The sequence below is a fragment of the Pagrus major genome, chromosome 17, assembly GCF_040436345.1.
Source record: "Pagrus major chromosome 17, Pma_NU_1.0".
Lineage (NCBI taxonomy): Eukaryota > Metazoa > Chordata > Actinopteri > Spariformes > Sparidae > Pagrus > Pagrus major.
In genome coordinates this window covers 12,391,271-12,463,359 of record NC_133231.1, presented here as the reverse complement: position 1 = coordinate 12,463,359, position 72,089 = coordinate 12,391,271, and the positions used below count along the sequence as shown (strand labels likewise).

Sequence of the window (72,089 nt, the reverse complement as noted above, 5' to 3'; positions counted from 1 at the left end):
GTTCAGGGGTCCTGGCATGGGGAAAATAATTGGCTAGCAGACGGACAGGCCATAGTCAAGCCAGGCCAAATTTATCCAAGTAGGAGACAGACAGACATAAACTAGGCAGTTAGTGAGTCCAGTGAGGCCAGAGCAGCGCTGACCGGGCCAACCAGTATGTTGACATGTTTTCACACTCAGAACACACCAGGGGATATGTGGAGTCTGCTGTGAGAGAGAGATGTGAAACTGCTCTGAGGAGGGCTGGCCTTTCTATCACTGACCTTTCACTTATTAGTGTTTTACAGAAATGTCGAAAAATTAAGCCTTTAATATAATAAATTGAATGGAAAATAACACAAATTTGCTTGGTTTAAATGCCAAAATAAGTTCACCACAACATCAGTCAGTTTTTCAACAAACACTGGCCAAAAACCAGTGTTTTCATACAAATAAAAGCAGATACATTTATGAATGACTTAAGGAAACCTTATTCTACTGGAATGTTTAACACAGTCTTAAACTTCATTATCTGGCAGGTAATGTTTTGCCAAGACAGCAAGACTTTATTTCATGTCTTGCACACCAAACCATTTTTTACTGCTCTTAAGCACAAGAGGGAAAATGCTGTATCCGAAACGGCAACGTTGCTTATTGCCCTTTTAAAAAGAGTAAGCTTTATTTATATACAGTACAGAGGATTAATGAAAGTCATTATGAGTCTCTTAATTTAGATTCTGTGGCCCAAAGCCAATGGGCAAGCATCCTGGCCAAAGCAGCAGTAACTGACCAAGCCAGGCTGCCAGATGACATGCCCTCACCATGCCTTCACATCCACAAAACACAGGGGATCTATGGGGACAGCTGGGGCAGACAAGGTGATGGCATCAGTTCTCTGTGCTGAAAGAGATACAGTAATTGGCCAACAGACAGCAAAACCTGCCCAACACAGTTTTGACTTGGGTACTGTTACAGGTGAGGGAGTCTCTCATCGTGCATCAATAGCACAGGTCTAGATGCAGTCCTGTAGATGCACGATGAGAGACTCCCTCATATCCTTCATAGACACAGAGAAAAGTATTAACAAAAAACAAAACTTTAAAGTAGAGAGTGAGGAGTGATGATGTAATTTGATAAGTCATTGTAATTCAAAAAGTCTGTGGGACCGATGTGATTTCTATGTGGGTCTGTCTGTGGGTCGATCAATCAGTCCGTTACTGTGATCCAGACCGAAATATCTCTAAATAAATATCTATGTGATGGTTTGCCCTGTGATTTTGTATATAAATAATCCACAGAGGATGAATGCTAATGCCTTTGGTGGTCCGTTATCTTTCCAGCTAGTGCCATCATCACGTCTACATTTAAAGTTGAGCGATACTTTATGATCAAATATTTGCAAAACTTTTCCATCAGCCCCAACTGCACTTTGTGTTTAAAGTTTAACAATTTTAAGCAAGCTAACATGCTAAACTAAGAAGTTGGACATTCAAAACATTACACCTGCTAAATATCAGTATGCAAACACCTTTGTTGGGACGTTTGTGGACAACACCACCATCATCATCAGAGATCATATCACGGGGAAATCAGCAATCTTGCACAGTGTTAACAGCCTACTATTCAACATCAACAGAGCCAAGGAGCTGATTGTTGAATTTAGAAAGACAAGAGGCAACAACACAAATCTCTGTCTACATTCATGGAGCTGAGCTAGTACAGGTGAACAGTTTTAGGTTCCTGGGAATTGACATCACAGTGAACCTGTCATGGTCTTCACACATCACCACCCTGGTGAATAAAATTTTAAAAAATAACCCAGAAACAGCTTTATTCAGAAAAATTATGACGAGTAAATTCCCAGTGTGCATGGCAGGACAGGAGGGCTCTGCCTGCAGCAGGTGATTGAAACCTCCCAGAACTTCATTGGTACCTATTTAATGAGCATCAGTGATATTGGTGAGGTGAGGTCCCTGCACAGAGCACAAAGGATACTTAAAAGACAACACCCACCCCAGCCAAAGCTGCTGTCTGGCAAGTGATGCAGAAGTATCTGCTGCCGCATCATCAGACTACAGAACAGCTTATTTCCTCAGGTCGTAAGGCTCCTAAAGTCATCCTCTGCACCCCACATGAAATAATTAGGTTTTGATTATGTATTTATAATCTAATCATCTATTTATATAACTTTGTTTTTATAAGTAGCATGAGGAGACTGCAGCTATGTGTGGCTAAGTACAGCTCTAGCATGCCCCTGGACTCTTTGGTCCTGTTATTCACCTCTGCCTATGATTTATTAGCTAAACTTACTATTTTTATTATAGTTCTTTCAGATTTGACACTGACACTTGACACTTGCATGTGTTTCTTCTCAATGTCCTTTTGAAGAGCAAGTCCAAATATAGAGTGGCTATGGGGATTTGGGCCAGGTTCGAGACAGTGCATGCGCACGAGTGCTTAAAAGAGTGTGAGAGTGTGTGTTGGGTAAGTGTATGTGTGTTGCTGGCCCCAGGGAGTCCGACTCAGACCAAATTACCTGTCAGGGGTTGACATCACCTACCCCCCAGCCAACCATACACAGAGGACAACTGGGCCCTGCTCCAAGGCTCCTGTGATCTGTCAGCTCAGCTAGCCTCTCCTTATTTCTCTCTCTCCATGGATCTAAATAAGTGTTCTTTCTTTCTTTCTTTCTTTCTTTCTTTCTTTCTTTCTTTCTTTCTTTCTTTCTTTCTTTCTTTCTTTCTGTCAGTACAATAGTACAGGTCAAGAAAGTCAGGACAGTGTCTGTCAAAAAAGGTGCCCAATGTCTCCCTCTGGTGCTGGTTATTATTGCAGCCTGTTGGCGCCACACCGTACACACATGCCCACACACACACCACATAGGAACGCAAGACACATATAAATGCTGATGTTTCTGCCTGACACACACACCTAGAGGCAGATGTGTCAGGGGTCTTTGTTTCCTCGGGTCCTGAGGCCCCAGGCAGTCGCTCATCATGCCACTATCACCAGTTGTGAATAGATGCCCCCAACTCACGGACACTTATTCAGACACTGAGACATGCCACAAATTGCCCCCAAACAAGCTCACACACACATACACACACATAATTGAAAATGAATGTCACCCATAAGCATAATACCAACACAGGATGATACACAGTTTCCCCCACACAGTTCTCCCTCTCGCTCTCTGTTTCAGTCTCTGTATCTCTCTTTCACACACACACCCTATGACCCCCACAGTCACCAGAGAGTGAGAAAATGGAGCCTGAACCTACATGTCTGATTGGGCTGCACTTGTCAAAACAGCAGTAGGAGGCATGGAATGAAGCTGAATGTTCTCAAGACTGTTTCTCTCAAGGTCACAGATTTTTCAACTAGACTTCCTATGGGGAAAAGACTTGACTGTCTACACATACAATATGTGATGCATGTAATGTATTTTTAACACTATGGGCCAAAGCTGGACTCAACCATTGTGGCTTCTGGTGAATACAATGTTTTGCAGTAGATGCAACCCTGTGCCATGGATGCCAAAGGGTTGCATGTTATAATCCCAAACACGAACTACAGTGACAAATTCAAAATACTATTTTGTATATATATATATATATATATATATATATATATATATATATATATATATATATATATATATACTATTTTTCAAAATAAAATTAATTACTATACTAATGGTTGTAATGCATTTAATCATAATTGTTGACTTCTTAAGGAAATGTGTGAGAACATTCAAAGTTGTGTCTAAAGTACTAGTACACCTGGTTGTGATTAGCCAATGAGCCTGGTCCTTGAATACGCATATCACCACCTCTCATCACCTCAACCAGACTTTTAAATTGTTGGAGGTTCCATTATGTCCTTTGAACATCTTAAGGGCATCACTTAATGTTACTTGGGGTCTAAGGTTCCGCATATTATGGAGCACATCCCAGCCTTCATCAACCTGCACCCCTCTGTCCACACAGTCATTGTCCACGTTGGTGTGAGCAACATCAAACCTAGACAATTTATTAAACTAAAAATTTGAATCATTATGTTCGACCATTCAGAGTTTGGACTAATTCTGTCTTGTGTCTGGGCCCATTCCAACAATCTGGAGGGGTTATTCTGTCCAGTCAGTTCTGTCTGGACCAGAACTGACCTGTACAAAAGAGATGGAATTTATCAGACAGAAAGGCACAAGGCTACCGATTTCAAACTTTACCCACTGCAAATTTCATAGCACGACATGACTGATGCATAGACCAGCTGGACCCTACTGAATACCCTGTTCAAACAGAGATTATTGATTTGATATTTTTATTATGCCTGTTCCTTGCAATAGCAGGGCTATTGGCAATGATGTACTTAACATTTAAACTGATTGCAACATAAATGTTGAGGTATATGAATCAAAGCGATCAGAAACTAGTGACCATGAAAACTGCTCCTGTAAAATCTTTCTGATGCACAAGGTGGGGGCTGTAAGACTAATTTTGGTCTTTTTAATATGAGGTCCCACTAAAAAAAAAATATTGTACCTGTGTTGAAATAATCAGTTTAAACACTGTGGACTTATTTCTGTTAACTCAAATCTGGCTCACTGAAGGTGACTTAATTCCCTTGATTGAATTCACACCACCTAATTTTATTTTTGTTATTGACCTAGATCTTCAGGTGGAGATTGGGGCTTGAAGTCATCTATATGCATTCTTTGATCTGCTCTACTATCTCTTTTGGTGATTACACATCCTTTGAGCTGCTGAATTTTGTTATCAGAGGAAATATTTATTTGCTTTGCATTGTGATCTGTAGACCTCCAAAATCAAATGCAAATGTTATCTCTGTTTTCAAGCTGTTGTCTCTAGTCATGCCTAAATATGATAGTGTTTTGATGCTCGGTGATTTTAATATTCTTGTGTGTTGTTCTTTCAGATCCGCTCTCCATTGATTTCTGACTCCCTTAGTTTCTCTCAGTTAGTTAAGGAGCCTACACAGTCAAAGGAACACACCCTGGACCTTGTTCGTTCATTTAGTATTTGTTTGTATTCCTTAGAGGCAATAGATAACCATGTTTCTGCTCACCAAACAATAACTTCATTATGCCAATTATACAATGGCCTCAGGAAGCAGACAATAATGTCTACTCTTAATCTGCAGCTCTTTTTTCAGAGACTTTTGTTGTGTCCGGCCCTCAGGTTTACACCATAGCTACTAGGACTGATGCTGCTAACACAGATTAATTATTTAGACTCTGTAACCACAACTGTGTTTCAATTTGGAATTCTATTGTATTGCACTCCAGCCTAAATGTCTATGGTTAAGACACACTCTGACAGACAGTGCAGCAAGGTAAAGCAAACATGGAAATCTGATAAACAAATGCCATCAAATCTTAAAAATCTAATACATACCTATCAAGCAGCTTTTAAAGATGCAAAAATGGCTTTCTTGGCCAAATTAGTGGCAGGCCACCACCATAACCCTGGGGTGCTAGTCAGCACCATCACTTCTGAACCTCAGTGCTGGTAAATGTGAAGAAATTCTTCAAGCCCATAGAGTTACAATGTTAGTTAGCCCGTAGTTACTGAATGTAACTAAACTAAAACTGAACTCTAGCTCCATCAGCATGTGTGTAGCCCTCTACTCTCCTATTCTCATTGGGAAAATAACGTTTGCTCTAGATGTAGTCCCAACAAACTTTCACTTTTAAACATGCTGTTGTACATTCACTTTTATAAAATAATGAGCTAGTTAATTTACACACAGTACAGAGACAACTCTCCTTAAAATGACCAATGACCTTCTTTTAAATGTAGATGCAGCACTTGACTACATTTAAGTTCATCTTGATAACAGTGTGACTTTCTATACAATAGACCATTAAATTCTTTTAACTTGTTTGACTGATTGGGTCGGTATATCAGGTCCTGCTTTTTAACTGGTTTAAATCTTTCCTGTCCAATACAACCTTCTCACTAATGCCTGTGGAGGAGGTCAGTGTGTGTGGAGGGGCAGTCCGGCAACAACTTTCACTGTGGTCATCAGCCTGTCTGCTCTGCCAAGCCCAGAGCCACTCCAAGAGTCGGTGTGTTTACTTAGGAAACTCCAGCTAAAAAATGTATGTATCAGCATTGTCTGTGGGTGTTTGTTTTTACTAACCAACCGTGAGAAAAACGATGCTCGACTCAAACAAATGATCGTTTCTCAACAGTTTATTCAACACTCTGTTAAGTATAGTTCACTCTAAAATAATAATCTTGTTAATTTTGGAAAACAAACAAACAAACAGCAGCAAAAGACAGCAGATTTTTTTCCATGAAAACTTTTTGGATGTAAATTCTGATATGATAAAAAAAAACAGTTCGACAAAAAGTTACGACATAAAAAAAGTTGCAACATATAAAACTTGTATTGTGAAACAGTCTAAAAAGAAGGAGATACTTTCCCAAGGCAGTAGACCAAAGGATAACAAATACCTATAAGCCTAATGAGGGATTTTTTGCAACACCACTGATATTGCCTGATAAATCAACCCCTGCATGCACACAGAAATGCATCATCTGATTTACCCAACCACCGTGAAAGACTGAAATTGCTTTTTTCCTGTGCGACAACACCGCTGCTCCATGCTGAGGGGCTTCTTTTAAGACCTAGGAGCTTCAACCAGTTTTCCGACGTGTCAGGATTTCTATTCATTTGGAGTCCAGGCATGTAAAACCACCACAGGCTCACCCACATGTAAATGCTCTCAGTACAAGTCGTCGTAAACCCATTTCGAGTCAGGGACAGCTGGACTTAAAGTTATTTAGTGATGCTGTCAGCCGATTTATTCCTACTTGGTCCAATTTACATGGGGCTTTCTCCGTCTTGAGCTACGCGGCTTCCTTGTTGAGATTGAATGTGTGTAGGGAAGATCCATCCTTTTAAGCGGACTGGAGTTTCAGCATTGAGTCTAAGATTGACTAGCTGTCACCAGATATTGATTTCCTCTCGCCTACTTAGTTCACAGCAATAAGCCCAGGGTAAATCCCAGGGTACCACACAGTTCCTGCATGGACTGGAGCCTGCAATTCACTAATGCAGTGTTTTGGTCTCATTTTTATCCTGTGATGTAAAATTCATGTTACTCTAAGTAACTTTGAAACATTGCCCCAGCACTCATAACACTCATGACACCATCATTCAGCTTTGTATCCAGATGAATTCTGCTAAACTTTTTAAGAAGTTATCAGGACAAAACTCGATAAGAAAACAGTGTGCATGTGAATTTCTCTCCAGAATGAGCAAACACGAGCCAGAGACATAAACAAGTTTTATGGCCTAAAGCAGGTAATACATGAACAATTAAAGGTTTGCTATTAAAACGCCACCGAGACCAACAAGGCTTACAAGTTCCTGAATTATGATGTGGTGGTATTCATCAGCTGATTAGTGATCATGATTGTTGCGATCTCTGTAGTTAATCTGCTCTCTAAAAGAATAATGAGAGGACGCTTGTTAGCAAGCCAAACACCTGCAAGGGCAGACGCTCTGTGTGTGTGTGTGCTCGTGTGTGTGTTTGGGTAGGTGTGATGTGTTTGTGTGTGGCTGGACGTGGTCCAAGTTGAGTACTAATACCTGCCCTTGTTGCCACTCTAATAAGAGAATCTGGCACAGACACCACTCTACTCATCACCCACAGCATACAGTAAATATCTCTGCTGCATTCATTGCTACACTACCATGCATTCTCTGAATTTTCTTCTTCCCTGATTTGTTTTTTTTTTCTACTGCTCACTCTGCTCACTTTTTCTAAAAAGAAAAAAAGAAAAAACTTTTCACTAAAACCAGCTGTACAGAGCAGAAAGGGTGAGGCAATGGGGAAGGAGGGAGTGTGAATACACAACACAGTGTATCTAACAGGACCATTTTCTTCAGGGGGTCTTGAAGGGTTGCCCCATTTCATAAGAGGGGATTTCAACCACTAGCTCTTGTAACTCTATTCTGAGGGGCAAGGGGTTCACACATAAATGAGGGGGAAGGGGTAAAACAGTGAAAAGGGTTTGGGCCATAGTTGTTAGTTGATTAGATACACTTGGCTAAATCCAATGGAACTCATCAACACAACAAAGTAAATGTTCATAAAGCTTACTATATCCAGTTTTTCTATTTTTTTTTTCATCCACATTAAGATATATGGGGTTGGAAAAAAATTAAATACCTTTCAGTCTACATCGTCACAAACACAGCCTCTAAAAGAGGGTAGAATCACATAGAAAGAGGGAGATTGATAGCTACAGTAGATAGAGAGAAATATTGTAAGCAGCATTTTCACTGTTGTGACAGCTCAGCAGGGGGGCAATATTTTTTCCTGCTAGTGTGGGCCCAGATAACTTATAAATGTTACATACAGTAGTTTCCGTGTGTGTGTGTGTGTGTGCAGCGGTGTGTGATTTTATGTGTCTGTGCGGTGGAGAGGTAGTTATATATGCAGGACCACTAAGTCAGATTAAATAGATGTCCAGGATCCTCCAGATCTTCTCGGCCTTAGCAGAGGAGCCCCTATCTATGGAGACCAGCAGTAGCCGATATGCATTGCCCAAGGAGAGACACACAAGTCCCTCTTCACTTACAATTACATCTCGGCAAGCGGGAATAAATAAGATTTGCCAGTACACACAGTCCGTCCCAGTTAACCTTTCTTTTTCCCATCCTCAAACCTTCACACAGACAGGACAGAGGATGCAGCCGGCTCACAGGAAGGAATTACCGCAAAAATTATAAAGAATATATATCGTTTTGCCAAATGTGTTGAGCCTCTATCACAATAACAACCTAAATTTATTTTCAGATTAGAATGGGTTGTTAGGAAGAATTGCATAAAATAATCTAAAACTGTCAATGTCAAAGAAATTGTCATGTTTACGATTTTTCTTTCCCTGATGGGAAGAAATGTTTTTCAGTGTTGGTCATTGGATTAGAGCATTGTTGGCACATAGTTTCCTAAGGAAAGCCCGTTTTCTGCATTGTTTCCCAGCGAATGTCAGACCAGATTAGGGGCAATGCGGAGGGACAGTGGAGGGTGAAGGGGTGTGTTTGACGTGCATCGTGGGGTCGAGGCAGGCGGACCCCCTGCCGGGTGGCCTCGGCTGTCGTACCCTTTAATTATAGCTACATTGACAGGGTTGCAGATGGTCCGGCTGAAGAGGGATTAAAGACACAGGATAGTGCACATCCTCTGTGAACCTATATCTATCTTTTTCTCTTTCTGTGTGTATGCCTATTTTTCTACTCCCTCTCTCCAACTATCCTCAAGCCTCTATTTATTTCTCCGAAAGTCTTATTCTGTGTTAGCCCTTCACTAACTCTCTCCTGGAGAACTTGATTATATGGCATTCACCAAGTCTCATTTTTAAGTGATTATGTGATTGTGTATTGTAAAACACCTCATACTGTATCTTACTCCATCTAACTTCTAGAAGGTTTTATTAAATATAAAGGTGCATACCTTTATGTGACCCGCCCTCTGCATCAGCAGAACCTCCAAAAAATCTAAATTCTCTGAAAATTACTTGCCCAAAATGAATCGAGTATATATCTGCAACTACAAGGTCAATAAGGTAACACTTGTGAGATGTCTGCAGAGGTGTAGGCATCAGTACAGATCTCACTGGGTCACAGTACAATGAAGCTGGAACACAAAATATGTCAAATATTCAATTTTGCAATTTTTGAGTGAAAATCGACTTGGAATGATGCAGTTGTAGCCCAAAACCTCTAGAAAACCACAGGACAACATCTGAACATTCCTTCTCGCAGGAATGATGCTAATAAAGTGTAGCAGAGCCAAGTTCAGAGATTTTAGTTGAGACGTATTTAGGCGGAATCTCCAAATGTGCCATCACAGCACATGTTGGCACCATCTGTACCATTTTAGATTTCTTATGTAACAACCAGTAAAACTTATTTAATTATTCTTACATTTCACTATAGGTATTCATTCCATCTACATACAACTGTTTTTGGCCTTGAATCTGTAGAATCTGTCTCAGCTTTGATAAGGCATTTTCTTTATATTGTTAGCATGAAACACTATGAGCGCTAGCACCCATTTGTGAGCAGGCACCATTTTTGTTTCTTTTGCTTTAGTTGCCTGGTGTTAGAATTGTGTTTTGGTAAAAACAGTTATGACGTGCTTTTGGTTTCTTTCCATTAAGTTGGTATGCTGCAGGACTATGTTGCTACATGATTAGCACAGGAGGCACTAGGGTTCTAGAGGTTAAAGGACAAATGTTTTTAAAGTTTAAAAATAAGGTGGCTTTTGGTTTTGAATCACATCCATGATTAGCTGTTAGCATTGAAATTGTTCATATTTTGCCAAACTGCTACTATTAATTCAGCTTCATCTGGTAAAATAAGGCTTTAAAAATCATGTCCTAGATAAAGCAACTTAAAGCTAAAATTTTGCATGAGGCATACAATGGTGAATTAAAAAGAAACATTCTTCCAGTGCGATGTTTTATACAAAACCTTGCATTTGCGCTCTGAAAGCCCCTCTTCCCTCATTCATACAAGCATTAGATGTGCTTTTACTTCAGTGGGATGTTCTAAGAGACAAAGCTCTCAGTAACTGATGTAATTTCCATGCATCACCTGTCATTGCCTCGCTAAATGCACGGGGACAGAGATTCACCTAAATGGCAGTGAGGAACAGTCAGGCTCAGGGAAGGTGGAACTAGACAATGGAGTGCACTTGGATGATGGTATGCTTTTGTGCCTTTGAGTCACATCCTGATGTGAATAAGAACAGAGAGAGAATGTTGTAAAGAAGGGGGAAAGAGAAGGAGAAAGAGAAAGACACGGGGCGGAAATAGAGAGGAAATGCTAATGAGAGAGTAGAGAGCAATCATTTCTTCAAGTGATTGCATAGATGAGGGATAATGTATTATGAATGTGTGCCTAGCTTCCTTTGACTTAGATGCATTAGCAACTGTTTCTCAATAGATCGCTGGAATCGCAATTTAGTCCCCCAGTATCATGCAAATGGCACTGTTGGCCAGCTCCTAATTCATAGATTGCACTCAGTGGCCCTTCGCCGAACCATTGTCCTATAATTAATGACTCATTCCCAGTTCTTTCCTCCAGTAAGGTTATTGCTATTTACAGCTTAAACCTCAGAGGGGGAAACTGAGCGGAGACAAACACTGAGTGGACCTACACAATCAATAAAACATTCAAAAGGGAATTCAAAACTTTTAAATGCCTCTAATAAAAGAAACATACAGTTTACAGATTATTAGAAGTATTGTTCAAACATCATACATCATCTGCACACATTGAGCAACCTCATGTAATGGGCACAGCATTAATTTAACACAAATGAATTAGCAGTTTATGAAATGATGCATCCAAGCAAATTGAATTGTACCATCTGTGGTTTATGTCGTTTTAGGGCTCAAGGGACGGCTTAGATCGCTATTGACATGAAGCCATTATGGTGGCTACAGTATGTCTGTATTGCTCTGTATTCATAAACACATTAACACAAGCACAAAATTGTCTTTAATGATGAAAACATCAAACATTAGGAATTTGCTGCAATTTCACAATGTTTGAACTCCAGGTCTAGGCAGAGTATAATTACATTACTTACAGTACAGATTGGTAAAACCAGTATTTGTGTATGCCACTACAAGTATGACATGCTGATACAAATTCTCCCTTTCTCTATCTAAAACACAGGCTATTACATTTTCTTTTTTTCCCCCATAATACGACTACTATGCTTGAAGTATGTGCATCAGGCCTGGGCCAAAAGCCAGTGCTGTCTCACATATTTGCAGACTCTCATGGGATTAAACAACACAGAGCCTACAGTAGGAAATGGTCCAAGCAGAAATCAAATCTGCCCCTCTGAATAAATATCATCTCGCCGTCTGAGGCACATCCCTCCAAGATAACCTGTCTGCTTAACACAGCTGCTTGACACACATACACACGTGCACGCACACATAAAAACAAAAGTTGCTTCTGATGTCCGTATGCACACATGCACACAAGCACACACACACACACATGCACACGTCTGAGCTGGGTGAAAAATCAGCCTTGGACATGACAGGAATGCAGACAGACAGCCATGTGTAAAAATGCCTATCCATCCATCCATTCACCCTTACACTTATCCAACCATCCATTTGTTCATCCGTCCATCTGTCTGCCAATTCGTTTATCGGTCCATCGATCCCCCCCATCCATCTGTCTGCTCATCCATCCATCAAACTTGGTTGAGAATTAGGGTCTGAGACAGCAGCTCCAACCAAGAGGCCTGGATGATATGGAGGGTTCTTCAAGTGATTTAGGGGATGTGAATGAGGTAAAGGTATTGACATTGAGTCAGGTCTTAATTGTTGCAATAAATATCCTTGGCTCTGTGAAAAAAAGAATGATCACAATGGCTTCCTATGTTAATTTAGCATTAGACGGTGTTGATGTTAAAAGGTGTGCCTTAGTCACGAGCTGAATTACTATGATTAAAGTCAAGAAAAGAGGAAGGAAAGGAAACCATACCATACAAAATGATGTTAATCATGATGTTAAATAAGTGATAAACCTTATAAATTGCAAACACAATGTTATGCATGAGCAGTGCAGAGCGTAAGTTAACTGTTGTGGAGTGGCTTTTTTCCTTACCAAGCAAGCTGTGTTCCGTTACAGTGTGAAGTCAGTTTTTGGCTTGTTTCAACTGCTGAAGTCATTTTGCAATCTGTATCATTTGGCCACAAACAGTCAACGGACAAGTTCGCTAAATCAGTGTAATAACAAGCTCCGACTGTGTGCAACAGATGAGACAGACTGACTGATTCAAAAACTTCTGTATCACTGATTACCCTCAAATCTGTGTGGCTGCTCCTGTCTCTGTACGTTCACTTTAAAACATTTCCAACACCTGAGGAGATCATCCAATTCCATGCTACTTCGCGTAGATCTTCGTTTGCGTTCCTCTGTTTACAAATGTAAGAACTGACTGGCCTCCAGCTAGCCAACTCACTTGAGAACTCAAGACAAGTCAAAAGGAGAGTGAGACACTCAAACACATTCACGCTGTTTAAGTCACCATCTGGGGAAATATTATTATATAATTCACTGGTTAGCGAATCCTTTACTTGATGTAGTGAACACTACGTTTTGACTTATTTTGAACATGTTTGGTATTATTTTTTCTTTGGGAATTTACAACTGTAAATTGATCATTGATTTCTTTCCTGGAGCCTTAATACACACCTTGCCTGTGTAACAGCCCCAAAACAAAAACAGAAAACAACAAAAAACTGCAAACCAACAGAAATGTTATAGCAGATGTTCTGGGATCAGGACATTATCTTCTTGGTTTTTTGTGTTAAGATAGGAAGCACCTCCAAGTGGATGGTGGCTCAGCTCTAGCACCTACAGGTGAGCACCCAAGCATCATTAAGCAGGGAGGTGAGACCTCATGTCATCATCTACTGTCAGCACTGAAATTATTTCTTTAATCGATAAGTGCTGATATCAAAAGAAGTCAATGTCAATGTGTCAGGGTTAACTTAACTGCCAATTCCACACATTTTTATTCACTGAAATTCTTACAGGCTAGTGAGTGAAAAGAATAGTCACACACATCGGCTTCATTTAAAAAAACAGAAAGACATTTAGAGTTTGCAGAAAAAGTAACATTACAGGTTTTGGTAACAACTTAGATTAAAGATTGGTTTAACTGATACATCTTTGGAAATAATGACTAATACTGACAATACATGAGCTGCAAAAGCAGATTGTTTAACAGCAAAGAGTACTGTTGCAGTCAGTCCCCATGGCAACCAAGAGTAACTCTGATGCTTATGTGAGTTACATGTTATTGATTACAGTTTTTGAATCTAATAACTTGTTTGTAACCAATTATAATTTGAATGTGACCCCCGCAATTCAGTTTGCAGCATAAAAGACTTCATTTACACTGAGATTAACTTGCTGCCAACACCATTCACAGAGAGACCAGCATTAGCGCTGATGACGAGAGCTAATAGGAATCAGACAAGTTCAGCCATGGCCCACCTACACACAAACACACACACAAATACAAAAGTATACAGCACACGTGGAATATGTAGACAATCAGTGTGCATGTGTGCCTGCAATAAAACATTTGTGCTCTTGAACATGTGTTGTATACTCATGCGCACGCATAACACACACATGCTCAAGAGCTAACCTGCGCACAGCCAAGGTCAGAGGACTGCAATATAGATGAGCATATTTGATCAAACTAGGAGAGGTTATGCAAATAGGATCCACGCAATTAAACCAAATTCATGCATAATACATAAAGCCTCTGCACTGGTCTGTGCACATGTGTGTGTGTGTGTGTGTGTGTGTGTGTGTGTGAATGTCTGGCTTCCTGTAGTTTTATATCCTTGGGACAAATAGGGGTGTGGCCCTTCCTCAAGTGTAGTATTGACATCTCAGATAAATCATTTGCAAACCTGCTCTGAACAACATACAGTGTGCAGTAGAGTCTATTTATTTCTGTATACTGTGCATCAGAACCCAGGACTCCATTATTATGTCATGCCAAAGTAGGCCAAAAGGTTGAGAGAGGCAGTTTATTTAGTTCTTTAATGTTGCAGTATGATTTGTTTTGTTGTTTGTATGACGAAGCAAATAAACCTTAACTGCATGTGAAGTTTATGGATCAGTTGACGAGATGGGGTTATTCCAACATGAAAATATTTATTGGAGTAATCAGTTCATCCATTTCTTCTCATACCCTTTTCTAAATTCTAAATGATCAAGTTTAAAATGGAGCCATTCTTTCTTGTTTATTTGCCCGTGTATGTCAGTCCTGGCATTGTTACAACACTGCTTATATCAGGAGCTTTTAACTTTAAGCTCAATACAACCTTTGTAAGCTCTGAGTGGAGAGACACAAAGAAAAGTTGTTAGTTTGTCACCGCAGCAGGATTACCAAACAGGATTTGATTTTTGTTTTGTGCTTTTCATCAAACACACAGATGGCCAGTCCCAACCTGTTCTAAACACTATATCACAGGTCTGATACTAAAGCAGATTTAGGAGGCAGAACAGGTGTAGTGGAAACCGTCTTGGTCAAAAGGCAAGCACATGCTTGTGAGAACAGGCAGCATAAGCAATCGAAGACATTAACTAGGTTTCCATCTGAACGTGGGGCAAGTTCAAACAGGTTTTGAGAAAACTGGCAAAAGAAAATGCAGCTGAATGTATGTTTCCATTCCCCACTGTCATACAGTTATTCAGAGTTGCTGCGTCAAGATAAACAGCTGGTGGCGCTATTTTTCTTTTCTTAAGTGGAACAGAGGCTTCAAGTTACATACTTCATGTATATCATGATTTATTTACTAAGTTATTTTCCATTGTACTCGATGCACCAACTTTTCCACCTCAGGAAACCCTCAATTTCTTTCATGGGATATTTGGATTTCTTCTCCTTTTTTTTTTTTCACAATTTAAACTTTCTTTTTTGCAAATTGAACAGGAGATAAGTTAGGAGAGATGACTCAATGGTGACAGCTGGTGGACAGGTGCAGAAAAAAAAAGATCTGCTTCCAGGTCATCAGTTACAGATACAACAGAGATAAGTTAAAGCAACATGTAACTTGCTTATTTTGACTGTTTAATGGTTATGTGTGGGTAGCTAAATAAACACAGGATAATATCGTGACAGTAACATGAGACCGTTTTCTTCACGGTCCTACCTACCTACCTTGTTTATACATACTATGTGTACTTTTGTCTGTATGAACAAGACACTTTATCTGCAAACATTCCTAATTAAACAGATGGGACAGAAACGAGATGCTTATTTCATCATAAATGTGTCCACAAATCAATTACCATTGTTTAATATGGACATAGTTTTAAACATACTTGGACATATATTCCACCTTGGGTGAGTGCTCATAGCGGGCCATATGCTGTGCTTAATCAGCTGAAAATCCATTTCATCACACTGACTGCATGCCGAGTCAAGACGAAAAAAGACTTTCTAGCTCTTTTTTCAGCTCTTTTGTGGGTTCCCTTTCACTGTAGACCCCACAGATAAGAGAATAGATCACGTTCAGTTATGTAGTTAAAGTGACTCTGCGGCATGGTGTTGCTGGAGAAACAAACAACATGATAACCAAGCTTGCGTGTACAAAAACAACAATTTCATACTGATATTCATGTGAGGTGAGGAGAGAGCCATGTCTTCCAAAAGATCTGTTAAAAGGCTTTCAAATGATATGAACCAGTGAGGACTTTAAATTCTGTATTCTGAAAAAGCAATGACAACAGTTATTGTTAATAACTGACTGAAAAGGGAAAATACTGTTATTTTAGAAAATATAGATCAGAACATACTATCCAATAAATAGACTTTGAATGGGTATGAAAGATGTTTCAGCTATTAAATCTGAGACAGGCTGTTTACAGTATCCGTCTGGCTGGGACACTTGCTTACAGACCTCACCATTCCCTGACTGCCTGTCTATCTCACTGTAATTATGCTTATCCTCTTTTGGGGTGACCCCCGCTCTCCCAGCCCCATTTGCCCCTGAAATCTTTATGGATCCTGCGCCGGTTGTCATGGAAACAAGGAGTACGCCAGGCACATGGTCCCCCCTTTGAATACAATTAATATGCAGCCTGATTTATCCCTCTTTCTTAGGAGGGGGTGCGGGAGGGAGGGGTAGATGGGAGGGAAAGGGGGGCCTGGTAATTGGGGTACGGAAAAAAAAGGGAGGGGTAGGGGAAATGAAATTAGCAGTTTTTTAAATGCATCTGAATTTTGAGGGTGTGAGGGTGTGAGGACGGTTTGGTTGGATGGATGGACTGATGGGGAGGGATAAAAGAGGATCAGGAAGGGGAATGGAGTGATTTTAAATCAATCTTTAGCTCCCTGCAAAACAGTTTTCTCCCCTTTTCATTTTGGAATTGTGACAGTTGTGACAATGTAAGGATGGGTGGGTGGGTGGATGGTGAAAGGACAGACTGCAAGAGGAGTGATGTGTTGTCATCCATCTGTATGGCTTTGCACAAAATGTGACTTTTTATCCATAGCTTTAAATTTGAAATGTGTAGCCACAGAAATTACCGGACAGATGCAAATTAGGGGGGACAAAAAGATTTAGTCTAAGTCAGGGAAAGAAAATGAAAAAATAATTCACATCCTCGCTACAAGGGTAAATATAATTGAGGGCATATTTGGTGTTATATGAAAAATTAAACCTTAAAAAAAAGTGCATATATCTATAAGTAATGTACATCTACATTCATCTTTTTTCACGCTCTTATTTCATTTTCCGTCTGCCTATTTCTCTCCTCCGTCTCCTCTTATGTATCCATCAGCTACAACAGCACACATTATCCTCTCTCATTAGACACAACGAGAGAGTCCTTCAGCTGCAGCAGAGGGCTTGATCTTACAAGGGGGCCACGACACAGAGAGGGCAGAGAGGGAGCAAAGAGAGAGAGCGGAGGAAGGAGAAGAAAAGGGGAACATAAGGAGGAGTGAGAATGAGCGAAAAGGAGAGCCGGGGAGAGAGAGGAGGGAGGGGTGAAAGAAAAAACAAGAGAGAGAGAAAGAGAGAGAGAGAAAGAGAAGCCAGAGCGAGAGCCAGGTGACAGCCACACAGAAGCAGTCGGGTGGAAAGAGCCAAACGCTGGAGCCAATTAATTCCCTCCACATGTTTTGAGACAAAAGCCTGTGCACTTGACCCTCCTGTGAGCTGAGGGAAGAGAGGGATGGGTGTAGGCATTAGGGGTTGTGGGGGGTGGGGGGTGGGGGGGGTACATGGAGGGGGTGACAAACTGCAGAGGGGAGTAAAGAGGATCAAGGATGTAGGGAAGACCGATGGAAGAGGGAGACAAACAAATGAAGGAGAGAGTCAAAGAGAAGCAGGGAAAGGGCAGAGAGAAGGTAAGGAAGTGAGGGAGGAGGCATGAGCATGGAGGATGATAGAGACACATACTGCAGACAGAAAAAAAGGGAATAGAGTGGTGAGTGAGAGAGAAGGGCAGCAGTAGATAAAGTGAGGAAATCAGGTGCAACCTGTGCCAGGACATAAGGAAAGGTCCATGTAAGAGGCTTGTTTTTTTGCACTCTTTTTTCTTTCTGTCGTAAGATATGCAAGCGTGGTTGTATAGCAATGGGATGTCCTATTGAGACAGTGTGCCTGCATAACAGCAGAACATGGCAACGCGGCTCTGAGAAGTTGACTGTCCTTATTGCCCACCAAATAAAACCTTGGACCACATGGTGTTGTTTTCTTGCTGCTACACACTTCCACTTCCAGAGAAATACTCAGCTACAGAGTGTAAACTCCCAGAGGGTGAATGTAATACAAGAAGAGTAAATACTACTCCTTTGCCTGACCATGCAAACTTCAGTCAACTGTAACTGCAAACTTTAGTTTATTTAGCAGTGTTTAAATGTCGGTCACTCCCAAATCGGCATATATTTATCATTCCGCAAACAATATGGCCGTTGCACCAGGGGTACCAGACGTTTGTTGTACGTTCAATATTTGGTTAGGTTTTGACTCTTAAACAACTTGGTTAAGTTTAAGAAAACATTATGGTTCAGGTTAAAGCCGCTGTAAGCTTTATCGTTTTAAGAACTGAAGAAGCCTCTTGGATGAGAGGCCAAACGTCTTCAAGAAACTGAAACAAGTCCAGTTGCCTTCGATACAGCACTTAGAGTTGTCGAGCTAACTTCCTCTCTGTTTTGTAGTTAGCAATCCCCACCTTCCTGTCTACAGCACTACACTTGAACAACTCCTTTCTTTGTTTCGAGGCAGCTCTCTTTGCCTCCCCCTTGTGTGTTTTTTCTTCTCTTGGCTTGTTCAGCCATCAATGGGAGTGCTGGAACTGGTAGTTTTACCCGTTCTGCCATTACCAGTGTAGGTACCAGAACAGGAGGATCCTGCTCTCTGTCTGTTCATCGGTCAGACAGGACCACCTCTTTTTGGAGTTCTCTGTCCTGATTGGATAAAGTGGGCAGGGATACCAGCTGTCTCCGGGGTGAGAGTCTTGTTCTTGTTTGACCCAAACGTCTGTCCCCGACCTCCTCCCTATGTGGACTTTTTTGCAATTGATAGCGGCTTCACAGTCGACCTATTTGCCGCTTTTCTGATAAGGCTGCCTGAGGCAATGTTTGCAGCGGGATTAGCATTGCAATGAAAATCGTTAAGACCTTATGGTGACATTTGAACCAGGACATGCTGCAACAATTTAGTAGTCTCACTGGAAGATGGACAGTGCTATTGTTGAATGTGGTCTTTTAACGCACATATTATGAACTCGTGATTTTTTAAAAAATGTAAATAAAAATCTAATCACACACAGTTACGATGAAATTTGGTTTCAAAGAGTATGAGAAGAGAAATCCATGAGAAGTGTTTTCAGGTCTGATGCTCCAACATCACTTCTCAGTGCCTTCCAAACCCACTACAAATCACTGCTCAGTTGCTTAATCACTGCAAGTTCTATGATGTGACAATACTATGGGAAAGATCCTAATTTGGATTATAATATAATAACGTAGTTATTTAAAGCTACAACAATGAACTTAATTTTTTGTTGTTGTTGTTGATTCTGGCTGCCCCTTTGGACTAAAGATGATGACGGAGATACAAATTAAACTCTGTTTTAATGCCTTACTGTACCACCAGACTACAGAGCAGCTTCTTCGGTCTTCCATCTTCTTACTGATGATCTTGGTTATGGTTTGGGCAATAAATCAACAGTATATTTTTTTTTTGTTGCAAAATTCCTTACCCAGTCTTCAATGAAACAGTGTATCAGGAAGTGTGTTCATGGTCAGGTAACAGCAGACAGCTTACAGATCATTGGGTTAGATCATCTGAGGATCTCAAGCCAGACTGGCAAGCTGTGCTTTGGGAGCAATAGGATCTCCCAGGGGTCCCACACTGAAGCAGTACTTTGATTTGGTTTCGTCACAAGTAGAACTTGGACTGCAGTAAACATTATAACTTGGCAATGGCTCTTGCATTCTGCCCAGGTGTAGAGAGGTGTGATTGTAAGGATACGATCTGTCAATGTAAAATGGCATTCTATCAGCCCCTTCAAAAATGTAAAAAAAAAAACACAAAAAACGAATAAAAACAAACTTCTGCATGACATTATTAAGTTTGACATTATTAAGTTGTACATTTAAAAGTTTTAACAATACAGGGAAGTTTATCTTTCAGAGTAATGGACTATTTGGTATAAAGTAAAGACTTTGGCCGGGTGATTTGGATGACCGATTGCTGCCACTGGGCTTGTGTGTAAATGCACATCCATAATACTGTGCAGAGGAGTAAGAGTAGAGTTCTGTCAGCTTCAGTAAATTAATGCCAAGATGTATCCTGAGTTTTCAGAGTCTGTTCTACTTGAGCTTATGCTGTAGAACCTAATTGCAAAAAATACTCAAGCTCCAAAGCTCAGTTTACATTTATATTATATAAATTACATTTAATATTATCAAGCGTTTTGCCACATTTTTGAGGCAGCATAACTTTTAGTGCACCCTGAGAGAGGAGGGAGGAGCAATTACGTTCAGGAGTGGGATCGCTCTCTCGCCATTCTGTGTTCGGTATTTTTCTGCTCATGCTTTACATCTGGAGACATTTCTGCTGACCTGGAGACTTTTTTTATGCTTCCTTTTTAGCTGCTTTAGAAGAGCAACCTAATTCTTAGTGCAAGTACTTTAGTCAGCTGAGCCACCAGGCTCTTTAAATGTTGTGGAAAAGAGGAAGCAAAGGGCATTGGTATTCAGATCGGTGGAAAGGAGAAATGAAAGACAAAAAGCTTGAAAATGACTTATCCAAAAAAAGGACAAATGATCTTTGTGGACATGATCACCAAGGACAGAAGGACAAATTCAGTGTTTGTTTTTTTTTCTTTTTCAAATCTATGTCTTTCCCTTCTCTTTAGCGCACCAGAAGCCAGAGGAGAGGAAAGAGACACGCTATCAAAAATGATTGGAAGAGAAAATCCTATCATTTGATTGTCTGAGAGACTGCCTCCCCCCACCTACACATGCTCAACACCCCATTTTAAGAACATCTCTCTGGAAAAATAGACTGAAACAAGTACTCTAGCGGGGGGAGGCAATCTGGTGCTAGAGATGTCATTAGAGGGGACCTAAGAGCAAGCGATTGAGCAGAGAGTGCTTCCCTGGAGAGCCGGTGTAGAGTCTGCTCTTTCACTGAGATTCCCTCTTAACACCCCTCTTTATCCGTCTTTCTGTCTTTCCTTCTTCCTTTCTTCTGTCAAACATGCGATGTCTTCACAAATTTAGCAAATACACATGTGCAGCAGTAAAGCACACTGTAAGACTGTATCTCCTTGAAAACTGTGGCTCTTGCTGGAGAGGAAATTAAGTTTTCTGCAACAGTGAAAGTTCTTTTCATGAAACTTAAGGAATAAAAATTCAGCACTTACAATATGATGGAATAGTATGGTTAATCTTGTAAAAAAAACAAAAAAAACAACAGAAGAACACATAACAACAACAAACAAACAAACACATGTTAATGTTAATTATGTAATAATTGACAGAAATGTTAGCTGTGCTCCAAGGGGTAAGCCTAGTTTATGGCTCTCATTTGAATGAGATAATGGTCGTAGCCAATTAAACACAAATGACCAACAGCAAATAACAATAGCTATGGAAATTACAGCAGGCACATAAGCTAAGTGAGCGAAAGGGATAAAATAACTGCCACTTTTACAGAATAAAACATTGCAAAAGCAGACAGAAAATGACCACATAGGTTTATTGCGATCAATGTCTTTGTTTTGTTTTTGTTAGGTGGTGACCTCTACAGGCTGTAGTATTTATTACAGCAGCAAATGAGGAAGTTAGTTAAAATGAGACAAATCTGCATTTGGAGAAGGTTGGGGTGGATTGGTGGATTTGGGTACATCCCTGGTCCTAACACAGCAAAAAAGCTGATGTTTTTAGTTTTTTTTTCAAATAATTGAAGAGAACATTGAATTTCTCCCATAATGGAATAAACAGGTTATTATGCATACTCTGTGATGGCCCACTGGCAGCTGCAGACATAAAATACTTTTCAAAATGTGCCCATTCACAAAATAATGTTCATTGAAATGGTAATTTCAGGCCAATCTTTCATTTTAAAGCCTTCAAGACCCAATACTGATGGCGGGGCAACATCATTGTACATCTCCTTATATCAATGTTTGAATACTGGCTTCATCTAACTTTTACATTGTGCTATTGCAAGCAATGACCAATTTAAGATTTTATCACAATATTATTTTTGTATCACTCGTCTTTTCCTATTTTTCCCAGTCGCATCAAATAAAACCCAAGCATTACCTTAACAATCTTATTTATCCTTAACTCAAATTTAAAACACATGTCCAAATATATACAGTCGTCCTCAAAATTATTCATACCCTTGCTAATTTTTGTGATTTACTATTTTTGTGATGAAATGACTGCATTTTTTCCAAGTTTGTTTATGAGTTATACGTGACCAACAAGTGAAAGAATGACAACAATACACAATACAAGAAATTCTTCATTTCAGGGGTATTTTATTCAAGGATTCCCAAAAAATGCCATGTTCAAAATTATTCATACCCTAGTCCAATGTCTTTCTTTAATAGTCAAAAGCATAGCCTTTGTTTTTTATGACTGCTTTGAGACGATTCTTGTATGTGTCCACAAGCTTCCTGCATGTCTCCTGTGGGATGTTTGCCCATTCCTCTTTTGCGAAAGCCTCAAGCTGGGTCAGGTTGGTCGGTTTCCTAGCCATCACTCTGGTCTTCAAGTGATGCCACAAGTTCTCGATGGGATTCAGGTCAGGACTCTGACTTGGCCATTCTAGGATGTTGACATCATTGTCCTTGAACCATTTCTTCACTACCTTGGCAGTGTGTTTGGGATCATTGTCTTGCTGGTACGTCCAGTTGTGGCCAAGCTGTAGTTTCTCAGCAGATTCCTTCACGTTTTCATCAAGGATCCTGATGTAATCTTCCTTTTTCATTATTCCTTGGACCTTGACTAGGTTCCCTGTGCCACTGGAAGAGAAGCATCCCCATAGCATTATGCTTCCACCACCGTACTTGACTGTGGGCACAGTGTTCTTTGGTTTATATGCTTCGCCTTTCTTCCTCCAGACATATTGAGCATCCATATGGCCAAATAACTCCAACTTGGTCTCATCAGACCACAGGATGGTTGACCAAAAGTTGGGATCTTGCTTCAAATGACCTCTAGCAAAGGCCAGGCGAGCCTGCACATGTTTCCTCCTGAGCAGCGGCGTCTTCCGAGGCCTATGTCCATGGAGACCTCCTCTGTGCAAGACTCGCTCAATGGTGGACCGTGAGACCTTTGTCCCTGCTTGGTCAAGCGTTTCAATTAGGGCCTTGGTTGTGGTCTGGGGGTTGTTGTTGACCTCTCGGCATATTTTCCTGGCAAGTTTGGGGGACACCTTACGCTTCCTGCCACGCCCGCTGAGGTTTTTAACAGTATTGAATTTCTTGTACTTGTTAATTATGCTCTGGACGGTTGCCACAGGGACATCATACTGCTTTGAAATGGCCTTGTAACCCTTTCCTTCACTGTGGGCACGCACAAGACGTCGACGTAGGTCTTCACTGAGCTCCTTCTTCTTGACCATGATGACCAGAAATTGAGAATGACCAGAACACTTTTCCTCTATTTATACTCTTCTGGAAAGATGCTATTTTTTTAAATCAGTGTTTAACATTTGTTCAACAATGTTAATGGTATTTATTCCATTGTAACATTTTGAAATGACCACAGGACAAAGATTTTTGTTGAGATATTGTCAGGGGTATGAATAATTTTGAACATGGCATTTTTTGGGAAACCTTGAATAAAATACCCCTGAAATGAAGAATTTCTTGAATTGTGTATTGTTGTCATTCTTTCACTTGTTGGTCACGTATACCTCATAAACAAACTTGAAAAAATGCAGTCATTTCATCACAAAAATAGAAAATCACAAAAATTAGCAAGGGTATGAATAATTTTGAGGACGACTGTACATCATCATCAATTTCCAATGCCATATTATAATTCCTGTATAATAACATTTCCAAATGATTGCTGAGCCTTTGACCAGGAACCAGATGTTGCGTACATTAACTATATCACACACCATTTTATTACTGTCCCCTCTTCTAACAAGAGGTTAAGTACTTAGAGAGAGCAGTCACTCTGGAGTGTGTCCCTTATGGCAGACTGTCAGGCACTCTGTGGCCAGAATAATGTCTGGCTGATTTGACTGCTCTCTAACAAGGTACTATGTCAATGTGTCACAAAGAAAATGGGTTATTATTATTATTTTGTGGCTGGGCAAACACTCACAATATGAACAGGAATCACATGTGATCAACTGTATGCAATTTGCCAAATATAGAAAGATATTAATTGGCAGACAAACACACATGCCAGAGAGAATACACAAAAAAAGGCCAGTTTACAGGATGTAATTCAAGCATTAACACACACGCACACATACACACATACAGACCTAGGCCCAGGTCAGGTCAGCAGACTGTGGCATCATTAGAAATGTACCTGAATGGCCTGACCTATTTTGAGTTCCTTTTACAGTGAGCATGTGGCTTGTCACATGCAAACACATCAGTAGACACACACACATGCAGAAACAGACCTTTCATAGAGAATGTAATTCAAGAAAGAGAGGAAAGAAGTTAAAGATTACACGAGAGGGAACGAATTAGGGGATTGAAAAGAGGAAATGAGAGGAGGGATGGAGGTGTGGAGAGACACAGATGGGACAGAGAAGAAGTTCACACAGGATGTCGAGGTGACAGGATAGGCAGCAGTTGGCAAGAGAAGAAGGGAGTTGAGAATGAGTAAGCAGAACAGTTGCTAAATAGACGGACGAGAGCAAAAATGAATGAAATATAGACAGAGATGAGAAAAGAATGGAGAGGAACTTGGAGACAGTGGACCTGGACAGAGTGGAGAGTTAAAGCAAGTGGGACGTAGAGCAGACAGGGAGATGAAGATAGAGAAAAAGGGTGAAATGTTTAAAAAAAAGGAAGGGGAGAGAACGGGAGGAGAGATGTTAGAAGAGTCAGACAGGGTGGGGAGAGGAGGTAAGGAGGGTGTGGAATAGCGCCAAAAAAGAGCAAAGCTGTTGATAGGCTCATACCGTTGCTATGGCAATGTTTTTTAACCACTTTACATTTTTCATCACAGAATACTGTCAACAGCCATAAAAATAAAATATTTTCACCATCTTTTTAGGAATTCAATGATACAGTCTTATAAATCAGGCTATGAATTATTCTCGACGCTTATAGCTCCAAAATTCTTTGCTTAAACTAAAATTACTGCAAGAATTAGGTTGTATTTCTTATTAAATTCAGTGACTACATATTTGAAAGTTCACTGCAAATGTGATGCACTGATGTGATATTCAGTGTTTACAGTAACATCTCTTGCCAACCATCCTTTGGATGGGATTTCCTATTCTACTGATTTGTTAACATTAACCAGTGTCTCACCAGTCAGTTTGTTTGGTGATCAGTTTGGAGTAGTTTGCGCAAAACCAACAGCATTAACATTAACATTTGTAGAGGGATGGATGTTCTTTGAATTTCATGTCAGAAAAGATCATGGGATGGAGTGAAATAATAGGTCAACATTAACTTTTGCTTTCAAACAAGACAGGAAAAGCAATTATCACCAAAAAAGAAAATAAATACACTGAACAAAAATATAAACGCAACACTTTTGTTTTTGCTCCCATTTTTCATGAGCTGAACTCAAAGATCTAAAACATTTTCTATATACACAAAAGAACCATTTCTGTCAAGTATTGTTCACGTATCTGTCTAAATCTGTGTTAGTGAGCACTTCTCCTTTGCCGAGATAATCCATCCCACCTCACAGGTGTGGCATATCAAGATGCTGATTAGACAGCATGAATATTGCACAGGTGTGCCTTAGGCTGGCCACAATAAAAGGCCACTCTGAAATGTGCAGTTTTGCTTTATTGGGGGGGTCTGGGGGGGTCAGAAAACCAGTCAGTATCTGGTGTGGCCACCATTTGCCCACCAGAGCTGTTGCCCTTGAATTGAATGTTCATTTCTCTACCATAAGCCATCTCCAAAGGCATTTCAGACAATTTGGCAGTACATCCAACCGGTCTCACAACCGCAGACCACGTGTAACCACACCAGCCCAGGACCTCCACATCCAGCATGTTCACCTCCAAGATCATCTGAGACCAGCCACCCGGACAGCTGCTGCAACAATCGGTTTGCATAACCAAAGAATTTCTGCACAAACATGTCAGAAACCGTCTCAGGGAAGCTTATCTGCATGCTCGTCGTCCTCATCGGAGTCTCGACCTGACTGCAGTTCGTCGTCGTAACCGACTTGAGTGGGCAAATGCTCACATTTGATGGCGTCTGGCACGTTGAAGAGGTGTTCTCTTCACGGATGAATCCCGGTTTTCACTGTTCAGGGCAGATGGCGGACAGCGTGTGTGGTGTCGTGTGGGTGAGCAGTTTGCTGATGTCAATGTTGTGGATCGAGTGGCCCATGATGGTGGCGGTGGAGTTATGGTATGGGCAGGCGTATGTTATGGACAACAAACACAGATGCATTTTATTGATGGCATTGTGAATGCACAGAGATACCGTGACGAGATCCTGAGGCCCATTGTTGTGCCATTCATCCACGACCATCACCTCATGTTGCAGCGTGGTAATGCACGGCCCCATGTTGCAAGGATCTGTACACAATTCCTGGAAGCTGAAAACATCCCAGTTCTTGCATGGCCAGCATACTCACCGGACATGTCACCCATTGAGCATGTTTGGGATGCTCTGGATCGGCGTATACGACAGCATGTTCCAGTTCCTGCCAATTTCCAGCAACTTCGCACAGCCATTGAAGAGGAGTGGACCAACATTCCACAGGCCACAATCAACAACCTGATCAACTCTATGCGGCAATGCCCCCAGACCCCCCCAATAAAGCAAAACTGCACATTTCAGAGTGGCCTTTTATTCATGCTGTCTAATCAGCATCTTGATATGCCACACCTGTGAGGTGGGATGGATTATCTCGGCAAAGGAGAAGTGCTCACTAACACAGATTTAGACAGATTTGTGAACAATACTTAACAGAAATGGTTCTTTTGTGTATATAGAAAATGTTTTAGATCTTTGAGTTCAGCTCATGAAAAATGGGAGCAAAAACAAAAGTGTTGCGTTTATATTTTTGTTCAGTGTAGATAAATAATTCTGTTCGTTACAAGTTACAAGTAATGAGACACCCAATACGAGTCAACAAAAATGTGCATCAGCCACACAACAGCAGCTCCGATCAGCACTATGAATCTGGGAGCAACGAAGGCGGCAGGTGGAGACTGGAGAAGCATGAAACAGGGAGAGGACCAGGAAAGAGTAAGGCATCAGCAATGGCCAAAAACAGCATGGAGAGTCAGAATATTTTCACATCTTATTCAGTGAATTGAGGATTTATTGGAACCAACCCAGAGGTGGATGTGGAAAGACAAACAAAGACTGTTTAGGTGACTTTTATTGTGTTTCTGTTGTGTTTGAATTAGAGACAAGCAAATGAAGAGAACATCTCACATGTGCAACAAAAAAACGATCAAGTACATTGAAACTAATCAAATAAGGGTGTGCTCTGTGGGAAAAGAGTACACATAAACATGAACAGTGATATCACACATGATCAGACAGTATCGTTGACATTGGATAGGGTGGGTAAGGTACAGAAACCACACTTGCTATTTGATCAGGATGTTCCTTAATCCAACAGTTGTCAGTCATGCTGAGCACAAAAGTATAAAAGGAGTGCCCTCTATGTACACATGCACATCACAGCTGCTTCCAGGGTGCTCAAGAGCTTCCAGGTAGGTCTTGGAAATCATTTTCTACTTTATATAATTTTATTGTCTGTAAAAAACAAACAGAATTAGGTGCCACTTTACATTACAGCTTGAGAATGTCCTTCAGTTTTTAATGAGATATTATATGGTTTTTAAATGTGAGGCTGAAAAGCAATTTGAAAAGGACAGAATATTAGTACTACTCATTCATCAAAGATTAAAAATCTATTCTTACAACTTCTGGTAAAAGCCAGTACCACATTCAGTATAAACAGTACACAGATACAAATATGATACTTACATAAACTCATGCTTAAAAAGATAGAACCTGTGCATTTCATCCCTTGCCCAGAAATTAACCAGGCACTTGATGTATGGATGCCTTGATGTTTATGGTGTTGGGGAATGTGCGCAACACTTTGCACGCATATATGCACGCAAGTGCATATAAACATGAAAGTTCACGGGTGGCTTACTTTGTGAAATTCATATGATAAAATTCATGAATAGCTATTTTTAAAATGTATTCTGTATGTAATGTTGTATGACTTTGTATGTGTGTGTTAATATATTCATAGGTCTTTAGTAAAGGTTTAATGACATTATATCAGTTTTTAATAAAAAATGTGGTAAACTTTCTCAACAGGATGATGGCTGTAGCTGTGGTTTTTATGTTGTTGGTTGCTCTAGGTCAGACGAGTGGCCATTCTGGTGAGATCATTTGTTTAATTGGTTCAATAAAATTGCTGATCTTTCCTCAATGAATTACAACTCTGGTATTTTACTAGACTACAGCACTGAATAAAAAGACAAATCTTTTGAGAGCCAGTTTGCTTAAATCAAACAAAAACAACCAAGAACACACACACAGAGCGAGAGAGAGACAGAGAGAGAGAGAGCGAGAGAGAGAAAACTAATGTCATGATCTTTCAAAAACGCCCCAGATGTCAGGAGAACAAACACCAATTTACCATAAATAATCATATCATTGAACATAGCATGAGTTATACCTACCTTGGTATAACCATTACAGCATCAGGGAGTTTCAACATGGCAGTGAATGCACTAAAAGAAAAAGCTCGAAGAGCCCTACATGCAATTACCCTCCACTCCAAAGCCCTCCAAACTCAAGAGCTGAGCCCAGAAAAGAGTTCCCTATGTCAGTTGGTACTGAGGCTAACTGCCCCCTCTCAGACACAGTCTGACCAGCCTCACAACAACACTGCTCTCCAAACACCAATCAGAGTAAAGCAAATTATAACACAATGTAAAGAAACCTATCTGGAACATTGGAAAGAAGAAACTAAAAGCCAAAGTAGATTAGAATGTTATCTAGCCCTAAAAAGAGATTATGAATTTGCAGAATATCTCTCTACTGTCAGAGATAGAAAGCAGAGACAGATCCTCACCAAGTACAGGCTCAGTGACCACAAACTGACAATCGAAACAGGAAGACACAAAAAATCATGGCAACCAAAAGAAAACAGAACATGTGGTCACTGCTCGACAGGTGAGGTTGAGACAGAGATGCACTTTATCCTACAATGTAAAGCATTCAACGAAACCAGGAACATTTATTTTAATAAATTCAATTTGGTAATCTCAGAGTTCAAAAAGCTGAACGACATATCAAAATTAAAAAAACTCCTGGGAGAAGGAGACAGGGCATACTTTGCTGCCCAATATGTGTTAACATGCCACAACTTGAGGGACAGTGAGTGACCGACACACACACACGCAGGCACACACACACACACACGCTGTATATACTGTATATATAATTTATGTAAATCAATCTTGGTGTTGTGTTGGTGTTGTTATTTGTTATGTTATGTCCGAATGTTTGGACAGATGCTTTGGCAAACATTGTTGTTAAACTTTCACGCCAATAAAGCCCCTTTGAATTGAATTGAGAGAGAGAGAGAGAGAGAGAGAGAGAGAGAGAGAGAGAGAGAGATAACAGTCTAACCTCTTGTAACATGTTGACATGCAGAATAGTTTTGTTTTTACTGTAGAGTGAAGTTGCGATAAAAGTTGTTTTCAAAGCAGTCACAGTGAGAACATTTCTTTAGTGGCTTTGGTCAAATCAATACATGACTGCCGTTCTCAATCTATCTCAGTGTCACATCGCTAATATTGCTGAGGAAGGAACAGTGTCTCACTCTCCACTGTAGGGTATGGCCTTCCCTGAATTGGCCATTTACAGAAACTGTGCTAGCAGGTCAAGTAGCAAAACACGTGGAGATAAAAATCCATGGTGGTCGCAGTGGTTTTGGTCAGATCAAGACATGTGATACTTCTCTGTTGCCTTAAACTATTTAAATAACAAATTGTATTGCTTTGTCCAGTTAAAAATGTTGCTAAAGGTGGAAAAGTCACTCAGTCCTCCCTGTATGGGAAGGCTGTCCCTGAAAGGGCCATCGACGGAAATCGTGCTAGTAACTGGCACCAGGGATCCTGTACCCACACACAGAGAGATAAAAATCCATGGTGGAGACTGGACCTCCTCAGGCCCTATAAGGTCAACACTGTCACCATCACCAACAGAAGAGATTGTTGCCAAAAAAGGATCCATGGTGCTGAGATCCGCATCGGAAATTCCCTCAAGAACAATGGCAATGCTAATCCTAGGTAACAGCACCAACTGTTTTCTATTAGGTTTGAACATTTAACAGTTGTGTAAGTTACATGAAATGAGTGCACTGGATAGCTCCATTATGTACAAATGAAAACCCATAGTTTTCACCTCTACTGTGTCAGCGATATCCCAATATGACTACTGGTGAGTTCTATGCATACTGTAAGTCTGATATAATTGTTTTTCTCATAAATCTGTTTTCTTTCTATTCAGATGTGCTGTGATCACTTCTATCCCAGCTGGGGCCTCCAAAACCTTTGCGTGTCGTGGAATGGAAGGCCGTTATGTAAACATTGTGATTCCCAGAAGACGAGAATACCTGACACTGTGTGAGGTGGAAGTTACTGGGCAGCCTTCTGGAAAGAAAGCCCCAAATGGTGATTTGCAACATATAGTGTTCAGAAGATGACTTTGAGCAAATAGTCACAGTAAAAGTTCAATCAAACATGCTGACTGTTCTTTAGTCGTGTTGGTCAGATCAAGACATGTGATACTTCTCTGTTGCCTTAAACTATTTAAATAACAAATTGTATTGCTTTGTCCAGTTAAAAATGTTGCTAAAGGTGGAAAAGTCACTCAGTCCTCCCTGTATGGGAAGGCTGTCCCTGAAAGGGCCATCGACGGAAATCGTGCTAGTAACTGGCACCAGGGATCCTGTACCCACACACAGAGAGATAAAAATCCATGGTGGAGACTGGACCTCCTCAGGCCCTATAAGGTCAACACTGTCACCATCACCAACAGAAGAGATTGTTGCCAAAAAAGGATCAATGGTGCTGAGATCCGCATCGGAAATTCCCTCAAGAACAATGGCAATGCTAATCCTAGGTAACAGCACCAACTGTTTTCTATTAGGTTTGAACATTTAACAGTTGTGTAAGTTACATGAAATGAGTGCACTGGATAGCTCCATTATGTACAAATGAAAACCCATAGTTTTCACCTCTACTGTGTCAGCGATATCCCAATATGACTACTGGTGAGTTCTATGCATACTGTAAGTCTGATGTAATTGTTTTTCTCATAAATCTGTTTTCTTTCTATTCAGATGTGCTGTGATCACTTCTATCCCAGCTGGGGCCTCCAAAACCTTTGCGTGTCGTGGAATGGAAGGCCGTTATGTAAACATTGTGATTCCCAGAAGACGAGAATACCTGACACTGTGTGAGGTGGAAGTTACTGGGCAGCCTTCTGGAAAAAAAGCCCCAAATGGTGATTTGCAACATATAGTGTTCAGAAGATGACTTTGAGCAAATAGTCACAGTAAAAGTTCAATCAAACATGCTGACTGTTCTTTAGTCGTGTTGGTCAGATCAAGACATGTGATACTTCTCTGTTGCCTTAAACTATTTAAATAACAAATTGTATTGCTTTGTCCAGTTAAAAATGTTGCTAAAGGTGGAAAAGTCACTCAGTCCTCCCTGTATGGGAAGGCTGTCCCTGAAAGGGCCATCGACGGAAATCGTGCTAGTAACTGGCACCAGGGATCCTGTACCCACACACAGAGATAAAAATCCATGGTGGAGACTGGACCTCCTCAGGCCCTATAAGGTCAACACTGTCACCATCACCAACAGAAGAGATTGTTGCCAAAAAAGGATCCATGGTGCTGAGATCCGCATCGGAAATTCCCTCAAGAACAATGGCAATGCTAATCCTAGGTAACAGCACCAACTGTTTTCTATTAGGTTTGAACATTTAACAGTTGTGTAAGTTACATGAAATGAGTGCACTGGATAGCTCCATTATGTACAAATGAAAACCCATAGTTTTCACCTCTACTGTGTCAGCGATATCCCAATATGACTACTGGTGAGTTCTATGCATACTGTAAGTCTGATATAATTGTTTTTCTCATAAATCTGTTTTCTTTCTATTCAGATGTGCTGTGATCACTTCTATCCCAGCTGGGGCCTCCAAAACCTTTGCGTGTCGTGGAATGGAAGGCCGTTATGTAAACATTGTGATTCCCAGAAGACGAGAATACCTGACACTGTGTGAGGTGGAAGTTACTGGGCAGCCTTCTGGAAAGAAAGCCCCAAATGGTGATTTGCAACATATAGTGTTCAGAAGATGACTTTGAGCAAATAGTCACAGTAAAAGTTCAATCAAACATGCTGACTGTTCTTTAGTCGTGTTGGTCAGATCAAGACATGTGATACTTCTCTGTTGCCTTAAACTATTTAAATAACAAATTGTATTGCTTTGTCCAGTTAAAAATGTTGCTAAAGGTGGAAAAGTCACTCAGTCCTCCCTGTATGGGAAGGCTGTCCCTGAAAGGGCCATCGACGGAAATCGTGCTAGTAACTGGCACCAGGGATCCTGTACCCACACACAGAGAGATAAAAATCCATGGTGGAGACTGGACCTCCTCAGGCCCTATAAGGTCAACACTGTCACCATCACCAACAGAAGAGATTGTTGCCAAAAAAGGATCAATGGTGCTGAGATCCGCATCGGAAATTCCCTCAAGAACAATGGCAATGCTAATCCTAGGTAACAGCACCAACTGTTTTCTATTAGGTTTGAACATTTAACAGTTGTGTAAGTTACATGAAATGAGTGCACTGGATAGCTCCATTATGTACAAATGAAAACCCATAGTTTTCACCTCTACTGTGTCAGCGATATCCCAATATGACTACTGGTGAGTTCTATGCATACTGTAAGTCTGATGTAATTGTTTTTCTCATAAATCTGTTTTCTTTCTATTCAGATGTGCTGTGATCACTTCTATCCCAGCTGGGGCCTCCAAAACCTTTGCGTGTCGTGGAATGGAAGGCTGTTATGTAAACATTGTGATTCCCAGAAGACGAGAATACCTGACACTGTGTGAGGTGGAAGTTACTGGGCAGCCTTCTGGAAAAAAAGCCCCAAATGGTGATTTGCAACATATAGTGTTCAGAAGATGACTTTGAGCAAATAGTCACAGTAAAAGTTCAATCAAACATGCTGACTGTTCTTTAGTCGTGTTGGTCAGATCAAGACATGTGATACTTCTCTGTTGCCTTAAACTATTTAAATAACAAATTGTATTGCTTTGTCCAGTTAAAAATGTTGCTAAAGGTGGAAAAGTCACTCAGTCCTCCCTGTATGGGAAGGCTGTCCCTGAAAGGGCCATCGACGGAAATCGTGCTAGTAACTGGCACCAGGGATCCTGTACCCACACACAGAGAGATAAAAATCCATGGTGGAGACTGGACCTCCTCAGGCCCTATAAGGTCAACACTGTCACCATCACCAACAGAAGAGATTGTTGCCAAAAAAGGATCCATGGTGCTGAGATCCGCATCGGAAATTCCCTCAAGAACAATGGCAATGCTAATCCTAGGTAACAGCACCAACTGTTTTCTATTAGGTTTGAACATTTAACAGTTGTGTAAGTTACATGAAATGAGTGCACTGGATAGCTCCATTATGTACAAATGAAAACCCATAGTTTTCACCTCTACTGTGTCAGCGATATCCCAATATGACTACTGGTGAGTTCTATGCATACTGTAAGTCTGATATAATTGTTTTTCTCATAAATCTGTTTTCTTTCTATTCAGATGTGCTGTGATCACTTCTATCCCAGCTGGGGCCTCCAAAACCTTTGCGTGTCGTGGAATGGAAGGCCGTTATGTAAACATTGTGATTCCCAGAAGACGAGAATACCTGACACTGTGTGAGGTGGAAGTTACTGGGCAGCCTTCTGGAAAGAAAGCCCCAAATGGTGATTTGCAACATATAGTGTTCAGAAGATGACTTTGAGCAAATAGTCACAGTAAAAGTTCAATCAAACATGCTGACTGTTCTTTAGTCGTGTTGGTCAGATCAAGACATGTGATACTTCTCTGTTGCCTTAAACTATTTAAATAACAAATTGTATTGCTTTGTCCAGTTAAAAATGTTGCTAAAGGTGGAAAAGTCACTCAGTCCTCCCTGTATGGGAAGGCTGTCCCTGAAAGGGCCATCGACGGAAATCGTGCTAGTAACTGGCACCAGGGATCCTGTACCCACACACAGAGAGATAAAAATCCATGGTGGAGACTGGACCTCCTCAGGCCCTATAAGGTCAACACTGTCACCATCACCAACAGAAGAGATTGTTGCCAAAAAAGGATCCATGGTGCTGAGATCCGCATCGGAAATTCCCTCAAGAACAATGGCAATGCTAATCCTAGGTAACAGCACCAACTGTTTTCTATTAGGTTTGAACATTTAACAGTTGTGTAAGTTACATGAAATGAGTGCACTGGATAGCTCCATTATGTACAAATGAAAACCCATAGTTTTCACCTCTACTGTGTCAGCGATATCCCAATATGACTACTGGTGAGTTCTATGCATACTGTAAGTCTGATATAATTGTTTTTCTCATAAATCTGTTTTCTTTCTATTCAGATGTGCTGTGATCACTTCTATCCCAGCTGGGGCCTCCAAAACCTTTGAGTGTCGTGGAATGGAAGGCCGTTATGTAAACATTGTGATTCCCAGAAGACGGGAATACCTGACACTGTGTGAGGTCGAAGTTACTGGGATAGTGGCAGATTCCACTGACCATATGTGCTTTGTTGGGTAGTAATGGAATACATGTGATCCAGATTACTTCATAACAGTACAAAGAAGACTACAAATAAATAACTCATCAGACCGAATTCCATTTATAAAACAATGTAAAAACATTACAATTAAATGAGTTTAAAGTTATTTGATAATTACAGTTAATTATAGGATTATATGATTACACTTTTGATTCTGTCTTAAATCTATGGTAATCTAAAATTATGATATATTTTTCTGTGGTATTAATATACAGGATATTTCCTACTGTATATCTAATTAACTACATTTACAATGTCAGATGAACATTCGAAGTCCTACTTTTGCATTACTAGGGCAAAGTCCTCCATGTGAACTTTGATTAAAAAATAGCTGCAACAAAAACTTACATGGAAGAAACATCAGAAACACACAGCACACACAACTGTAGTTTGTGCCAGTGCTGTTTTTGTATGGGTAAGTTTATTTGACCAACTGGCAGATGATTAATATACAAAATCCATTGCTTTATTGAAGTTATCCAAAGGTAATTAGATTGTGTTACATTTTTGAAAACATTGGATTTCTCAATTAATTGTAATCAGTAACTGACTACATTTCAAATGAATCTGATGCATCCCTGTATGTCTGCAAGTAACTGCAACAATTCCTCATACTCATGTACTTGTGTACTGAACTTTAAAGCTAATACATGCATGTTTTTCTGCTTCTTTTCCTTAAATAAACAAATCAATTTATGGTCAATCACCTTGACGTCAAAGTTTAATTGACTTCAGTTTAACAGATTGTTAAGCCAGTTTCTAACTGATGATTTGTTGCTTTATAGTACCAGGAATTTAATGTAACTTTCGACTGGGTTTAAAGAAACAGAATATATGCAGAAAAATACATTTTTTGTAATGATCCCTTAAATGGGGTTACCAAACACACAAAGATGTGTACACAATGGAGGCAGGACATTTTACAGTTTAACTATAAACTTTATTTTCCAAAATAACATCAGTCTGCTGAGGCTGAAACTTCAGTTGGCATCAGCTTTTCATATCTGCACATATCAGAGAGCACCATTTCTGTGGTCGGCCCATAGTGGCCAATAATATCAGCTGACAGATATATTGGTCAGACTCGAGTAATACTAAGTTGCATATCCTTATATTTGGTTTGCTGCTCGGTTGAACCAAGATATGACATGAGATGCATCAACTTCATCACTAGAAATGTGATGGCAATTTCTTGGTATTTTCAGACATTTTATAGATTAAATGACAAGTCAGGTAGTCATTAAAATCAGTTATAAAGTCATCAATAAAATATCTGATTTGTTAAGCATTTAGGCTGTTCATAGGGGTTCACACCACCGCAGAAATGTTTGATATAACAATTCCTTCAAACTGCTATGTTTAGTATGCACAGTTTTGCAGTACAAAAAAGTTCTAACCACAGGAAGCTGAGTGGACAGCATGTTGCTCCGCCAACCAACCGAGAACCGTGTCATAGCTGCATTACTTGTGTAATGGAACTACGATAAATGCACAGTGTTCACATGATTGGTAGGTGGACTGAGATTTAGATTTAGTTATTGATACTTAAAGATGCAGTTGTTTATGACAATCTATTTTAAATGCTAAACACATGCACATCTCAAAAATCATTAGCTTAAAAGAAGTTGGATATCAACAGCTAGCCTACAGGGCTAATGATGCAACACATATACAGTGTCCTTCATGTCAGGACCCTGCAAACCTGCAATGCTCCAGGGATCCAGTCTCACCAAGAAATTTCTTGGTGATACTTGTGTCCCCATTTTTGGCACGCACAGCTCTTCTCTTGTCTGTCACTCCTTCTCAGTTCTTAGTTTTACCACTGTATTATTGTAGCACATCCATATGTCAGAGCTACTCTCAGGGCATTTCTACCATGAGATATGACACATCATCCATCAGTCTCACAGGCAGCAATACTTCCAACATGGACCCTCCATCACTGGGCCACTGTCAGAGGGGGGTCGGTAGTTGTCCACCCCCAACCTCACCCCCATCTCTCTCTCTCTCTCTCTCTCTCACTCACACACACACACACACACACACACACACGCACACACATTTTTGTGCCTGCAGAGGTGTCTTACTTGGATATAACAACTTGCTGTGGAAACCTTTCTCCAGCATGGATCAAGGCTTCATTGGGGCCAAATAAATCATCCACCCAATGGGGGGTAGAAGAGACGGGCTGACATCCCTAGATCCATGCAGCTTCTCCTTCTTCAAAAGTTAGGAGATGGGTCGGCCTGCAAGAACAAAAGGAAGTGTGTCAGTGTGTCATACCATGTTTTTGAAAGATGGTGAATCATAAATGTACCATGAGATGTTTCTGCCATTTTGTTCTTGGGACAAATATTCCCTGTCACCACGATCCATCCAAATAACAACCACAGCAGCAACTGCCATCAGGCTTCACTTACATTCATTATGAACTTATGTATACCCACGACTAATATCTTATAATGGCTTCTTTATGATTTCACTTAAAATAATATGTGTAATCAAATAAAAAGAGAAAACAAATTTGCACTTTTTTTTTGCACATTTTTGAAGAAAAAAAAAAAAAATATATATATACACACAACTTTCATATGGCATTAGTTGGGTAGGTCTATATGAAAACTAGTCCAGGCTTTTAGATTGACAACTAAATGGTAATCATGCATTAGGAGAACACTGTATACCCTGCTTTGTGCTGTCGTTGAGTCCAGTGCTGCTTTGTTTGATATCCATGAAGGAAGGAGTCTCATTTTCTACCTGTTGGCAAAGTGGACTGGATCGGATTTGGAGCAGCATGAATGAAATACTTAAAATACAAATGCAGTTTTCAACCAACTGCAACACTTCAGAGCCATCTTACAAATGCAAACTGTTGCTGTAACAGATGCTGAACAGCAAGCTTTTTAACCTAAACTGTCTCTACTTCTGTTATGTATTAGAGAATCTTGTGTTTTTAGTGAAGGACAGTGGATAATTTTCAATAGTTCCGGGAAGCTATGGATTACGAAAACATAAGGATCAGAAAAGATATTGGCTTAATATAGCCAATATTGATCGATAAAAGACGTCTTGATATGCACACGAGACAACCCTTCTATGATTTGTCTATCTTTAAAATTGTATTCTTCCATCATAGTGTAAACAGGCAAACTCTGTAATTTATGTCATCATGTTTTCTTCTCTTTTTATTGCATTTTCTTTATTTCCCTGAGGCCTTTTGATGTTCTCATAATCACATTACTGAAATATACACTTCAATATTGTGGTTAATTTAACTCGCTGTCAAATCCTCATCAACAAAAGTAATCAGTCATTATTGAACTTAGGAGGGACCTTTTATGCTTTCCCTTTTTTCTGTCACAAACATGATTTAACAGTATTAGAGGTTGTGGCGAAAGTTTCAAATAATGAGGTAAACACATGCTAAATTAGCTCAGGTTTCAGATTCTAATGATTTGTTTCTACTATCATGAGAAGTTGATGTCAACTTGTCACAGATTTCTTTATTGGTCATCTGCTCCAGGCACAGTACGCCCACAAAGAACAGGGACTCTCCCATCCATCCGCTTAGTCTGTCCATTTGTATACCTTTCCTCCAACCAGGACTGAGCTGGGGCATATTTTATGGACAAATTGTTTCTGGTTTTGCCCCACATGTCCTCTGGCTGCTCTGCCTGACCTCTTATTATCCTATTAGCTGACTCTCCATGAGGTCCCCACCCTAGGTCTAAAAGTCCTCCTTTTGCCCGGCGGTCCAAAGCCGAAAGTTTGTCCAAATAGAAGAAAGTTAGATTTTAAGTAGAGGAAGCTAAAGAGACAGGAGCTAAAACAAGATGTTTCAGATGGAGGAGGCTGCATAAGGGGTCAGTATTAGATATATAAGGAATTTTTTGAACTGTGAATAATGCAAAACTACTCTTGTGAAGTCACAGAATAAAAATATAGAGCCGTAATTAAGCGTAGTTGTTCCTCTTTAACTTTAAGTACAACTCTCACAATATCTTGTCCTGCATGTCTTTCTCTGGGCATTTCTCAGTAAGTCTTAAAAAATGTAAATGCATAAAAACTTTCATAGACCTGTGGTATACAGCAAATCCTAGCATGGCCATTAACATCTACAACCTCTCAGAATCCACCACCATTGCAGCTTGCCTGCACAATGTCCACCAAGGACATTAAGTTATTAGATATCCATTAAGTAATTACAGCCATCCTTGGTTACCAGTTAGACCAGCTCTTGTGCCCTCTGCTGCCAATGCTTGTTTTCTTGATGCTCCTGCTCCTTTCCACAGTCAGTCCACTCCTACAGTACAATGCCTTTGTAGCAGACCAAGAGGGAGCAGAGATTGCTCACCTTGACCCTCACCCTGTCACAGTTGCAAAATGGTGAGGACCCAAATGCAGACACACACAGGCAGGCAGGAAGTATAACAAAAATGAATGCGCTGAGTGTCCAAAAAAATTAAAACAATCCAAAAGTGCGATCAATAAAAAAGGCAAGCACCAAAAGGCGGACAAAGGAAAAGACCAAAGTAATCCAGAAACTGAGGTGAATCCAGTAACCAAGAGGAACGAATCAGGAACACAGGTGACACAGGAGGACCGTGGAACAGGCACAGGAGCACAGGAGACGGGTGGATGAAAACAGGACTGACGCGAGGACAAGAACAGACAAACCAACAAAGAGTGAGGAAACAACACAGGATTAAATACAAACTAAACTAAAGAGGGGATGAGGTGTAGGTGGGGAGACACTGGGAACAGGGCAGTGCAAATGAGGTTGAAGGCTGAGACAGATATGCAGGGATAATGAGGCTGGGGAGGACCACAGGAACACAGGAGGGAAACTGAACACTAGGAGCACAGGTGAGCAGGAAGTGTAAAGTGACAACAAGACACAAGTGGATATAACTGCAAAATAAAACAGGACATAACTAACCAAAAACCAAAACCATGACACACTAAAAATGAATCAGATACATGTACAGAGATGCCCCAATGCATATATTATTATCACAGAGGCCATTGTGTTGGAGCAGGGCTCACAATATAAACAATAAGGAAGTATAATCAGTCGATGCATTTATCCCCCATAATGACACAAAGATTTTACAGCCATTGCCATTAACAGAGACAGTTCAGTTCATGATGGAGTAGGTATACTTCAATAAATGAATTATTTTCGAGCCAACTTTTATCAATTTCTATTAAATGGTAATGGTATGGTAATTTTAGATGTGTTGATGGGTGTAACAGGAAAACAATTTGTCTGAATCATATAAAAAAAACTCAACAAAAACATTTGATGGCAAAACTGTCTTTTATGCGAGGTCCCTTGTGAGGCGATTGACTGAGTTACATGTCATGTGCTTTTACATAGAACAAGTACTATGATGGCAAGCTATGTGCCTCCTCACAGCCCTTAAATGTACAAGGTGATGTGTAGGTGGTTGGCTGAGTTGTAGTGAATTCAGTCCATGTTATATAGCATTTGGTTGATGTAACCTTCCATCACTTGTCTCTTTTTGATCGACTGTGTGAGGGGATGAGGCATCAGGGGAAATCTCCCCTCTAACCATTAAGGTTTCGTGCTCCACCTAGCATTTAATCACTCTGTGGAAGACTGGACTTCGACAAAATACATCTTCGTCCTGTACATGTGTCATTGGTGCACGGTTTCCTTGGAAGCTTGAATTCATACATTTTTATCTGTTTTGTTGTTGTGTGCATTCTTAAAGCGGCTATGTGTCCGATTGTATGTGCTATGTGCCTCTTAGTAAATGTGGCTGCCAGTTGATTTGTGCTTGCCTGTACGAGTCTTATTGTGTGCGGTGATCACTGATCACTCTAAGTCAAGTGTGCCTCACACTTGACAACAAGATTGGAATCTGTTATGTTGTACAGCGCTATTGTTGTCCATTAAGTCCATTTAGTACAGAAAAAAAGTATAACCAACCCACACATGTTGGGTAAGAGATAGCAAGACAGTAAGTCACAGAGAGAAAGAGAGGAATACAAAAAGGAAGAAAGTGAGAAGGATGCTCTATTAAGGGTTAAATCATACTACTTGATTATCAGACACTATAAAATACACATGTTCAGACGCATTTACACTATCTATGCTCACATACATTTGCGCTCAAGTCAACACACAGACCAGAACACATTTTCACTACACACGAAATACACTGAGGAAACATGTACACACACACACACACACACACACACACACACACACACACACACACACACACACACACACACACACACAAAGCCATCACAGCAAGGTCAAGCCTGACAGCAGGCAGATGAAGAGCCACTTAGGAGACCTGTCTCTTGTCTTTATCCTGTGTCTCCCCTTTGAGAGCTCTGTGCTCAAAGAACATATTGATAGGGAGTAAACGATGAAGTCATAGTTGCTTGCAATGTCAGGACGAAGAGAAATGAATGGAATAAGTGTTAAGGTAGAGTAGGAAAGTAGAACATAATTGTGTGAAATTGCAATTAATCAAAGAATTAGTGGATAATTAATCATGTTGGACGTCTTTGGGGGATGCTGTCTCATCAAAGTGCCATAAACCAGTTTGAAGACTTAAGTAATGCAAGTATGAAGACATGTAATCACATCTAATGTCATGCAGAAAGAATAGAATATATAGAGTGGAACAGGCAATGACATAAGCATACCCTATATATTGTATGCTAATGCACAAAATACAGCACAATGGAGTACAGAAATCCATGTTAAGTTTGATTTAGAGAATTCATCCGCTAAGAGATAACAGAATAAATAATGTTTGACCGCAATATAAAACCCTAAAACAACCTTCCACCACACCCGAGGAACACAATGCCCGGACAAACTAGTGTTGGAAATGAGCACTTTATATCATCAGAGCTTAGCAAAGGGATTGGAGATTCTGTGTGTTCGATATTGTTGATTCTGCTCCATGGATCAGGCCTATCACCTCTGAAAACACTGGAGACCCCCTGGTTCAGTGCAGATTATAAATATGCATGGAAATCAATACATATTTGGCAGTGGGGGAGAGAAAAATTGAGAAAAACACAGGAAGAGAGCAGAGGCCCTGGAATGTTCATCTTCATTTATTACAGTCATTTATTCTCTTTCTCTCTTTTCCCTCTGCTACACACACTCACTTCCCTACCTATGCACATACACACACACACAAACACACACGCACACACACACACACACACACACACACACACACACACAAACTCAGACACAGACACACATATGCAGGCACAGCAAGAGAGAGGGAGAGAAAGAATATGTCCAGATCAGCAAATTATCCATTCTTTTCTCTCCGACTGTCCCTGTGGGGCTGTGCAGTGTGTAATAGCGAGTGCACTCCTCTGAAGATTAGCCAGACTGTATATTTGTCATTTCGGGTCCATAACGGAGGCCAGGGAGCAGTCTGAGATACAGGTTCATTTATCCATTGAGGTCTATCCTTGATATTATGGGCAAAATCCACAATCCAGTACAATTCAGATTATATATTAAACTGGGACAAATGCAAACTATATAACTGTGATTACAAAAGTATGAAAGAATATTAAATTGGAATGTTTGACTTAGACTAGGAGCTAACAGCGCTTTACTTAAGGCCAGCATTATTAGATCATTCATTGTGATAACAATAGAGGGATCTATAAGGGTGTTTTTGTGCTCAAAGCCCTTCAAAATGTAAGTTTATGATTTCTAATTATATATTGAAATTGTGATATTAACAGGAACATGTGAGTTTGGGATAGCAGCACAATGTTGCCTGATACATCAGATTAGTTTTTTTTTTATTCATATGTTTTATTATTCAAAAGGATTACTAATAAGCAATTTGCCTGCCACTGCAAAAAAAAATCAGATTTTTGGAAAAAAAAGCAGAATCGACACAAGGTTAAGTTAGCGGACTACGGTATGCTGGTTGTTAATGGAAGCCAAGCACTTATTTACTCACCTCGGTTATCAGCAAAGCTAAATAAATAGTTTTTAGATAATGCTTTGTACTGCAACAGATATGACTTGGTTTTGTTACCCCTCACATTTGAATTTTGTTATGTTTCACTGAAGTTGGTTGACTTGACTACTAATAAATGCAAGCAGAAGTAATCTTTGGGGGAAATTGTTGAGGAGTTACAAATATTCTGAAAGGATAAAACATTTTCCACACATCCGTGCATGCAAGTCATCATGCACTAGTATACTTATACTGTTTGAAAATTCAGTGTCACAAAAATAGTCACAGAAAATTGTTACACAATAGCACATGTTTAATAAGACCATCTCATTACCATCTTGGTAGCAATCATTAACAACATGCTTCCATATGATAATATTCTATCCATCCAACCAAGCAACCAACCAGTTCCATTTTCAGTTGGTAAAGTGATACTGCAAATCCTTTGAATGAAAGTATTTGATGTACTATATGTATTTTAATTGTTCCTCACCACCTGTGAGAACAACTTGAGATGTGTGCGTCTACATGAGTAGATAGTACAGAACTCATATAGACACTAAACTACTGCATGTTGCAACTGGGCAGTGGCTTCAACTTGACATACTGCAGCAGGAGTCTCGGCCCAGAGGGATACATCTTAGCTTCTTATTCCTGTTTTATGACTAATAATAATGGTCCTACTTGTCTTGCTTCAGCACCTCAGCACCATTCATTCAGTGTGCAATTTGCTGTGTTTCCGTCCATCAAACGCCTCAATACAGACTCAGAGTGTGCCCAAATGACCTCCATGCAACATTAACATTTGACAACAGACAGAATAAATGCACGTTTGCGATATTACAACTTATCTTTGTTTAGTAATTGGTGACACTGGCTGGTTGTAATATAACCCATGGGATCATTTGATACTGTAATGATAGCAGGTTGTCATAAAGGCTGGATCATTGTCACTCTTTGCCATCAGTCACTTTCTAGTAGACTGGAAAGCAGCCACTTCTTTCATGGTGGAGTAAATGGAACTTCAGTCTGTCTGTGCTTTTGTAGATTGGATATTGAATATATGTTTTTCATATTAGAACGAATTGTAATTTGGTTAAGCATGAATTGTGGCAAAAATTGATTTAAACAAAACAACTGGTGTTATTAATGTGATATTATGATATTTATGATCTAAACTTGCCTTTGGTATTCTTTGGATATATATTTTAACTGATGCATTTCAGCCCAGTCACCAGGATATAATGTTAGCAGTTAACGTTTCTGCAAATCACAGATAGGTCCAAGGTTGACATTTGTACCAGATGTCGCATATTGCCTTTACATTATAGCATACTTTTACATCAGGAGGTGGAGGAGAAGGTGGGGTGGTGGCTTTATTACAAGTCACGAGGCTGCCAAACGAGTGACCGCAGTTCGAGTCTGTGGGGACATTTACAGCCCTTTTAGTGGCGACCAAAACTGTCTGTTTTTGATGGTAAGTTGGACCATCTCCAGTCATTTTTTTATGCCTAAACCTTAGCAGAGCAAAAGCACAGCATTGTGATGAGTGAAAAACATTGAAAATTGAACCTAAACAAATATAAAGTTGCAACATCAAGTAACAATAAGTTTGAACCTTTCTGTCGTTTTGCAGAAACATACACAACTAACTTATTTTGGCGATTAGGTTGTGCATTTTCAGTGAAAGCTGTAGGCTTTTCTTTTGACAAAGTACTTGTGTGATACATACAGTATTTCTATAATAAACCACAAAGAGGAGCAGTGATTACAACATCAATTCACTTTATATCCTGTTTTAAATAAATACTACCACTGGTTAACAAGGAAAACTGAACCGTCTCTGTTAATGGCAATGGCTGTAATGTCTTCGTGTCATTATGGGGGATAAATGCATCCCCTGATTATACTTCTTTATTGTCTATATTGTGAGCCCTGCTCCAACACAATGGCCTCTGTGATAATAATATACGCATTGTGGCATCTCTGTACATGTATCTGATTAATTTAGTGTGCTTTCTGGGAGCACTTGGCTGTATTCCACTGTCTAATGAAGTATTCACTTTCTCTCTCCTTTCTCATTTTATGTCTTTCATCTATCTCTTCCTCCTGGTGCCTTCTTCCCTTGCTTTCTTCTTTCCTTTTCTTCTTCTCTCTCATCTCCTTTTATCCTCTCTTTTAATTTACATCTCCCACTCACCACCAACCATTCTCTCCATCTCTGGCCATTTAATAAGCTCTAATACATGCAAGCCATTGGCTTTTAATGTGAACTCCACATAGACCAAACAGGTGCATCATTAATCTAAGCAGTGCTAGCTGTGTGTAGGCTAATGGTAACTGGATAACACATTGTTTCCTGTGTGAGCCAGGGCATCCATATTATCTACCATCACTCCTTAATAAATTACACCTGGAGTTGTGGCATTTTGTCTCTGTGTGCCAGAGCATTGTGTTGCAGGACTTCCCTGGTGGGTGAATGAATACAATACAAGTGTGTTCTCTAATTACCTCTGCTTCTCTCTTGCTCACACACACAAATACTTTCTTTCTCTTCCCCTCTCTATCTCACTCTTAGGTTCTCATCTGGTTACACATGCGGTCTTGATAAAGTGACCTTAATATCACAAGATACTGTGCACTGTTTTAAGAAAATTATATTGCAGAGCAAACTAGTGAACCTGAACATGTTGAACTACACAGGCTACTTATTTTGTGTGTTAATCAGGCAGAATGCAATGCTAGGGTTGGGTTCTGCTCATTGGTTACATTTCGGCTGGCTTAATAACCATATTTGAAGAACCTTTCACCTCTTTACTCTTGCTTATTAGCAAAGAGCAATGTAGAAAACAATGATTAACACCACTGGCAGCAGATTCTATCATCTGTTCGTTAATGTTTATTCTATAATGGCTAAAATGAAACATTGGCTGTTTGGTGCATCCAGGGAAACAGTCAGCTGACTGCTTTATATCAACTTCAGGAGCATCTCCCTGTTTAACCTTTATGTCCATCATGTCACTATTTTAAGATTATCAACTGAATAGTTAGTAAATGTGCCACACTCCAGTGTTGGGGCATGTAAAGATAAATAAAGATGGTTGTAGCCCAGTGTCTATGCCTTCTCAGCCAATAAAAAGTTCTTAGAGATCTTTAAGCTGTAACTACTGATGATCAGTGAATACTGTAACGATTCAATTTTCTATTTCTCTCTTGTGACAACCCTGAAAATGTCATGGTTTGGCTTAAAATTCAGTTCTTTCGCCATAAATATCCTGTAGTGTCATGCTTACAGATGCCAAAATGCAGACAAATGACGTTTGCAGAAATGTTAACTGCAAACATTAAATTGTAGTGACTGGGTTCAGCATCTGATTTTCTATTTTTTTGCTTTGGTTTGTTGAAGGGCATCATTATAAAGGCTAGCTGTTCAACCATTCTTCCAATATTTGCACTAAACGAGGCTGAACATGTATTTAACTGGTCTCTCAACTGAGCGCACAGAGATGAAATTGACATTGATCTCATCTAACTCTCAGTAAGACAGCGAGTCTATTTCCTAAAATGAGAATCTCTTTAAAAGACATTGTGAAGGGCATTATGTTAAAACCTGCGGTGCTAACTGGGATCTAACCAGATTGTGTAACAGGCTCTTTAACCTTGTACTCTATACAGCATTTCATTTGTCCCAGGGCGCATCACAGAAATATTCTCATCAGCCATGTCATCTAACTCCATCACTCCCCTGAAGTAAATAAAAAAAATATATAAAACACCATCTGGAAAAATTTGGTTCTCAAAGTGACCCCAGTGAAACGGGGAAAAACAACTTTTTTTTCACTGCCTCCTTTCTTTGACAAAATTTCAGATTTTTTTCCTCTCTTCCTGTCACCTCTCCACTAGTGCTTAATTTCCATTATGCCATCGATGTGTAAAGAACCTTTTGTCTTTATAAGCAAACGGCACCCTGTGGCTTTATTTATGTGGGGTTTAGTAAAATATAGGGTCTGCACCCCCATGGTAGTCCCAAGATGGGGTTGCTGCTTATTAATCTCTGTCAAATGCGCAGTTAGACGTCTGGAGTACACACACGAACATGCATGCCTGAATGATCACACACACACACGCACACACACGCAAACACACACCTGGACAGGGAAAATCATTGGGCTTCAGTTTATGACAGAAAAGAGAGAAAGACAATGCATGAAATGTAAATCATTTTGCACCATGAAGACCTAATTTTGATTTTGTTTTTTGATTTTTAATTATCCTTTCAGGAAAAATATCCTTTTTTTTGCCTTGGTACTGTACGCAATATACATACAGTATATGTAAACAGCATTGGGGGTAAGAAATATATTATTGTATTTTTGTCTTGTCATGTAATTATAGGCTACATTATAGAAGGTATAGGTCTATTGTGTTTCATATGACTAAGCCTACAATTAAAAATATTTATTCCTATCTCATAATATATCAGACTTTGATCCTTTGTCTGCCTGCTCATCCCTGTGTCCACGGCCATTTGTTTATTTACAAAGATAGGCTATTTTATTGTTCTATATAGGTTATTTGGGCATTTTGTTGAAAGTAAATAAAAGGTAGTGTAATAAGTAATGTATTACGGCAACAGTATATGTATAGAAATTTATAAAAAATGTGAAAAAGGCTTTCATGATCTTCAGAGACCTGGATGATGTCTGTAAATTGCATGTTATGTCATACCAACAGCATCAACCCCACATTCACAAATATAAGTAAATATTAAGTCGAGAAAAACAGCAAATCCTGACATTTAATCTTTGTTTGCTTGATAAATTACAATCAGCCATCATAACTGATTAATGAACTCATTGTTTCAACACTTACAGTGAGACCTGACATTGATTCACTAGCTACCATGTTTAAACACATGCAGAGTATAGGTGCCTTGTCATCTCTCTATACACACATACAGGCACATCCGCAAGTCAACTGCATTACTCTGTATTATTCTATACAGGTATTTTATCTCCAAAGCCCACTGTGGTATGAGTGTCTCTGTGGTCCCTCTGCAGTGTACACACAGAAACACACACATGCACACCACAATGATACAATTTGTTGTACTCGGGCCAAGTCCAGGGATAGCCTGAGGATGGGGAACAGTTGGCTGCCACATTTGGCTGGTTCCACACTGTTAGTCAGATATGGGCTCATGTGTACAGGGGGAACAGTCTCTTAAATGATACCTACCCCACTGTCTGTGCCTGAGCGCTCACATGTTTGTGCACTGTATGCAAATGTGTAAGAAATACGCACACGCTGTACACGCATATGTATATGCATATGTGTGAGTGTATGTGTACTTGCATTTGCTTCTGTCATTATTTGACAAGTTTTTCCCGAACATAAGCAAGCTGTCCTGTCCAACTGGTCCATTACACACACACACATTTTTACTGCTCGGGAAAATGTGTGTGTGTACTCATGCAGGCTTAATTTCTTTATTTGCACATCCTCTCATTCACGGCGTCTTTTTTGTAATAGATCTGTAAGGCATTTCAAAGAAAATGAAAATGTGTGTTAATGGTTACTGCTTTGCAACTACCACTATCATTAGTGAAATCTCTAATGTGTTGTTAAAACATTCTTTGGCTCTCAGCATGCGCACATCGCCACATTATTACCTTGCTTCATTTGAATATTTTGGTGCTGCACAGCCTCCTTTTGTGTCGGTGCAGTCCACGGTGTTTTTCTTGTCTTTTATTATCTGTTCTTTAAACTTCTCACCCCTATCCATCCTTGGCCAATGTCACAATTTCTGCACATTCAACATTTACTGTTATATCATGAATAAAACATACATTTCATCTCTCGTTTTGGTGACTCTTTACAGGTTATTACTTAGACAACATTTTAAATATTTCACAAATCACCTTGAAAGCCTCACCGGCTTCATTGCAGACATTGTTCCAAGTTGGATTACGCGCTTTGATCCACAGGGGAGCAACCTGATGACATCTTTTTATTCTTAATATTTATATTTGAAAGAATTTACTTGGTCTCTAAAGACAATGCCAAAATATATCCTGAAAGAAGACCAGACAATCAGTGTGCCTCTTCATCAAGAGTATAATATTTTCCTTAGTAAGTGAAATGTTCAAAACATTTTACCTTTTTCTCTGTAAAATCAATCCAGTCTCTTTGTTAGGCTTTGTTAGGTCCTTTATTGTGCATTCCTGTATGAGGAAGCTGCTTAATTGTCCCATTTAGAAAGCTTGACCTTGCTAGAATCTAATTAATTAGTGTGGTATGAAGGTTAATTAGTAACGAAGGATGTCCATGCATCATAAAGCCCCTTGTCTTAACCCACTGTGGCAGTCGGGCAGAAAAACAGTCATCAGTCATCCCCTCGGTGAGAAAAACCTGAAGTGATACTCGCACATTTACATGAGAGTTCATTTCTGCCCAGCTCTTGTTCATTGACCCCTTCAGCCATGAAAGGCAAAGGATCTACCAGGTGGGATTCTATGTTTGAATAATCAATGGGTTAATGATTGGTTCCATTGTATTTGATGGATGAGGTTTGTAATGCAGAAGGTGATTCTGACATTTCTGCATCATTAAGAGGAACTGTTATTGGGGCCAAAACTGCTTTTATTGGAAATGTTGGAGAGGAAATAAGGCCGGTAAGACCTGGAACATTGATTAATTTTAGCATTTTACCTGACGAAAGGCACTTCTTTTAAAGGGATACTTTGACATACCCTTTTTCACTATCCTAACATGTTAATTAGTGATCGCTAATGGTAGGCGGATTTTATTAAATTTGTATAGACCCAGGCTGTTTCAACCTGTTTCCAGTCTTTAGGCTGAGCTAAGCTAAGCTAACTGGCATACTAAGCTAACTGGCATGTAGATATATTGAAACTTTATGTTTCTCTGCTAAATGCCCTAAATGTAAATTTACGTTTCAATTTACAATTTAATGTGTTACAACGCTGTGGTAAAAGCTCCTATTGGTAAGATAGTTGATTTTTGACTGTCATTCCCAACTTGTCAAACTCTGATGCTTTTGGATGCCGCCCGACCCGACCTTAAGGACATGTCAAGAATATCTTTTCCCTAAGCCTAAACATAAGCAGGCTTTAAAGCTGGTGCTGGTAAGATAGTTGATATATTAGTCTCATTCTCAACTTGTCAAAAACCTGTAAAAGATGTTTTGCGATTGTAGGTCGGGTCTAGCGCCATCCAAAAGCGTCAATATTTGATGAGTTTCTAACAAAAATCAACTATCCTACCAACATGAGCTTTAAGGTCTGGTTAGGCTTAGGCACAACAAAACATTTGGTTAGGGTTAATAAATGTCATGGTTTGGCTTAAAATATCTGGTAATGTTGACACTAGTCAGTCAGAAAATATCCCAACATATCCCAACGTCTTGTTAACAAATCCGATTTTGTTGACATTACGAAGGCTGCTAAATGTCCTGACATGCTAAAAAAAAAGGTTGATACGTTGTCCCGACCATTGTTTCAGGATTATGGCTTAGCAGCCATCACATATAGCTGTCAAGTATTGAAATGTTGCTATGACGCATATTAAATTTGATGTATCGTTGGTTTGCAGAAATGTATAATTCTAACATTTTATTCTGGCAACTAGTCTGCAATCTTCTCATGTAACGTTGGTAGTAAAGCAAAAAAAAAAAAAATACTACCCAAAACGTTAGATTACTCTTTTAAGCCCCAAAACAAAGTTGAAGTATATACTGACTGAGCCATTACTCGTCAAGTTTTGTAGTTGTCATTCCTTGTCAGACATGCTCAAGCTGGGCTCGGCCTGTAAGCATGAAGGCTTACTGGCAACATCATACCGATGTATGTCCTGATTGCTTCATTAGGTGGAGTAGAGCTGGCGGGGTAATGGAAATCAGTTGGGGTTCTTTTAATATTTATAACCTCGTCCAAGCAGAGTGGTACATCACAAACATTTCTTGTTATTTCATGATGTGTAAATAAGCTTCCGAACTAAAAAGGTTATTATGACAAAATGGGAGATTTCATGGCTAGCTACCCGTGGTTTTTAAATCATAAGTGAACTTCACGGGTGGTGCTGGCGGTGATGGTGGTTATGGAGGGCTTTGTTGATAGATGCTAACCACACAGGTCTATTCATAAAGCTATAATTGACTGTCAAGTAGTGAGGAAACAACTGTGTTATGGGCAGGGCTCCAACCTCTCTCTGTGGAATCAATGTCAATTAGGTTTAAATACACAGAGCCGCAACCGAAATGTAAATGGGGACAAACAAAACAATAGCAAAGTAATTGACGTGGTAATGAATCCTCAGTTTAAGTTAGGCTTCTGGACAGCCATCGAGACTGTGCTGGAATGGAAATATATTTTATGCGGGCAATAAAGTCATGGGCTATTTATCACATGCCATAGAGAAATATACTGTGAACATTGTTTATAGGAGTGGGGAATGTTCATACATACAATATTGTTGTACAGTAAACAAGTCGATGTATTTACCGTGGCAGCAGGGATATTTATGTGTCTAGTGCCCATTTAGCATTTTAACCATTTTTAATGTGCTAAATTACAATAATAGTGAGAGAATCTGTTGTGGGTAATGAAATTAAAATGATTTTACTTGTATTGCATGTCACATAGAGTTGATTATAATCATGGATGTTATCCTGTGGATTTTGGTTGTGCAATAAAACTGGGCCTTCCACATCCTAATCTCCATTTTTCTCTATTCAGTTCAACACTCATTTGAATGAGATTTGACATCCATTCTTTTGCAGCACACACACTGTTGTTGTGAAATAAACGATCCTTTTCATTTGAAAAATATTGTGCTGGCAAAATTCCATTTTCAGTCTTAGTTTTCTTCCAATATAAATGCTTTTCCTTCTTTTCCTCAACTCCAGTCAAGCTCTCCCAGGGCTTCTTTAACTCCAGGGCCTTGTTATGTTCAGTTAGGACTTAAAGGCAGCCATTTGTATGCCCTTACGTCCCACAGGGAACCATCCTCAAAAGCCACTACCTTGAGCTTTTCATATGATTTTGCAATCAAAACCTCGGGAAATGCTCAAGTAGAGGTGGCTCTCAAACTGCTGAGGTGCACAGTTTTCCATGTCTCTGTGGAGTGGTAATTGACAGGAAAGGTAGGTGAGGGAAAAGCAGAAGGGAGGGACCCTTTCATTACTGTCACAGGTGTAGGTTTGCACGCCTGTCGCTGAGTCTGCATAGTGGCTCTGTGATTGGGGCAATTCAGCACAGGGAATAGGAGATCTGAGGGCATGTGGATGGATTGCCTGTCTGTCATGGTTTCTGTACTGTACATAGTGGATCTCTGATTGGGGCAATTCAAATAACACAAAGGATTTAGAATGGCGTGACAAGGACAATATATCAAGTCGCAAACTGGCCTTAAATTTGGTGCTTTTTGTGCAGTATACATTTTTCTCCCATCTTTTTGTAGCATAGACAAAGGCAAAAATACTCTCGCAACAGATCAGAGGCTTCGAAAACAACTGTTGTAATTCAACGTAGTCTGCCTCTTCTAATGAGGACACATGTCTAGACTATCATACTTCAAATTTTACCATTGACTATCTTCAAAACATACTAGCTGACACTGCATATTTATCTCTTCCTCATCCTGTGCCTCTAACAAGCATTTTCTCTCCACTCTGTGTAAAAGCAGCTAAGGTAAAATGACTTATACATACTTTAAGGCTACCAAATTAACCATTCATATAAGATTAATAACATGATACACATGCGACTTTCAAATAAAAAGCATCCCACTGCATGCTGTCTCATCTTTCTTTCTTTGTCAGTTAAATATCAGATAAATGGAAATGCTAGTTAACAAACTTTGGCAGCAACACGAGCAGATGCTCTGTTCATCATGAATACTAATGACATAAGACGAATAATGTTTTTTAAAGTCTTAAATTTAAACTCACTTTTGCAACACTCTACATTGTAAGAAAAAAAGTAAACCACTAAGGCACCCCTTCATAGTGACAATTGTTTTCATGGTACCGCTCCATGTCACCAAAGATGTAGTATGAGTAAGTAGTAGTATGAGTATCAATTACTTTAAGATGAAGGATTACTTTCTTGACATATTGTGAGGGCAATGCATTCCAATTAAGGAGAGGGGGTATAATGATGAGGAGCTTTGACAAATGGAGGAGGGCAAGTCAGAGAGGGACAACAACCACCACTCACTACCGATGCTGGGATTAGAGGGTGAATGCTGGTGTTAAATACTGTCCGAGCGAATGCACAGCATAGATGTGAACATGTAATGAGAACAAATATATTTCAGTATGTCAATTCTGTCTTCCGTCGAAAGTATCATCCTGATCAAAAACAGCCGGGATGAGAGGGGAGATATACGTCCTTAATGAGCAAAATATTAATGGCATTACCTGCAGCGATCCTCCAGCAGCAGAAATGATAGATGTATCTCTACATTAACATGCGCATTTGTGCACGAGGGACAGCTGATAAACTTCATTGATTGTTTACAACTCCTGACTCGTTTCCTTTGGAGAATTCTACAGCTTTTAGTTTTGCTGATTAAATGTGCCATGATATTTGTTACAGTTAGCATAAAACCAGAGGACTGAGAGTGAGTCGGGCTTCAGCAGCGGATAAAAGTTGTGTGTAGAGTCGGAATATTTTCACATCTGAATTGAGAATGTATTTCGACCAAACAGGAGGTGATTGGGGAAACATATACCAAGTCTGTTTTGGTGAGTTTTATTTGTTTGTGTCAAGTTTGAATAAGTGTTTTTTACAATGACTTATCAAGACAGATAAGCTGGTGTTAGTTCAGTGAGAGAGAAACCTGAATTCAGATGATGTACAGTTGTATTTTTCTGTTTAGTAAGGATATAGGTGTAAAAATATCTACTTTCTTGACATTTTGCGAGTTTTTTTTTTCACACTTAATAGGCTAAGTAGTGAACTAACTAGTGAACTTTTTTTTTTCCAGCTGAAACAGACGTCTTTGCCTTAAGACCAACGCCAAAACTCTTGTTTCTTTATGCTCTGTTAATAATGTAAATTCATCTTTTGAATGTTTTTTTGTTTGTTTGTTTTTACTAAAATTGTGGCCATATCTTACAAATTGCTACTTTATACCTCAAATATATGGTTTTCTCCCTACATTCAGAGGATTACATACAGTGCAATACAGTATCGACGTCAGTTAGCAGTGCTTCTTTAATATGTTCAAAACATTTGTAGTTAGGGTACAGAATAGATCATCATCAGTGCATGTGCAGGTGCACACTCACATTACAGCTGTCAGCCAATGTGCAATGCGCATGTGTACGCTTATTCATATTTTTGTGCCATGTTTTTTTTTTCTTTCCATAGCCTGGCGAAATTGCTTGTGTACCTGTTCGTGTTCATGTGTAAGTGTGTGTGTGAGACAGAGAGAGAGAGAGAGCGTATGTGTTATAGGTGCAGGTGTAAAGCTAGAGGTAAGCCGAGAAATTGCAGAGGACTTGCAAGTCTTGCATGGCAATGAGAAAAGGGACACTAATTCTTTCATTTGATGCTCTGTAATTATGGTGTCCACGGCCTGGTCTGGCACACTATCTGGATTTATGTTCTCCTTTGCTACGAGAGAGAGAGAGAGAGAGAGAGAGAAAGAGAGAGAGAGAGAGAGAGAGAGAGAGAAAGAGAGAGCGAGAGCGAGAGCAAGAGGAGATAAAGCAAGATAGAGAGCAGAAAGCTAACAGGCAAGGGGAGGAAGGGGAGGGGAGGCAGAGCGAGAACAAGAAATTTAAAGAGTGTTATAAAACAGAGTCCCCTGTCTTAAATCACAGGCCTTGCCCCAGTGGAGGTAGGCTGTGATTACAATGATATAAGGTGTTGGCTGAATACATTTACATGTTCTCAAAGACAAATTCACCTTGTTGGAGCTCGAGCCATTGAGATCTTAGTGTTAAGAGGCATACATATGTTTTCGTGGTGTTCATGTTCTCCCACTCAGAAGCAAAGCTTTCCGTTGCATTTATTCCTGCTCAACTGATGACGTGTTTCCCTGCGGAAACACATCAGACATACTGACTTACAAACCTTAACCGGTTTTATAAAACCATTCATCTCAGTCCTTTTATCCGTGTCCCCAAGGATGGAAAAAAATGGCCACTTAGATGTTTTAATCATCAATGTTTTTTTACCCCCAACTTTGAAGGCAATCAGCAAATCATTCAGCAACCACATGGGATCTTGAACCAGTAATGTCACTTTGCTAATGGCATTTAGTTGTATTGATTCTCGATAAAAAGAAAAACATGATACATCAGTTTCACCATGGTATTGATCTGTATTGACAAAATCAATAGGTTTCTGTGTGTGGATCATACACATGGCTTAAATAAACTTTTGAATTAGAAAAGTTCTCACAACCTTGTGGGTGTGCCATAAACAGATATGTAAAAGATAAGAGCTGCAATTATGAAAATTACATAAAAGACACATGATAGACCTAATAAAATTTTAAAAGATTTCATCTGTTTTTGGCTTGAACCGAAGTTGAAGCTGGTCCAAAAAGTTTGTTTGTGTAATGTAGTTGACTTGAGTGTCAGGGTCAGTCTAATTCAGTGACCTGTGACGGTGTCTCTTCACACACAGTTTCGCCACACACGGAGGGCAGCACCTTTGGGTCTCTACTGAGCTACAGGTACAATAACAACCTCAGCTAACTCCAGGTGTGTGGCCTCTGAGCTTTACCTCATGTTCTCCTAGCATGCACCGGTGGGAATTTTTTGGACTGTATCTCACATCAAGTTCAACTTCCAAGGTATTTTATATGAGGATACCTTTAATTATGTATTGATTGTTTTTTTTTTTTTCTCAGAAAATCCCCATTAAAGGCGCAATATGTACAAATTTAATTTTAAAACATAAAAAAATTTGAAAATTTGACACAACGTTGAAGTCGTCTATGTATTGTGTTGCAGCTTATCTACTGAAATTAGCATGGTAACCAGCTAGCCTCGGGCCTAAAAACCTCTTTCTCCTGGTGTTCGAAAGGTTCTGCGCTAGACGTGTAAACACCAACTCACCGTTTTTTAGCTGCACGGCTAATTGAGCTTACAAGTTAACAATAGCTACAGAGAGAAATGCAGTTAGCAAATAGCTTCTCTGGCAATATGCTACCCCTATTTGTTTGGAGAACAGGTGGCCAGCATGCTAACCAGCTAGCCTCTAGCCACTTTGTAGAGTGATAGTCCAATAGTAAACGACATCAACACCTTCCGTGCTCTGAGCTCCCAGTCCGGCAGAGTCAGCTAATAAAACCGCTACCTGTATGGTTAACTGAGCTTACTAGCTGACAGCAGCTACAGTTAGCGGCTACTCGGTGTATGAATCCGACAATCCAATTCTTACATTTAAACAAATGTAGATACTGAAGAAACGCTTTTCAGAAATACTGGCAAAATGTCCTATCTTGTTCTAGATGACCTTAAGTCACTTGTATTTTGCACCGACTTAATCAATAACCTTCCAACAATTCATCACGTTCAAGTTCCTATCCTGCGATGGTTCAGCTCCCTCTCAGTATTTCATGACATCCATTAAGCTCACTTTCCTTGATGTTACTATGGTAAAAAAATAACAGTTGTAAAAGCTGTCCTTTGGTGTCCTTAATTACTCGGGGATATTACAGCCTGTTTGTTGATATTGTAACCTACCTCCCTCGTGACCTGGGCGACTTTTAACCCTTTTAAAGATGATTTATTGCAAATACGCATTCTTTTTAATTATCCCTGCCGCTAGGTGTCCAACAGATTTGTAAAGCCATTACTGAAAATCAATACTCAGCTTTTAGGTGATGAATTAATTAATGAAGTGTGAAGTTTACCCTGAGTGAGGGGCCCATTGATAAAGAGAGAGAAAGAGACATAGAATGGGAGAGGGCGAGAGAAGGAAGGAGATGTGGTTGAGGTGACTCCTAATGATTTCATATCGGTTGGTTTGGAGCATTTTAGCACTCCGTTAATTGCACTTAATTTGTGTTTTGATTGAAATAATTTGAGGGCAGGGCTGGGAAACAAACATTTCTCTGCTGGAGACGGGTGAGTAATTTCCCTCTCATGCCTTTGGCAGCCAATCTCCCAGACTGGCTAAATGGATCATTATCTTAGGACCAATTCAACCGAAAGAATTTAGTCTTTGAAGCTCGACTGATTCTTTTTCCACCCTTTGTTTTCTTCAATTTGATCTATGTGCTTTGCCTGTGCTGTTTCTCTGAACCTGAAGCCCCTATCGTAACAGTCCTTTGGCAGAAATGAATACCACCTATTTCTGTACTTTTTAACTTGTGACCTGACATTAACATCTACGCCACGGTTACTGAACTCTAACAAAGGCTGTTTGGTTTGCCGCTATGTGATCCATTCATGAGAAATCCACCTCTCTACTGAGGGGTGCTCAACCATTGTGGGGTGAGCAGGCAAACATGATAATTAACATTGCAGCCAGCATTAAAGATGAACTTTGTGCCATTAGTTTGATTCTGTTTTGTTTATTTGTGTACCCGTGCAGGTAGAGTGCAAAACAGGATGAGAGCCAGTGACAGTCAGTCTCATGTGGGGCAGGAAAAAAGAAGCGAGATACGCGCCTGACCTGCAGCATGTTCGACATACAAGTCGATATACATGTATTTTTAACGTATGCAAAACATTTTACAAAATGTCTCATTCTGTGCCACATCTAAATTAAACAGCCCCGCGGCTGAAATGACTACTTTCCTCAGAGTGCACTACCTTGCACCTAATAGTCCCCATTATTCATGGCCCTACAGCAGAGGTCACTGCCATGGGGTTTACTTTTTTTCTTTTTTTTTTTACCTCACTAAATTGGAAGTCAAGAGAAAATGAATCAAGACACCCACACATGGAATGAGCTATAGGTTTGACTTTGACTCGTCCTCAAACTGCAAAGTGAAAAAATAGTTTCATATACGTCATGTGGACTGTTGGAGATTGTGCTGGAGGTCAGTGTGGCTGTTGATGTCACAGGGAATTTGGGTTGAAATATTGGGACGCTGTGATTGTTTTTATCCCTGTCTTTCTTTTTCTTTTAAGGCATCACCCAGGTCGTTTTGTTCCCACTTGACAATGAAGATTTAATGTCACACATTTAATTTCAATGGAAACAAGCATCATGGTGCATCAAGGGGATTTCCTTGGCTCTGCTTTAAATGACAGGCACACATTTTTTAGTATACTGTGTATTATATGCAAAATGTTCATCACATATGCTTCTCTATCACTCAGTGCCCCCTGGTTTCTCATCTGGTCAATCTCACCAGCTAATACATATTTGCATACATGCTTTTTGTTGGCTGCTTTATGACAGTAACAATTACAAAACTAAATCTAAAGTAAGCAGTGGAAATCAAACAAGAATTATACATCTAAATGGAATATTCATCGCAAAACTACTTCTCGACATCCAGACCTTATCTAATAAGGGTTGTATGAGATTTTCAAGAGTCAAATTCCCCCACACTTTACAGTTGATTATCAGATAAGCAGTGCTTTTGCTCCCGCTTTCACTTAACCTTAGAATCTGATATTTCCGAGGTCCCCAGGAGAGAGCTTTATGAAGAAATTATTCACTTCAAGCAACATACTGACCACCCAATCCAGAGCCAGTCTTCAATTTTCCACAACTGCCAAGAGCAAGTTATTTCTGATAACACGGACATCTGATAAATTGGTGATTTTAACGACTAGCAGTTGAATTAAGATGATGGGTTGAGGCCTGGAACTGTTTGTCACCTTGCAAGTTCAAGGTCTAGGCTTTAGAAAATTGAGACATTTTGCCATAAGATTGAAAAATCCTCTTTAGCTGGTGTTCACTTTGTGGAGCTTGACCTTTTCATTTTCAAGGCAGGGATATTATGTTATTGCAGTGAAGGACAGAGTCAGTCTCTCCGGTGTAAACATAACTGAAAGATTACGTTTTTTTATGCACAAGTGCTGTTACATTTCTGTTTTATGATTCCTATGTTACAGCCGCTAATAATGTACACATTATTTCTTATAATACATTACGAACACCACCTTTCCTTTTGTTTGCAACCTCAAATCATCAAAATGGAGATTTTCAAAAATACAGGGTGCTTTATCTTGCATTCATAAATTACACACAAATCGAGGCACACACCACTAACATAAGTATGCATGCCTTTATTTCAAAAAGAAAAAAAATAGACACCTTCAGAAGCATAATGCATTGCTCATACAAAACTATCTAGCATCAATTAGAATCCCATCCACATATCTTGCCCTCAATATTATGCACATTTGTCTGTTTCATTATTTTTCTAATTACAGGCGAATGGTGGACTCTGATAGGATTTTATGTCTTTCAGGAGCTCCATTGTCTGTCAGGCAAGATGGATTCCCCCTTGGGGCGAGCAATATATCAGCTTTGCAACTCCATATATTGTCTTAGCATGAGGTAATGTAGCACTGATCCATTCAGGTACTCTCTGATATCAGCATGTTAATTTATGGGGCATGCAGACACAGCAACAAGGTATTTCCTGTTTATAGGCCTCCGGTCCACTCAGTATTTTATGATTCCTTTTTAAAGGAGAGGTTCGCTCGAAAATTAAAATTCAGTCATTATGTACGTATGACCTCGTGTACATGGAAAAGTGGGTTTAGTTTTTTTGTCCACATTTCTGGAGCTTCACATCAAAACAGCGTTGCAGCTCTGCAGCTTAAAATGTAAAAAAAAAAACAAAAAAAAAACAACCCCCCCAAAAAAAGCTGGCTCCATGCAGCTTGTCAGGCGTGATCCAAACCTCCGGAAGCCCCCAGTTCCCAAATCAATTTGAAAAGATGTTATTTACTAGCTTTACGCACAGTTGAGTTTGTGCACCTCAGATGGGGCGCTTTTACCTTAGCAGCTACAGTGACCATGTTGGCTTCAAAGGTCCTATTTGTAGTTGAAAAGTTGATTTTTAGGTCTTATTCCCAACTCGTTGAATACTATTCTTGGGGTGGTAGGTTGGGACGATCACCTCCCCAAAGTGTTAGTATTTGACGAGTTGGGAATAAGAATCAAAAATCAACTTTTCTTACAAATAGGACCTTTAAAAAGGTTTAAAAAGTTTTTGTTTTATGTTTTAAAACAAGTCCCCATTTACTTCAGTTGTTTAGGAGAATGATGCAATGCTGTCTTACTGTGAAGCTCCAGACATGTTTTGTGGACTACGAAACTTCACCCGACTTTCCATCAGCATGGAAGTGTGTAGATAATGACTGACTTGTCATTGTTTGTCGAACTTTTCCTTTAAGCAGTTATGAGGGTGTCAGGGTCAGGATATATTTCTGGGTTTGTATTCATGTGTGCATTCATGTGTTTGTATTCATGTGTTCATGTTTCCTATAAGGAGTCTTGTATGCAAGACACACATTTTATATTGTCAGTGATTTCTTTGTTATGTCTTTTTTGTGTGTAAACACATGTAAAAAATTCTTTAGCAGGATACATTCACAGAAGAGAAAACCCATTATACAGAATAAGAATAAAATAGTATTTTTTCCAATTCATGTGTTATAGGCCACAGTCTGAAAGGGCCTTTATAGGTTCAACCACAGCATATTTCACGCTTATATACTTCTTTTCACAGCACCTTGATTTGACAATATCCTGCCACTGCTCAGCACAGAGAGATTTAAAGACTTGAATGAATAGGTTAAGGGGAGAATGTGCCTGGAATAAAATCTGTCACAAATCAAATTAGAAAGATTAATGCTGAGAGTTGTGAAATGTACCATAAAATGTCAGGGAGTGAAAGTGGGATCTCTTTCACTGGAACACGTCTTTTCTGGAGTTTGTGGCGAGATACTGTAATTTCAAGGTACTGTAGGTCAGCACAGGCAAGGGAGCTATTAAAGTTCATGAAGCAAAGGTTCACTCACAGAGGGGTTTAAACTGTTTCATTTCAAAATGGTAAAATCTTTATAATTCTCTTCTAAAACATGCAAAATACAATTTAATTATATCTCTAAACTGTAGAGTACATTACACAGCGTCATATCTCTGCAGTGTCATTTTAACAACTGCTTCCGTGCTGTCAGCTGTGATGGAGACTTTCAAGTGGGATTTTCAAACTTGCAAAGTGTGTTTGATAGAGAGGGAAAGAGAGCGGGAGAGGCCCCTTTTATACAGCCTGTTAAAGATGGGATTGTTGTGCTGTTACTCTGCCTTGTTGTTCTGCATAGATTTTATGAAGACGGAATGGGGGGGCGTCATTGTTGTTCCCCCTCTGAGCTGGTAGTGGAGGTATTAACAGCACCGCATTGATGTCTTTGTAAAAATGAACCGTGAGCTGGCAGGACGGGATAAGGATGTGAGGTGACGTTTCATGTTAGGTGGTGACCTCTAGTGGCCGTGTAATTATTAATGCAGCAAAGGAGGAAGTCGAGTGAAGAAGAAGAACAGCAACCAAAACTGTTTGCAAGCGGGGGAGACAACAAGGTCCAAGAGCTCCTTACCTCTGAGTAAAGAACGTTTCGACCACCATGTATTGTAACAAGGACGGATTGCGATTGTGATGTTATGCTGTTGTCATTGTTTAGAAAGCGCAACACGTATGAAAAATGTCAGACTATATGCTAATGCTGTTGTGTTAGACCTCATGACAGTCACTTTGTTTTTGCTTGCAGAAGCAATCACTATCTTTATGCCAAAGTTGTTTAGTTCAGTGTAAAACAAAACAAAGCCTGCGTAAAGAGGGGCCTTTGTTGCAGCAGTATTGCATAATGTCTGTTTGTGTCTGTGTAAATGTGTATAACAGGCTACTAAGAGAGAGAGAGGGAAAGAGGGAGAGAGACCTTGGTTTTATTAATAATGGTGGGTCTAGGTAACTATTTGTGTGTAAATTAACAAATTTATGAATTTTATCATGTTACAGTTGATGTCATAACATTCAGGTATGCAAAAAGCTGCTTGCCGTTGGATGATTCTTGGCTGGATGTAGCAAAGCAGATGCATGACACTCCTCAAACACTTATACCTTGCTAGCTAGGCTTGTTTACAAGTTCTCTATCGTGCGACAGGAGAAGCTTTACTCTTAGTCCAGAGCTTTAACTGAGTGAAATAGTCACTTGGAAACTCAGTCTATTAAAATACCCTTTTTGTCACATGAAGACTTACTGGAAAAAGACTAAGACAAAGCAAAACACTCTATCTTCTAGTCATGGATATGTAAAAAGTTATGAACATCGGCCATAATTATGTGTTAATTATGTTAAAAATATAATCCTATTTGTAGCTTCATCTGGATGTAACCAAAACTAACTCAAAACTAACTAAATTTTATCTGCCTTAACCTACATGTGAATACACAAAAAAGTGAAACTGCACCCTTCTCCTGTCATGTTTTTTATTGTCCTCATCTTATTGTTGACAATTTCTGTGAACAAAGTTGTAAATTGACGTGTTAATTTAGCATCCAACAGACGTTTTTTGAAAACTGAAGTCACACCAAGGCAGATGAATGGATGGATGGACAGATAGACAGACTGACCCAGTGAGATCATTCCCTGGGTTATTCCCAAGTTTAATATCAGCTCTGATTCTAATATATATTTATGAAGCTCTCCTCTGCACACTGACATCCTAGTTACCGCAGCAGCAGGTGTTCGGTCGATGTAGTATACAGCCTCGGTCTCAGACAAACACGCACACAGAGGAACACTGGGATGAAGCCCAGCATATTACTTCAGGACACACACACACGCACACACACACACACATACACACTTGTTTCCCAAGCAAGCATTTCCTGGAGGTTGACGAGCTTCACTTTTTTTGCTTCCAAGGTCAAAAAGAACTCCATGTCTCATTACAATCTACAGGTGCTTGTGGAATCCCAATGCTCGTGTGTGTGTGTGTGTGTGTGTGTGTGTGTGTGTGTGTGTGTGTGTGTGTGTGCGTGTGCGTGTGCGTGTGTGCGTGCGTGTATGTGTGTGTTTATGTGTGTGTTGGAATGGAAATGAGCCCTTCGAGTATGGCTAAAGGGCTCTCACCCTCTCTCACAAGATAGATAGGATCTTAACAAGCATGAGAGCAGAAGGGAAGTGTGAGAGACTGTGTGTGTGTGTGTTTGTCCTCTGGCCACAACATTTTTCAGATTTCTATTGCATCAAATCACAAAGACAATTCCCTTGATTTTCTGACTCGTGGCATGGCCGGCGGTGAGCTGAACAAGCTCTTCGATCAAATATTTACCCGTATATATCCTGGCTCACACCACAGCAATTGGTATTTATGTTTGTTGTGCCAGTACAGAACTTGTATTTTACACAGACAGGATAATTGCTGCTGCTTTTTATGTTTTTATTACTACCAATAAATTACTTAAAAGACAAAAATGAATAAAAACTATTTGAATTTAAACTGAATTAGTCCATCCTAGTAGTAAGTGTTGTCTTTCTATCCAAAGCATATTGATTATATCTCCATAGACCTGCATCTCATCCAAAACTACTAAAAATACACATCTATACCATTGCATTGGATTACATAATTTATTATGTCAATGGACATTTATTAACAGTTTATATTTCTAAGATGTTCAAACTAGCTTCTCGGTTGTGGCACCTCTTTCCTCTCAATACCAATCACAGCCAGACAACAGCTTTAAACGAGTATCACTCTGTAACCGTTCAGTGCCTCAAACTTTGAAGCTGTGTCTGTTGAGTATGTAGCACTGACACTGTGTGTTCTGTTTGTATGGACTAGTGTTTACTGCTTTCCATTCAGAAACAGATTAGCTGAAGTTTAAAGAGTAATTGCGTAGCAGACATCAATGAGCTATGCTGTGTAGAAACATTTGTTAGCTATTGTCATGAAAGGTTTTGCATTACTCATCATCTTTGGTGTCCCTGCAATTAATCAACCAGACTGGTTGTTGGAATAAAGGCTTTGCACAACAGCTTAGCACAAAATCTTTTTTTTTCTCTATTTCCATTTTTGCAACTTACCTTGCCTCAACCACAAGGGGATAATATTATTTGAATACATGCAGAGTTACACATTAGGGAATGGTATTGAACACTGATTTTGTATTTTAGACATTACCTTTTACATTATTTCATAAATAGCCGAAGGTGATGATCTGGGAATTGAATATTGATTATAATGTTATGGATCATTACAGAGTGAGGGGGACATACATTGTATGGAAGCTTATAAACATACAAACATGGTATGAAATGGATTTCTGTTGTTAAAATAGGACGGTTCCTCATCAGATTTCGTCAGAAGACTACTTCATAAAGTGGGAGATGAACTTGGAAAACTAAATGTCAACAAGGCACTAATTTGGAGAAATGACTGAGGTTCAGTTACTGGGAATAGTACAATTCTGATATACTCTGTATGATATAGGTGATTGCTGTTGATATTGACTTCAAGGAAATATAGTCACTGATCAAACTAATAGCAAGAATAAATGTTGGTAATGTACGTTTCTGTGAAACCACTAATATGTTGAAAATTGACATTTCTTTATGTTGCAACTTGTTTCTTTAGGTACAATTTCACGTTGTTACAACACCATGCCTATGACCTGGTTAGGTCTTAGCACAAAAACCACTTGATCATGTCACATGCACATTGGAGATGTCCCAACTTCCTGGCAAAAATATCAGTTATCAGTTACTATCACAAACACAGCTGGAAACTGTCCTGAGGTCTTGTAAAAAAACAAGCTGTTTTGTTGCCACATGCACGGCTGGAAATTGTCCTGAGATCTCATTAGAAAAAAAAGGTTTTGTCACCACAAATACAGCTGGAGATGTCCGGTCTTCCTTTCAAAAATATCTGTTTTATCTTGCACAAACACAGCTGGAAATTGTCTCATTGTCTCATTAAAAACACCCAGATTTTCTTGCAACAAGCACAGCTGGAGAAGTCCTGAGGTGTCGTTTGAAAGCTGACGGTCTTGTTACCACATGCACAACTCGAGATGTCTTGACTTCCTGTCAAAAATACCCAGTTTTGTTGCCACAAACAAGGCTGGGAATTTTCCCAAGATCTTGTTGAAATCAACTGGTTTGTCGCCCAAAACACGGCTGGAGATGTCCTGACTTCTTGTCAACAATATCAGTTTTTTTGTTGCAACAGACGTGGTGTCGAGCTTGCAAATGTTGAAAGATTGATGTACTGTATTTAATTCGACGTTGTATTATTATAATAATCAGTGTTTTATGATAGCATTAAGCAGAAAAATACATTATATTATCTTCATGGAGTTTTTGGACGCAGACATTTTTTGATAGGCAACCCAGCTCCAAGTTTACAGTGTTATACATTTACCCAGAAAGAGAAAAAAAAAGACTCCACCAGCACATCTGTGGTTTTGAAATGGAGCTGCACAACAGGATAGTAATCCCACATTCAATTTTGTCTACTAAAGTGAATTTGCAAGAGGGATACAGCCAAAACAACTCAGTGCACCCTGATGTTCACTGGAGTGGCACAACACAATGTGGATGGATGAAATGATAGAGGGGGCTGGGGTGGGGGGGCAGTTGGAGAAGGGTGTAGTGGGAGAGGAGAGCCGAGCCAGCATCCAGGATGTATTCACCCTTCATTTAACAGGCAAACTCTCACCACCTTACAAGAAAGTATGAACATACTATATCATTTGACTTGCATGAAGTGATTTCTACATGCAGAGAAAAAGAGGACTGTATTTTTGGTATTCTGTCTGCTCCACAAATGTCTTGCTACAGTGCTTGTTGAAATTGTGTTATATTTCCCTTGTGCATTAGCTCCATTTCACATTTTTGAGAATTCCACTTGCTGTGTGTGAGAGAGAAAATCCTCGCTGGTGGTGAAGTGTGGTGTGATGGCATAGCATTGGTGGTTCATTGCACAGTGAAATAGCAGGGCCAACTGACAGCCTGGATTCCAGTTGGGTGGGAATGTGCAGCTGCTGACGCATTCTCACAATCTATTGCAGATGTATGGCCCTTAAATTTCATCGACCTGCTCCTTGGATCTGGGATTTTGTTTTGATCTTTTAAGTGTGATATGCTTTAAGTACAAGTATGCAAGCTGAAACGTAAGTGATATTTTATACCACTTGAAACATTTTTTCTTGCACTTTGACTAACTGGAAATGTGTGTAGTCATACATACACACACTAGAAATTAGCACAATGTAGGAAAGGGAGTTTTCCCAGCTGATAGGATAACCGATAATTTTATATTTTTGTGTTTTAAAAAGATGTTCAAGATGGTTTATACACACCTAAGGGCAAAAAGAGGTAAGATGTAGTGCGCAAAGATGGATAATTCAATATTCCAAAGCTCTAATAAGGTTTGCTGTGTAAAGACTTAAATTGCGATTGTGCTGTCTTCCTCTGATATGTAGACTGTTGGAATAAGCCTGTGTGGTCATTGGGCCCCTATTTCAGGCAGCTTTCCCTCCTTCCTTCCACCATCTGCGGGCAACAACGGGTAGTGACACCCAACACCACGTGAAACAACAACAACAGCCTCCAAGTTAGCAACCTACATGCTGAAAATGACAAGTTCACCCTAACCTGGTCGCTAACACAATGAGCCTAAAGAAGCTAGCAGCTGTTACCTTTTTAGATTCCAAGGGCTTGTCTCCCCACATGCAAAACAATGTGCATTCTGGCAATTGGTTTAAAAAGATGCAAACAAGCCAGATAATCTCCCCCCCATATTCCAGAATGACAAATCAATAAAAAGCAATTTGACTTATTATATCATTATTGGTTTAATTCATAATAACATGCATCCCTTTCTCATTGAATTGTTTGGTCAGCTAGAAACCTGGATTTTGAGATTATGGTCATAAATATCAATATTGCACTTGTGTTGAGTAAGTGCTATATCATATCAATCACCCATATGAATGTTAGCGATGTATATTTTATGCAAACCACAGATAACACTGTATTTCTTGATTTTGAAACTACGTTTCTTTAGGTGCAATTATTTATTTTATATTGTAAGCTTATGATTTGGTAGATTTAGGCACAAAAACTGCTTGGTTATGTTTAGGTAAGGATCATGTTTTACATTAAATTACCTCTTTTGGTCACCACAAACACGGTTGGAAGCGTCCTGACTTTTTGTCAAAAATATAAGTTTTTTCCAGTATTTCCATGTATTTTTTCATATAGTTAAATGCATGTGTTTATGTGTGTCTATTTGTGCGGAGCTGCTACAGGTAGTGAAAAACAGTAGAGTAGTATTGATGGGAAAAGCCAGAAAATAGATATTACACAATACACAGTAGTGATGATAGATCCACTTGTTGGTTTTGTTTGCAAACTGTGTATTGATTTCTTTTAGGAGTACATTGTTGGAAAAAGTGTGGTAGTCAAGTGGAAGCTGTGCAGACGTCAACAACAGATGTTTTATTTATATCCAGTACATCTGAGTCTTTTTTACAGAATTCTAATAACCGTACCAAAAACTTACAAATTAACAAACCACTTATATCATTTACATTGCTTTTCTTGTATTACATTGTTTCCTTGTATTTTCCTTTGCCTCACTGACTATACAGCCCCATTGCTTCGTTTTTCAGTCTAATGATCTACTGTAAATTGCAAACAACATTACAAAGTAAATGTCAATAGCCAAATGTACAATCTTCATGAAATCCCCATCTCTCTGTCTGCCTCTGTCTTTCCTTTTCTCTCCTTCCCTCTGAAAAACACTCATCAGGAACTACAGTACATATTCCTATTTTCAATTATTCTGGCTGAGGGCAATATGTTTTAATGATGAGCTGATTCTCTGAGTGCAGTCTCCAGCTTTGCCAGCCCGAGCAGTAATGCCTTTTGCACATGTCAGGGTCGGGGCCTAGTTGTAATCTGAGGCTCATTACAGCTGGTGAGGCCAAGAGCAGAAACGGAACACAACTTCTCCCTGCAGCGCTGAATTACTTTTCCACCACCGGGTTCCCCTCTCCCTCGTTCAATGTTTCTCTCCTTGTCTCAGCTGCTTCACTGTTTGTCTTTGATCTCTCTCTTTCCTGTCTTATTCTCTCCCTCCCCGTCTCTCTCAATCTCAATATCTTGTTCTCCCCCATCTGCTTCTCCATTTATTTCTTGATCTCTGTTTCTTGCTCTCTCTCTGCCTCCCTCCCTTCGTTCTGTCTCGACACTCCTCGGGGGACCTCGCTGAGTGCAGTGGGTTTGGAGTTGGAGGCTAGTTTTATTGAGTTTGCTCAGGGTCCTGGAAAGGCCTATTTACCAATAAGGTCATGATGAGGTGCATCGAGTCTATGAGCAAATCCTCAAATCCCTCTCAGACCTGCATGTGTGTGTTTAAGTGTGTGTGTTTGTCTCTTGCATGTTCTCACATTTTTCCAGTGCTGTGTATTAGATTTCCAGATCCTTCATAGAGGAGGGCTTATCTTGCATATTGATAGCCAAGCATGGTATTGACAGAACTGTGAGTAACCTTGTTAAACCGACCTGGCTCTGCATCCAAAGTCCTGTACTTCAACCCTTTTCATACATAAACTGAAGGCAAAAATCTACCACCATGTAGTTTGAGATTTCATTGTGTTGTTTTAGCTGAGCAGGCAGGACTCCAAGCAGGGCTTAAACAAGACTACGACTTGACTATGACCACATCGCGTGCGCATCTCCAAGTGCACCTGCCCTTTTGGTAAATATATGTGCAGCAGCTCAAAGTGCAAAAGGGCCAGCTGAAGTGGTGATTGGGTGTGGTGATTAATAAACACAATCTCAACCAGTCTGAACCTGAACCTGTGCCAATCACAGTGACGTATGGCGACAAAAGATCAACAAATGAAGAACGGGCTTCAACAGGAAATCAGATTGTCTGGATGGGGCAGAGTGGAACGATGTGAACACATGGCACCACATAGAGGCAGATGGTACAGTATGGGATTCTTTTAAACAGTTTATTGGTACAATGATGATAGAAATAAGCTGTTTGTGAGTGCATCAATCTGTTGTAATCAGTCATAATCAGCTTTGGACCATAGATGGATAGATGCATGGACACATGGATGTATGGATAGATTGATAGCTGCACATTTGCTTCAACAATATCTCCCTTTTGCAACAAAATACAAAACTTCTGAAGTGCTGCTTGCACCAGTCGTACTGCCAAGAAAATAAGGTCCCAAGTCTAACAGCCATGTGGGTAACTATGTGAGGCTGTATTAAGCACAGGAGTACTTTCACTTGCTGCACTTGCTGCCCTAATCTCTGATCCACCACGTCAGCGGAGCTGATAGGTTTCACTCCAGTCTATGTGTGTACTTCCACTGGCTCCACTGTGTTGCATATCTACTCCATTGCAGCTCCAGCAGTCCGGACCCTTCCGTAGCAGATACGCAAGGCTTCTATTTCTGCCGGATGCCGGAGCACGGTGCATTAATTAAGCCGAATTCAGCGCAGAGTAGACAGGAAGTCAGATACTGAAACAACAACATAACATCCAGTTAATTTTCATAATAAAACACTCCGTGTTGACGCAAGCACAAAAATCTAAAAAAGAGACGAATCCAAGCACTTCTTATAATCCCTCAGTTTGGAACACTAACATTTTGTCTGTTTGTTGTTGTATTTACAACACATGCTGCGGTCGCGCCTGATTCTGTGATTATTGCAGGAACTCCTCAGACTCGCAACTCCAGCTGTCTGGCAGTGCTGTGTGTTAATTTCACCCATCCCAACCCTGCTGTTTAGCCACTGCCCTAGCCAGCTAGTCGACTTTGATGCTGGGCAGGCACCGTACAAACAGTTCACAAGAACTAATGAGAGCAGTGAAAGTGAACCAAAACAATGATTTTTGTGCCATAAAGCTGAAAAATAGGTTAAACACTTTTACAGTTTTTGCCCGTTGCTTGAACACGTTTTGCAAAACTTGGCTCATTGTGTCAAAACTCTACACACAAGCAAATACGACACAACACTGGGAAATAAACCATTCACATCTATGTCAAATTGAAACTCTGCTATCAAAACTTAACAATCCTTTGTCAAAATGTCACTCTGATGACAAAATGATACCCACTTGCATCATATAAATACACTTTCAGATCAGCAGCAACACACTAGTCTACTTTATATAAAACATTGCAGTCTTTCGTTTTCACTGTTTTTATTCAGTTCCACAGAAGGCACGTTTTCACAACAACCAAAAAATGAAATACTCAATTCAAAATCATTACATTACAGTAGGGTATTTTGCAGTACAGTAAATTCAGTTAAAGCAAAAATAAAACTAAATAAAACAAACAATACACTACTGTAAATACAGAAAAACATAATTGTGCGCTAGTGGGCTTATGGATCCTGCCGTCTGTTGGGGTCTGGCCACAGGATCTCATCAACATCAGCAATGTCTTCTCTCGCTAAGCATCGGGGAAAATATCCCCTTCTGTGCCGAATCCATCCCTGGATTGACCTTACCTCAATGTCTCTGCAGGCCTGTTCCATTGCCTGCAGAAGAGGCATATGGGCATGTGGTTGGCAGTCATATACGCACCATCTCCAAGCGGAAAAAAATTCCTCTATAGGATTTAGAAATGGCGAGTAAGGGGACAAGTACACAACTTCAAATTGATCATGGTTGGTGAACCAGTTCTGGACCAGAGCAGCCCGATGGAAACTAACATTATCCCAGACAACAACAAACCTGGGCTGCTCTGGTCTATCCTGTACAACTGCATCATGAAGTGCATCTAGAAATGTGATTATGTGTTGCGCATTATAGGGACCCAGTTTGGCATGATGGTGCAGTAGCCTTCGAAGACTTACGGCGGCACACAATGTGATATTTCCCCCGCGCTGCCCCGGGACGTGCACAATTGCCCTTTGGCCAATTATATCACGTCCCCGTCGTCTGTTTTTGCTAAAGTTGAATCCATCCTCGTCAATGTAAATACATTCATGAGGCTGGGCAGCTCCATCCATGTCCAAGATTCTCTGTAACAAAAAATACATATTGTGGATGGCTTTACTCAAAGCATACAACTACACTACTACACATACAGAACCGCACCACCCCACCACACAGGTACCTGTGTAGCTTTCTGAATGTATCTATGTGGTACTGATCCAGTGGTACATATTCAGCTGTCACTGGACTGCAACCATTCTGTATTGTAAATGTAAAGGACTGTAACACTTACCTGTACATATTCATGTCGAAGTTCTTTGACCCTGACACTGTTCCTCTCTAATGGGACCCTGTACAATTGCTTCATGGTCATGTTGTGCTTTACCAAGATGCGTCTGATAGTGGTAATGCTTACTCGATTTCTGTTGTTGAATACTTGCCTATCTGCAAGTATTTGTTGCTGTAGCTGGTGGAGACGGATTGCATTGTTTGCTCTGACTAGGTTCACTATGGCAAGTTCCTGCTGTTGGGTGAACAGGCATTGGCATCCACCCCCAGTAGGTCTTCTAGCCATTCTGTAGAAAAATGCAACCACAAATTGTTATTGTTTGCTTCTTTATATATAGTACTGTATATGCTGTACTTTACTGTATTTACCATACACAGTACTGAAACATCTCAACACGTTATCACGGTATGTTTCACAAAACTATCACTTTTGTTCGAAAAGGAGCATTATCTACCCTGCAATACAGTACATGTGATACGGTAACGTGATATGGTACAGTACTGTAAATACTCTAGATACAGTCTGAGTAGAGTAGAGAGTTGAAGACATACCTGTTTTCCAGTCGGAATGTCCTTATCATGGATGAAACTGTGAAACGGCTTAGATTAGGGTGGACTCTCTGCCCAGCTTCCCTCATAGTCAGGCCATGGTTTATGACATGGTCCACCAAAGTTGCCCTTATGTCATCCGAAATAATGGTCCTTGCATGGCCTCTTTGACCACGTCCTCC

The 72,089-nt window shown here is 39.9% G+C and overlaps 1 protein-coding gene across 1 annotated transcript; it reads left to right on the top strand.

Moving 5' to 3' along the window:
- Window positions 1-26,533: 26,533 nt before the first annotated feature.
- LOC141012059 (uncharacterized) lies at window positions 26,534-35,128 on the top strand. The gene is given in 15 exon segments (XM_073485439.1): window positions 26,534-26,628; window positions 27,922-27,950; window positions 30,275-30,557; window positions 30,778-30,941; window positions 31,110-31,392; window positions 31,613-31,776; window positions 31,945-32,068; window positions 32,070-32,225; window positions 32,446-32,609; window positions 32,778-33,060; window positions 33,281-33,444; window positions 33,613-33,895; window positions 34,116-34,279; window positions 34,448-34,730; window positions 34,951-35,128. Coding segments are annotated over 15 exon segments (2,817 nt in total).
- Window positions 35,129-72,089: the final 36,961 nt, after the last annotated feature.